The sequence below is a fragment of the Athene noctua genome, chromosome 1 (genome assembly GCF_965140245.1).
Source record: "Athene noctua chromosome 1, bAthNoc1.hap1.1, whole genome shotgun sequence".
NCBI classification, from domain to species: Eukaryota; Metazoa; Chordata; class Aves; order Strigiformes; family Strigidae; genus Athene; species Athene noctua.
This window is the reverse complement of record NC_134037.1, coordinates 181,193,266-181,263,745: the sequence shown is the minus strand read 5'-3', so window position 1 is coordinate 181,263,745 and position 70,480 is coordinate 181,193,266. Positions and strand designations below refer to the sequence as shown.

Genomic DNA, 70,480 nt, shown 5'->3' with positions numbered 1-70,480 from the left:
GCTGCCCCCTCCCTGGCAGTGTTCCAGGCCAGGTTGGACGGGGCTTTGAGCAACCTGGTCTGGTGGGAGGTGTCCCTGCCCATGGCAGGGAGGGTGGAACTGGGTGATGTCTAAGGTCCCTTCCAAGCCTAATCATCCTATGATTCTATAATGGACAAAATCAAGGAGGAAAAAAAATATTTCTGAAAGAAAACTGTTTGGAAAGAAGAAAAACTGATTACAAACTCCCTCTTTAACTTTGCTTCTAGAATTACTTCTAGGTATTTGCTACCTGGGCATGTGGAGGGGGCTGGGAAGCTTCTTTTTTTAAATGAAGGTCTGGCAGTTCTTACCAGAAAAAATCAAGCATGCTTTATAATAAATATGAAACAGTAGAGAAAAAAAAATCTAGGAAAACAAAATGTTATGAAGGAAATAAACATTTTTCCTACACACAAATGTACCAATTTCCTCCCTCATCTCTAATATGGAACTTTCTTGATTTTTGCTGAGCAGCAAAGTACTATCAAAGACATAAAAGTGCATAGCTCACACCAGTTATTTCTCAATACAGTCATCTGTAGACATGACTGTTGAGATGTCCCTTTCCCTAATATTTGCAAAAAACCTGAAGTAAATAAATGAACTACTGTGTGTAGGTAAAGTCAGTCCGTCTATTTATTCACCAGAACAAATACTAGACTTTATTAGTATGCTTCAAGAGAGCAGCCTCTCAGTTGGTTTCCATCAGAAATATTATCTCCATAATGCACACTCTATAAAGGAGCCTGGTTTATATCCTTAGGACGAGGTTGCTCCTCAGAAAAAGTCCAGCTCACAAGCATTTCATCGAGCCATTTATTTCCTTTTCAGCATTACACCCCATTTCCCAAAGGCTCATACACGTGCAGTCAGGCCATGAACACTAGTTGTTAGTTAGTGAAGTTGCAGAATTATGGTGATTTGCTACATATTGTTTTGCCTCCCTCACACTGGCATCTTTGTCTGGCAAAAAACAAGAATTGAAACATGAGGTCCATCTAAAGGTGAAACAGCTGCACGAGTCTAATGTATTAATCTACTCACTGCCAATGATTCTTCACCTGCATCCTAACCATCACACACACACTGTCAATCTCCAGCTATGATGTCAGAAATAGTCCCTTCCTGATGCGTTTGCTCTTCAGTCTGCCGCCTGCATCCACCCACCACCAGCAGAGTACTTTGGAAATTCATCCGTCAGTGCTGGGAACAGAAAATCAGACTGTGGCACTTTGTGTTCAAACTGGAAATGGAGATGTTTATTTTCCAGCATTGCAAAGTGACATCTAACCACCTGCCTCATAAAAAATGATTTTGCTTCAGGTTTGAATCACGACGGTGCCAGGGCTATCCAGGCTTGTGTGTCCCGGTCCTCCATGGGTAAACAGATGAATACACACATTCTACTCTGGGCCACCGGTAAAGTACTCCCAGACTGGGATCTGCCTGTTAATTTGACAAACATTTTTTGGTAGTTTTGCAGACAAGAAACTTAGGCTGATGGAGAAAGCCAAGTATTTTTTATGAATCAGATTATGTTGAGGGGGAAAAAGAATCAACACATCTCAAACGTGATGCTCTGTTACCAAGCTCACGGCACTTCGAGAGATATAAATAAACCAGCAATATAGTACCCTGCCACCATGACTTTAGCAGTACACAGAGCTATTTATACGTGTGGGATCACTATTTCTGCCACCGCATCCCCCAGAGCGTTACCTCCAGCTGTGCAGCCGTGAGGTTGCAGTCGCAGTGAGAGCCACCTCCCTGCGAGCTGGGGACACAGGGGCACTCGAGGCCAGCGCAACCCATGGCAGCTGCTGGCAGGGTGCAGAGCATCCCCAGTGCCAGCAAGTCCAAAATCATGGGGAGCCTCTCCCAGAGAAGGGAGGATGCAAAAAGGCTTGGGCTAACAAAGCTCAAGTTCAACAAGCTCCAGGTGGCCCCCTCCTCCCTGATTTCTGCTATTATCACTCTGTAACAACTTCTGTCTCCTTGACCTTTTAGGCATGGGCTGGAAGGTTGCAGAGAAGTGACTAAGCACTCAGCAATCGGCACTTCCAGACCTGCAGCACCCTCCAGCTCAAGAGGGACTCCAGAAACACCACTTGCTTGGGGGGGAGATCTCAGTCCTGCCAGCATTACGCTTGCTTTTTTTTTTTTTTTTTTGTAGCCACCCTGCCAGCTCCTCTGGCACCTTGCAAAATGCTTATTGGACAAAACAAAGAGGAACCACAGCAAGAGGTCACCCTGAGATCTGCCAGTCACTGAAAGTGCTTTTGATGTCCAGTTGGATGCTGCACAAGAGTGAACCGCCTCCAACACCACAGACTATGTCAGTCCCAACCAAAACAGGCCCATGGCTGTTCCCTCTTGCTTCTGCACTGATATAAGCCCTCTTCCTCCCAGACTGGCAGAATCGTAGCTAAACTGTCCCCTGCCTGGGAGTCCTGGGGATCGTACACCTCCAGCCTTGCCCACTGGGGAGGGATGGCAAGGCTGCTGCCAGTGGTGGCCCATCTCCTTCCCAGCAGAGCGCGGGCTGTGCAGGGGAAGCACAGCAGGAAGACCATGTGGGCAAGGAGGGACAAAGAGTGGTTTTGTAGTCATGGGAAACTTCCTGCCTGCCGTGCTGATAAATGCAGACACAAAAGGTTGTCTTGAAAACTCTCTGTACAGTTTTAAGAAAGACATCCACTGTACATAGACACAACCAACCTCACTTACAGCACCATCTCCTATTTTATGTATCCACAAGGGCCAGCTGCAGACAGATGTGCTTTCAGTGGACTGCATCTTAGTCTACCATTGATTATTAATCAGCAGATACACTGTAGGCTAAGTTCAAGTAAATGTCACAGGAAGATTTAAATACAATTTTATTTCTTCCAAGAGTATTTGAAGGGACATATTTTGCCAACTTCAAATAATATACTAAAATTGCATCTTGTTTTGGAAATAATATTTCATTTTTCAGGTAACAAATGAACTGCACTATTCTTTCTTCAGTGATACAGTCTTGTTTTTAAGACAATACAAATTCAACTCTGTTTTTTTTTTCTTCAGAAAGGACAAATTTGCAAATAGTTTTGTAATTGCAATATGTTACAAATGGAGAAGCTCAGCACAGTTTACCAAGGTAGAATTTGCTCTGATTCAGAATAGTTTGATAAGGGATTCCAGCAAGAAGGTGAAGTAAATCAATGCACATCACCTGCAATAAAGATAAGACTTGTAAACCGATAACGGAAAAGATGAACCCTGTTTAAATATATAAGAAACTGCTAAGGAATTTATATGCTGCCTTTTTTTTTTTTTTTTTTTTTTTTCAGTAAGTGATATAAGGTAACAATGTTGTTTAGCATCAACAGATGTCTTTGAAACATTTTATCAGGATCGGCTATCTTGTAGAAGCTTCTTAAGATAAATAACAGGTTCTGTACTAACATCACTATCAACACAAGACCACAGAATGTCTCAAAGCAAGCAAGCTGACTCCCAAATTGCAGTCTCACAAACCACCAAGAGCACCTCGGAGTACCCTACAGCTAGCTCAGTGGTGGCCATTGCTTGTGTTCTTCATCTTTCAAACTCAGAAGAGAGATAGCTTAACTAGATTAATTATTCCAATATCGTTTTTTCATCTGTCACAGGGAAGTTGCATGATTTTTGAGTTGGAGGGTAATGGCCAGAAATTTCCTGTTTTAGTTGGCACACTCAAAACAATTTCACAATTCCTTCTGGAGCTGTTTAGTCAAGTATCAGTAAGGACTGTTTATCTTCCCTGTTACTCTTTGTGCCTCTAAAACCTTATGTTGGAAGCTGGAAACATGAACTCCTAAGTGTATCTTTATTCCTTTGCTATGATAGTAAAAGAACCTAAAAGGAAAAAACCAAAAACCAAAAAACGTATAGTATTTCTACTATATGTTGAAAAAGGAATGGTGTTTTCTTGCCCTGAAATTATATGTAACTAATGATTTCTCATCGTTCACAACTGAAATCTGTATTTCCTCTCCAGGGCACCTTTGTTCTTCAAAGGACATGTATTTTAGCATTTGTTCATTCAATCCTCAAAACGTGCAGTTTGCCATGAAGATTTACAAGCTGAAATACCATTATCAATGACTACAACAAGCTGTATCGTTACTTTGTTGAATATGGGCACATTATTGGCTAGCTTTATTGCAAACTTTATTTTAAATAAAATTGAAGCATCGCATCTGTTGGCAGTGTAAATATAAAATAAGTAAGAACAGAGACTTGAATAAACAGTGACTAACTGCAAAATAAATGCAAGTCTAATTTATTGCTGTGTTTATAATTTATTAGTTCTCTGCCTTTAGCTTTGGAAATTCAGCCAAGTTGTACTTGCTAGAAAATTACACTCATTCCTGATAAAATCCTGGGCAAGGGGGTAGAATATTTGTGAATGTGGGTCTGCGAAACCCACTAAGCTTCCCTGCTGAGACAAAAAGCAGGTTCTGAATCATAATAGAGATGCCCAGAGCTTGGAAGCTCTCAGAAAGCCTTGAAATTTTCTTGAGGCCAGGATTTAACGCAAGGTGCATGCAAGGTCTAAAAAGGAGTTCAGGATGGGGAGAGGGGAGGCAGTGAAGAACAGGAGTCATTGCATTGGATTCCAAGAGGTTTTAAAAATTGACATTCAGAGGGGAAGTACAATTATAGCTACACACAGATGAATTGCCACCTCCCAGCCATATAAAAACAAAATGCTGACATGTCAAATGTTTTGTGATTTTAAAAGCAAAGATTACTACTTTGTAAGCATACAGCAAAAATCTAAATTCCGTAGCTGCAATGCTAGCATGGCAGGTATGTGGGGTGGGTTGAACAACCCATCTTAAGAAGGCATTAGAAACAATACTGGGCAAGATGATGGCCCATGAATGGCACATGGCAATGTGAGAAGTCAGTTCTCCCCAGATTAGCTGTACCACTGCATAGATTTACATGTGTATGAGCTGTCATAATATGGCACAAATTCCAATAGCTTAAAAAAAAAATGAAATGCCTTTCAGATGGTGTTAAAGTAATCATTATTATAACCTCAGGCTATCCACAGTCACTTAAAACATTCAAATCCTGGATCATTGATACTATTAATGTGCTATTATTCAGACATGCTACTAAATAATGGAGGGTTAATGTAGATTTTTAAAGAATCCAATTCATGTGTTTTCAGCAGACACTAAGAAAGAGCACTTAGCATAGGACTCAATTTCAAATTGACATGACTTTTCTGTTCTTCATCCTCTTTCTAACTACAACATGTCAATTTATGAAGAAAATACACTAGATTGCACAAATTCCTATCTATTTGGTGGGAAAATAGAGTGGGGATTTATTTTTTCCCCAAGTATTTCAGTAATTTTATTTTTTTCAGAGAAGATTATACAGTTTATGTTATTTCAGTGGATTATCTAGTTATAACTTCAGAAGGCAATATATTAATGTTTGGGGAAAATGCAATAAGAAGGGATCATTTATTCATCTTCATTGATGATTATTTCTGCAAAGTCTGTTTCTTTATCCAATTCTAAAAAAAGGGAAAGGGTTTTAAATTAGTAATTTCTTTCTGAAGTAAAACACCCCGATAATAAAGTGTAATGATTTTTACAGACTCTGAGTGAAATGTATCAGTTTCAAGCAATAATATATGCATTCAGAGCACATTTTTAAGAAGTGAGCTACTTTGAAAAGAATGAAACTGATATTTTTTTTCCATAAAATTACTAAAAGCTGACTTCTAGCTAAAAAACTATCAAGTTTATTGAGAAGATGCTGTGCACTGCTGAGGTACTTTGCATTGGAATAATTCACTTAGTTTTGCAGTGAGATGAAAGCACTAAGATATTACCTCAGGAACATAAGTTTTTAAATTTTTGCATTTTCACAGGCACTCCTGTGGCAAAGTGGCACATGAAATATGCTGCAGTGCACATAACTCAAAACCACAGAGTATACTGAAATTATAAATTATTGAGTGTTATATAATCACAACTGAAAGGCTGTGTTTGAGTAACTAAATATAAATCATGTACTTTAAGAAAGTTAGAGACATCATTTGGAAAAAAGAATCGCAGTGAAACCATCAGCATTAGGCAATCAGTGATTATCCCCTGCTGGAACCTGTAATTTCAGATCTGTTCCTGCTGAGGTCGCAATTACTGTTATTTATAGGATGGTGGTTGTATTTATCTTCCTGTCATTAATTCACAGCCTTTGGATGAGACAGTGGAAGACAGTCCACATACACGACCGCTATACTGACTCTCCAGCATAGGTAAAAATTCATAATTTAATGAATGTGATCACAAATGTGAATTAACTCGTACCCACACTGCATAGTCCTAAAAAGTTAATGGGAGCTTCGAATCCAACAGCTGCTCTTGGTCACAAAAAAAAAAAAAAAAAAAGCAGCTGACAAACAGGGAAGAGTGCTGAACTGGTCTGACTGTCTCGTATAATTTCTTCTTACAGTTGTGTTGAAAAATATACCTACCTACAATATTACATGATTTTTCTCTGATTTCTCCAGTATAACTATCTTGTGCGACTGATTTGGGGGGATTAAAGAAGTTGGTACATGTTATATGCATTTGGAGACACCTGGATGATTTGGTAATTTTTAGAAATTTGGGAAAAGAAAGGAGGAACATTCTGCCAAAGCCCTCAGAAATTTACTCCTCTCTGGATTTCTACAACGCTTGTGTATTAATAATTGACATCCAAATATGGATTAAAAATTGTAATACTATACTAACACATCCAATGAGTGTTGAATTTTCTTAAATGAGCTTGAGAAGAGGCAAAATTAAAGCAAAGGTTTAAAATGTTGTAGATAGTATTAAATTCCACTGGCAATGAGTAAAGTTGAATTAAAAATGAGCCTTAATTGCAGAAATCTTAAAAAAAAAAAAAAAAAAAAAAAGCAGCAGTTTATCATTATAAACAGACATGAGGTACTCAGCCACAGGGGTTGGGTGTCAGGGGAGGAAATGTGTTTTTCTGTATTGCAAAACTACTTGCTCTAATGCCCCAGGCACTTGAAAGCTTCCTAAAGGTGCACTTTGCACTGGGGACCTGACTATTATCTATAGATTTTCTGATTTAGCAGAGTTGCATCCCTTGGAAAAGAAAAACCGAAGCAAAGTTAATTTTTGCATTTTAGAAGCGATTGTCTTTTTGGTCTTCAGTATTTGCTCACTGGTGCAGGAGGGGGAGGACAGTTACACCCTCCGTAGAGCCTGTGCAAAGGGAATAGTGCCGGCTGTACAGCAACAGCAAGCTCCCACCAACCATGAATTTTGGAAGTTTTTGGCAGCTTCTGCTTTTCCTCTCACGCTCGAGAACACTTCAAAGGCAGGATTACAAAGGAAGACATCACATGTTCGGATCAAAACTGTAACTGGGGCTCTGGGGAGAGGAAAGGGGGCAGGTACAGAGGCAGTGCACGCTGTTTGGGAAGACTCATTACAAAGCACTTACCTTTACAACTCGCTGCGCAGGTAAGGATCGCAGCCGGGCAAATGATTCACCACCTCTCCATTTAGACAATAAGGAGGAGGATTCGTTAACCTGAGACTGCTTTACCGACCTGTGGATCTGACCTAAATACCACAGTTAAGCAACCGGGTTTTGTGAATGTAGGACTTCAGGCAGGAACTAGACGGATACAAACCTGACACTTCAGAGCAAAGACTGCCAACCAAGTGATTTATAAACATGCAGCTGCTGTCTTGTACCTATGAATTATGAATTTCACAATATATTCAAGGTATAAAGTTGTCATATACCAGAAACCTGAGGTCACAGAAAAGACCAAAGTAGTATCACCTCCTTAAAGCAATAATTAATATGACTAAACAGCAGCATTAAACCTCCTACTCTTTTGCCTTTCCCCTAGGAGGATTTGGTACTGCTTTTCTCCTGGCTAGAAACTCCTATTACGTACTGATCAAGATGATCACCTTGTTCCTCCTACTCAATGGCATGCCTAGAATGCAGAGAAGAGAGCACTGAAAAAAAAAACAAAAAGGTGAACAAAACTAAAAGCAACAAAATGCTCAAATACATGCCTTTACATCTATTCCAGATTTTAAATCCTTGCATCAACACTTACTTTCCACTTGTTTAAAACTTCATCTGTCCCAGAGAAGTAGAGGGAGGAGAAAACTACCACCATTCAGATACTCCTTTTACTGACCCTATCATCTTTGTTAATAGTCTCTAATGAATAACTCATCGGTAAACATGCCAGCATTATTATTTTGTCTTAGCAGAGTCAGCATGATTCAGAAGAGAGCAGTCATAAGACTGTCACAGTTCCCAAACTGTCAAAAGCTGTGAGAAAACAAAAATTAGTAGCTGAGAGAGAAGGCTTGAGTCTTACTACCACAAACAACCTGGCAGCCTGTTGATCTGAAATATATACGTTCACACACACACTTTAGATGGAAATATTGCTATCCATCAATGACTACTCTAGAGCAGACAGGTTTCTGCTGCCTGAGAGGCCTGACAATGACAGAAAAATCATTCTAATAAGTAAATTTATTCATTATACCAACTTGACTGGAAAAACAAAGTTCTTTGACGCACAATCCCTCTTCTTAGGGCCTTAAATCACGCTGACTTTAAAAGTGCTAAGATGGAGCTAAGAGTGCATTTAGGCATGACAGCTCACGCTTCCTCGAGTAGGCTTCCCTTTTGCATCCCAGCCTTTTGAAATGTGTGGTAATAGAGCCATCACAAGGTACACCCCTACACGCTGATCACTGCCCTGGCCAAAGGACTGGAACCACTCCTACAGATACCTGCCAAAACCCACTGACATCTCCTGGTTTTTGGAAATCAAACCCATGTTTTCTTGACCCTTTGGGATCAAGACAAGCTGGCTCTAGGTATAATTTTACTATCTTGTCAAAAATTTGTGTGATAAAGGTCCCTTCTGTGTGTTTGTGTGAAGGGATTCTACAGCTCTGGATGGAGGAATGGTTACCAGCAATCAGCAGGCTAAGGAGAGATGGCATGCTGAGAAGCTACATGTGAAAGCCTCCCACTAACTAGTAAACTCTGGAGACCAGTTGTCCTGTTATATCCACCAGAACTCATAAATTCAGAATACCGAGAGCCTTGCTGGCTGTGTACAAAGCCACTACCCACACTAGTATCAATCATGGGTTGCGTAACCTGCATCATGTACAAGCAAGTAGAGGTTGCTATACGCAGCCAAAAAACCTACAGAATTACATACACAGACCTGATGAAGCAAAGGCTTCTCTGACAGACTTCCTAAACTACCCACCTAGAAGCCAGAAGTCTCAGGAGTTGGATTGGCCTCCCAGCTGTTGCTCCTGCAGAGTAATTACGAGCATGCGAGTAAGTGAATGTGTTGTGTGAATACTTATCCACTGTTATTAACAGCTTTATTAACAAAAAGCTTTCTGTTGGTTGTGATCTGTATCTCTCCCAACTTGATCTGCTGTCATAGAAAAGGGAAATTACAGAATCAAGCATCCAACTATTTTAGCAGTTATTTCTTGGGGATACCAATCCCCAGTAACTAGGACAGCTGCTGCCACTAACAATTAATTCCTCAAATGATTTTCTCAAAAAAGTACTTGCAGAACTCACTCTATGCAAGAACTCAAATGGGACTCCAGCTGTTCATGACAGAAACACAGTGAACCAACTCAAGCAGTTTTCCTAGTCCATGCAATCTGTACTCTCCATTTGAACACCAGCATGTGCTGAGATTAATCATCACAACAGACAAAATAAACCGAAGGTTAACACCTTTAGTTGCTTTTACTTCTGAATGGCATGTTTAGGAAAGCATGTATCTCTAAGGAAAATTCCTGTTGCTGACACTTGAAGATAAGACTCCAGCGAGTCTGAACCTTTGTTCAAACTCGCTCCATTTTTCCATGATTCCAGGCCAAAAAGCCCCATACCAGCATAAACCTTCCAAGTATTTCCAGCAGACCTTTAGATTTTGTCACATAAAATCTCTCCCACACATATGCATTAGACCTACCGATTGCATCACAGCCACAGAAAGTTGTGCCATGTCATTATGTATTACTAGTCATTTGGAAAATTACTCCCAGGAATCTTAGAGCTGTTAGGAAAGCTTTTAATGATCTCATGTGATGATTTGCAAACTAAGCATTCATGCCTCTGGAAAGACTCTTTAGTAGGAACATGTTGTTGTATGCATTATTACTCTGCTTGAATAATTTCACTTCTACATTTCTGTGATTTGACTGTTTGCTTCTTTTAAGTAGTGATAAGTAACAACTCCATGGAATTAGAAAGTGGCAACTTCTGTCCTTAGCAATTTCTCATCATTTGTCCCACTCTACTCATTCAATAAAGGGATATGAACACAAGTGGAAGTTTCTCTTTAAAAACAGATGTATTGACGGTTAGTTACAACATGACACCAGGCTGCTACAGTGGTGCTAATAAAAATCAACTGCGGGGCTGTTTACACTGCTTTGCATAAACTCCTTCAAGTGCCCTGAGCTGAACAGTAGCTTTGTTGCTCTGAAAGTTTCTGCTCAGCTGGTTTACCAAGGTCTTGCCCTTAGCTGCAAGCTACAGGACTGCATTTTGAGATTTTTCATTTCAGCGTTTATAATCAGGAACTTTCTTCTGGAAATTCCAGTGACAACTGACTGCCAAGCCCTGACAATGAGCTTTTAAGCTTTGGGCTGAACAGAACTGCAGCTTAACAAAGAAATGACTTTAACAATTCTTTCTCATCCAGTAAATACGGAGTTTCAGATACACGTTACAATGTCTTAAGGCATTCTTGGCATCTTAATGAAAAATTTCCCTTCTATATAGTCAAAATAGGAGACATTTAATACTTTAAAAGGGAGATGACAAACTGTGTTGGATTTACAAAGCACAATATTCTCTCATTTATTGTTTTTCTAGCTAGTGTTCTGTCTTTAGATGTGCATTGGTTTACTCCTGTTGCCTGTATGAGAAGATGCCTCACACTGAAAAACATCACCACTCCAATGCTTCTGGAAGACATACATGCAGAAGTTGAACTTTCTGATGAATAAAACATATATAATTATTCTGAAATGTCAGTGTTCCTTTGAGTCAAAACATAACTTCCATTCTTCCTGCCAAACTTTTATTATCAGAGTACATGCTGCAGATGTTAACTATTAAAACTCTGTTTCTAGGAAAATGGAAAAGCAAAATTTTGACAACTTTGGAAAAATGGTGACAAACACTAGGAATGTTCCGCTTATATAAAGCGGAGATAAAGGGAAGTAAATTGTTGTGATTTGGTATTTTCTAAGCATTCTGTGACTCACAAAGCTGAAAAACGGTGGAAAAACATGATTTTAAAAGTCACTACCTCAGCAGGTAGTACCTGAAGATCACAGGAAGTTCTGGTTTTTTGTTCAGGAATTATGACTTTGGAATAGGACTTATTATGAAATACCATAAAAATAATATTTTCAAAATTTGTAACAAAATCATGACTCAGCTGTCTGATATTAAATTCTTGCCAAACCAGCTACAAGTCATCAACCAAAATACCGGTATTTACCTGTAGAAATAATTGAGCTATATAATAAAAATATAAGTACCTATGAAAATATAAATATTATTTAATAATGTAATTTAAAAAAAATCTTTATTAAAAATAAATTTAGTGACTAATTTCTAGGACTTGCTCAGTCTCCACACAATCACATCTGAACTGAGCTGAGCTTCTGCTATTTTCAAAGCAAGTTCCTGGTAAAGGGCACCATTCATTGTTTGATTCATACTTAGTACACTCTCTTCCCGTTCATTCTGAAGCTTCTTTCTGAACTGCTGAACTCCTTCCTCACTGTCCAGTAAAGAAGCCACAGGAGCATCACTGATTTTCTTGCCAGGCTCATTCCCCCATGTGAAACTGTTTTCTGCTTTACTTTCTTCTGAGAAGAACAAACTCCTTGAGGTGAGCATTTCTTTTTCCAAAGCCAGTGCTAACTGTTCAGTAAGTACACCTTTGCTTCCAGATGTCAGGAGTTTTACGTCACAGCTTGGTGGGAGAACTCTAGTAAGGCTATGAAGGCACTGGAACAAGACAGTCAGATTTCTGTAAAATAAGATTAGTATTACTAAAGCTACCTTCTATCTTCAAAATTCTAGTGGGAAATAAAACAAAGCTACTTTAAATCAAACAGAGAAAAAGTTATGCTGACTATAGTTATAAGTATTATGTGCACTGTACATATAAGAGTAAGAAAGGGCTTTCTAATGGTGTGCACACTAGCCACTGTATGTCAAAGAACTGACACTAAGCAAACTTCAGCACCATGAATATTCTATGCTAAAATATATATCCATGATTAGGGTTACATGTGAATCACTAAGAAGTAGTTCATTATATGTGAAGGCCACACATAAGAGCACAAAGTAAATGTGTTGTCTGGTATACATTTAGGGGCAGAAAAAAAGTCACTTATATTCACAGATTGTCACCATCGATAGGTATGTACACCATGGCTATTAGGTGGCCCACAGATTGTCTTATTTAAATGGCCACTGGAGAAGGAAAGTTGCACTTAAAAAATCAGACATTCAAAATTTTTAAGAAACCAAGATAAAATAGTGCTGGTAATCATCAGGGGACCTACTCTCCTGGATACCAGTGTAGCACATGCAACACAGTGACACATTCCTGATTCTACAAGGAATGTAGAGTTTGTTCAAAGACTTATTTCCAGTGTTTGCCCAGATGAACTCCTCAAAAGATGTCTTTGGTTGAAAAAAACCCCCCAATTATCTTAGGGAAAAAAAAAAAAAACAAGGCATGAAAACCAACCAACCAACCCCAAAAACCCCACAAGCATGCTTAAGCAGCTAGTTTTCTCACACAGATCAGAAATGCATCTTTCCTTAAAGTACTTCTATTTCAATTTAGTTAACATTCTACTACTTATAACAGATACCATTTATTCTGGTTCTGACAGGCTGTGAAAAAGAATAGTCTGTAGCTCCCACCTATCACAGAAATATCCTAGCTGGACAAAAGATCTATCTGAAGATGGGGAAAAAAGATATAGAAAGTACAGTCATAGTTACACCATAAACGTACAGCTCACTAAGTATCAATGCAAATTGGATCAAAAGTGAACAGTATTCAAGTAACCTAACTTCAAAAGGAACCAAAAGTCTTGAGGCTAAATATTGTAATGATTGGTTTGTTAAACATTTCAGCGTTTCCTCTTACATAAAAGAAGGAAATCAACTCCTAATTTGAGTAAAAGATTAAACCTCACCATAAATTAGAGACTCTTAAAATATATACCTTTCTTTTATATTTTAGCTTGAGCCCTTTAGCTTGAACAGGCAACATTTTTCAACATTTGAGAAGTACTTCTCACGTTGTGAACCATATCCAACTAAATCATAAAATATGGCAGTATTACTAACTTGTGTAGCCTGGTTTAGGAAGTTTTATAGATATTTGTCCAAGAATCTACAGAAGAAAAGGAAATCACTGAGACTCTTCAGATTATTTCATTTTCAGAATCATGGTAGATAGGAAATAAATATATCAGAAACATGAACAAAATTAGATTAAATTACAAAATTACATAGCAATAAATTTCAATGTAGTATAACTTGGTGTTTGTTGTTTGTTTGGGGTTTGGTCTTTTGTTTTTAACATCTTAAGGAATTTTTTCTAAATCAAACCATGTTGAAAAAAAATTATGTATTACACTAAGAATAATGTAAGAAAAACAAAGACAAAATTGTGATGCAGTGAAATGAGCAAATGAAGTATTACCAAGCAGATATTAACGGAGACTAGACTTATTTGTAATTCAGTGTTCTAGCCTAGACAAAACGCAGTTCAGGTTCTGCCATAGTCCTGATTTGAAAAATAATTCTGTTACTGCTGATATTTATCATATCAACATATTGGAAGCCTATTGGTTATGATTTTGGCTGGTGTTTATGGTACCAGTATGAAACAGTGTAAAGATTTAAAAGTGTGTATGCAAGATGAATATACGTTACACTTTTTGAGCAATTTTACCTGCAAAATAATGTTAGAACTCCTTCAAATGGATTTTTCAGTGTCCAGTTGAAAACTGTACCATACATATTTCCTGCTTTATGACAGAATACGTTGTCATGGTATTCCTTAAATGGCGTGCACTCCATTTCTCCCAGTAGCCATGAATTTACTGGAGTCAGTGTGTAGTCAGAAGACACAATCTGAAAGGAGAATCTGACAGATACTGCAAGGACAGCATGTATATCTTCCATGGAACCTGCAACAAAATAGAGTAAAGAGATATTTGACCTAAATATTTTGATCATGTTCCATGCATTAAATGTGCTTAGATTTTTTGTTCACACTCCCAGTTTTACATGAAGAGTTTGCACCTGCATTCAGGCATTCTTTGGGCACTTTATTTTCACTTAAATTCTTATACCTACTTCTGTCAAGCAAAATAGTTAGCTGATTAGTTTTCTTTGTATAGGTGGGGCTCTGTTAAAGATAAATGTTGTCTTGCCAGAAGAAGACTATTAATAGCCTCCTGTGATAATAAGATGACATGTTGGCTTTAGCCAACGATACAGCAATAAAGGAAGAAAGAAATTAAAATTCACTTCAAATGATCAAAAGGATATTTCATTACATGTGCAGAAGCCCTGTTCAAAATCAATTCATTCAGGCATATTAAAGGAAAGGAAAATAAATGACCTTAACACACGTGTAGATTAGGAAAAGCTTCAATTACTCTGGTATTATTTAAGAGCTAATACTATGTCAGAAAAAAAATCTATGTATCTAATCAACAGTATTTTATTTATAGAAAAAACGCAGGCTTCAGCATTCTGTACTCAGACTTCAAAATTGACCTTTCCAGATAAACTTCAGCACTCATGCTCACACAAAACCATATAGCAAGTCACTTAACATTTTCTTCCATTTTGAAAAATGTTCCATCTTGCATTTCACCCAGCTTTTAATTCCCAACAGGTCCATGCAGTTTGTATCCAAAGAGGCAGATGTGATTACAACTTGGAACCTTAGCTTGGCATCATCTACACTAAATGGAAGAACCAACCATATATATATGAATCCAAATTACATAATCCATTTACCTGTACAGTAACTATTATCCCTTAGCATTGTTACTGAATATTTTCCATTTGAAATATCTTCCAGACTTAACAAAATCTTCCCACAGAGTACAGTAATCTTTTTACTCTCCTGTAAACGTTTTCGTTTCTTTGCATGTAGAAGAACTATGCAACATACACGATGAAATGCCAGTAATGGTGAAAGATTGGTAACAGCAGTGACTGTCTTTGTTTCATCCAGCTGAACCCTTGAACATCTCTTAGGAAACTCTTTTTTCAGATCATTCTTGCTGTGCAAGTCCAATTTCATCTTTTTCGGAGGGGGCTCAGTTTGACACGAGGAGACAGCCAATGCTGAGAAGGCTTTGTTCAGCTTAATGATTTTATTTTGACACTTGATAATGGGGGAAGTCGAAGAGAAGTTTTGATCCATCACTAGAGATAAACTGACATCACCCAGTGACCTGTGAAAATTCATAAGATGACTGCACTCCCAGTTTGTATTTTGCCTTCTGACTAATAGCCAGAGCTTTGCAGATACATACAGACATTTAAGATTACCACAAACTCCAATATCATTGCAGGTTAAGTCACAGATTGTGCAAAGAGTATAAGTCCTTCAAATGACTATTTCCGCTAAGGTTAGTATAAAGTTTTTCAAAACGTGGAATGAATTTTCTAAGAGCTTCTAGGAGTTAGATGCCTCATTGCAACTCAGAGAATTTGGTTGTCTAATTCATTAAAAAATGTTGAAAATTACACATAACCCATGCAGATACTCTATGTCATTTATAATAGATTTTTAAAGACTTAACTTTGTTTTAATAAATAAAATTATAGAAAAATTCTGCCCTCTTTGACAATTAAAAGCTCTTCTGATGTTCTATATTGTTTTATAATGTTCAAACAAAATTGAATGTATAAAGTAAAAGGTTTAAAATACTAATACCTTAAACATACGTTAATGTCCTGAAATGTAGGAAGTACATTTATTCAACACAGGGTTCTTTCAATGAAATTACTGTTTCAGATCCTCTCTTAATGAATATTTCATTCTGTCAATCAATTCAGTCTCAAGATGTCACTGACATCTGAAAGTCTTACGAATGTCTAATTTTCTTTACTGAGAAATATCACCACCTCACAATGAAATCTAAAACAACACTGCAATCTTGCATTAGTAGGAAGCACAAAAATAATCAATAAAGACTTACAGTGTTGGGGCTGGAGAGAAAGCAAGCCCTGTTCCCCCCAAAACACAGGTTATTGTATATAATACTGAACCAGAGCCCAGAAGACCTAGTTTTGCTGCTAGCCTGACAGGTAACCTTTGACAAATTACTTCATCTTCACAGATCTTTTCTCAGCTGTAAAAATGGGAGAGAGGGCAATATCGCTGCTGTTTTTTAAAGAATGATTCCAAATCTTCTGAGGACTTCTGAAGCTATATAGGAATTAAGTGTTTCAGTTTCAAAAACAAAGTCATCATCATCAAACCTAAAAAAAACAAACACTGGAAAGGCAAAAAAAATCGCTTGCCTCAGTGGCTCTTATCAGAGGCTGTCAAGAAGATGAGGTCAACTTTCTTATAAAGTTACAACAATCTGGCAGTTGCGAAATAATATACCCACAGCTCCAGCAGAATGGCCAAAGGGCGTAACAGGTCAGCTCCCTCACAACAACTTTAATGATTTTCAGTGGCATCAGTAGTCTTTAAGCTTACCCTAAAACAGTCTCAGCTACACTGTTTATGGGAATATAGCTCAAAAGGTAGTTCTGACTCCACCAAAGTTTACATCACACAACACACATCATAACTTTATGTTTCATGTAATCCTGTTTTTCAAACTGTGTTCTAAATTAGTTCCCTCCCTGTGAAGGCAAAATTACATAAGTAGTATTTACAACTAGAACTGAGCAATTAAAAAGAACAGAATAAGCAAATAATTTTAAAGACAAGAATAAACAAATAATTTTGAAGGTTTTGAAAGCTGAGTATTAAATTAATCAGAGAATTTAAAATGTATTCTTTTGTGCTTCTTTAAGCAAATAAGTCTTTAGGAACAGCAAGATATTAACAGTAAGGTATCAGGAACTCTATAGCTGAGAGAGCTTTATCTAAACCACATAATGATGCAGCATAGCTATGTCAACACAGATTATAAAGAACCATAATTTTTGTCAAAGAAAACTCTGTTGTAAAAAGCCTCCAGTAATGATGCGGTTATACTGACGCAACTGATTTTTTGCTATACAATGTATTTTTTGCACAGTGCTAGACAGAGACAAGCAGCAGCAACAATACTGACAAAGACACACACTTGAAATAATTTAAATACACATGTTCAAAATAAGAAAGTTCAAAGCTCAAAAATCCACTCTTGCTACTGCAGAGCTTAACCTGCAAATTCAGTTTCTGTGAAACCACTCAATGAAATGATTAGATAAATTTATATACTTACAAGTAAAATGATTCAGTTAGTTTTACTCCAATTACCAAGCTGTCACCCACAACACGCTGCCACAATTTCTCTATGAAGTGCTCTGGGACTTTAGATGCCAGTGATGTCTCTTTACTAAGAGAATGAGGAGGATTTTCTACATCATCCCAGAGGGAGACAAGACCTTCCTTACAGAAAAATGTTTTTTTTAGATAAGTAGAGATATTAGTTCTTTTTATACTGCATTACTTTGTTTTACCACAAATGATTGCTGGAAGTGCTTTTAAGATACATAAAAATCTGTATAAACTAGCTTATTCTCTACAATAGATTCAAAAGATAGAATTGCATTTTCTTAAATCACATGATATCATGAAAAGCACAACTCATTCTCTCCTTGTAAACATCAGAGGTATAAATCTTGAACTGTCATACAATTAATTGTCCAAAGAAGATTTAAGGTACTAGAATTTATTTTGTATCACTGCATTAATTGCTTAAAATTTTGTTGTCTAAACCTGGCTGACTTGAATGGGACCACAACATTAATTGAAAGGGAGATCAACTCCATCTCAAGTAAATTAGGAGGCTTCTTTTGAGCAACATATTAAGATAACATTTTCCCAACCCCATCACCTTCTCAGCCCACAGTTGACTCTGCCCCCATTATAAAATCAATGTTGTTTACAGCACATTTTTTGTAACATGTTAGATCACAGACAGATATTCAATATCTAGGCAACTGTGCCAATTAAAACTGTACACTCCCCCTACTGTTTGTCACTCTTTGTTAGAGGTTACTCCTCCAGACAACTCAGTTGGCAGGAGATACTGTGCAAATCAGTTTGAAGTATACAACTAAATTTATGCTTATCTCCATACATTCACAGGTTAAGGTCATGAACCAGACTGAAAAAGCAGATTAATGAGTTTTGGCAGTGGCAATCCCTACTGAAAGTAACAAGTGGTTGAGGGAAACACCCTCAGCAAACGGCTCAGCAGAATTCAGAAGTGATCTGTACTTTCTTCTGCATTTTACCTCTTTTGCAGTTGGTAGAATATGTGTTCTTTCTTCAACAAGATCTATTAATGCTCTGCAAGATTCAAGAATAACCCTCTTTTTGAGTTTTAAATGCTGCTGTAGCTCTTGAACAGAGGTAAAACCAGCCTGTAAAAGATAAAAATGACTGTTAGACTTATGCTTAGGTCTACTGCAAATAAGAATTGATATTGAGGCTGCTAAGATATCTTTTCAGTTTTCCACTGTTATGCAAGTATCACGAGTCAAGATCCTGGTGTTCCTCAAGTAATGCTTCTAAAAAATGTTCAAGTCAGGCTACTCTGCTGCTCAAATATGAGTTTAAGAATCTTTGTCTCTCAATATTAAACCTAGAGTTTAACATTTACTTTAGAAGCTTATCTTATCAAATTATGTAGAAATTCCGCCCTTTCTTTAATATTCCTGCTTCACTTTTCCATTGATATCAGTTTTGATTTCTTCTCAAGACTTGTATTCGTTATCTGTCAACTAAATATATTGAATATATTTATTCTTCAAATATATTGAAGAGTTTTACAAACAGACATACATCATACATGCAGGCTATATCTCAGGTAAAAAAAACAAACCAAACCAAAAAATACAACAAAATGCCAGCACCAGCTTCTTAGATTTTAAGAAAGCCCTTCAAGAGATATTTTCTGGAAAACAAGATCCAGAGAAGCTCAGTGCTGACAAGCAAAGAACAAAGCTTACAACTGGAATGCAAAACAAAACTCACCCCACCCTCCCACCCCCACCCCGAACCAAATCAGGATCAATCATACCCAACCAGAAAGACTGACTAAAAAGCACTTCATGTAAGCAAAGTGATACCCTCTGCTCAAGCTGAAACAGGCAAAGAGCATTTAGAGCAAGTGGCACTCATCATAGCAAGTTCTGTAAAAAATTTATTTGCAACCTAGCAAACCATGTATCTTAAGTACCAGATTCCAAGCAATAATCCAGTGTCAGACTTGAGTCAGGAGAAGAAAAAGGAAGAGTTAAGAACAAAGATAATTCTATAGTACCTTCTTAATCTAGGTCATCACAATATCAAACCATTCCTTGCTCCCATTGATGAGCAACTCCTGAATAAACAGCTGAGAAGGAAAGCAAATGGAGAAGCACAAACTGAGAAGCAGTCAAAAGAGCCAAAGATTCACTGATGTGTACCTGCTGACCAATCTGACTTTTGCAAGCCCTTTTTCCCCATAAAGCAACACAAGAAAGAGACCACATGGCAATCTCAAACCCTAGCACACCCACTCTCTGGAACAAGAGACATGCACACCCTTTCTGCCATAGGCCAAGATGTACTGCCCAACAAGCATGTGCAGAAGTCACAATCTTTGCATCAAGAAAATAAAACTACTTCACCTTAAAATAGAAAATAAACATCAACATAAAAACAAGGCAGTCCAGAGCCAAACACAATAGAGCTGTGCGTAAATCCAGCACGAACAGCAGAACAGATGAATCACTGTCAAAAGCAAAGCAAATGAAGGCAGAGGCTTAGTATTAAGAGGAACAGCAAAGTGTTTTGACACATTGCAATTAAGGTGGCAGAATTCATAAACAGATAAAAAATTTATGTATGTATCCATACATACAGAGCTAGAACTACTGAGACAAGAACTGTGGTACTTTTACAAAGGAAAGGAAATAGAAAGGAAGATTCACAATTGATAAAAAATATTGGGAAAAGCAAATGTAAAATGGAAAAAGTAGACAAAAAAGTCAGACAGGAACATAATTCAGAGATCTATAGGCTGAAACTGCTCATATGGTAAATAACTGGTTCTATCTTTTTCAAGTGACTGAAATCCCTTATGAAAAAAATAACAAAAAGAAAATTTGCCAATCAACGGCAACAGACAAAAAAAAATTAACACGCTAAAAATAGTAATAAAAATCAAATATACAGAACATTTCTTAAATAACTTTCTACCTACCACCAAATCAGCATTATCAGAATGAGAACAAAACAATCAGACATTGCAGCAATTCAATAAATCAGCAGTAAGGATTAAAAAAAAATACTCGCCCCTAAACATGCAAACCAAATCAAAGGAAACAAGTTAATCATAGGTAAAAGAATTTGGCATTATAATTCTTACAAAATTGTTAAATACTTGGAGGGAGAACAGGACAGTGGACATAAAAGGACACTTCTGACTCCTGCTGTTTCTGCCCCAACAGCTAACTAAAACCATGAGAAACCTTGTAACCTCGGCTGTTATAATGCAACTGCAGTACTCTGCCTAAGGAAGTCTTCAGAAGATACTAAAACAAGTTGTTAAAGGAAAAAAAAACTTCAGAGGAGAAAAGGCTGGGTTCAGACCCAAAAGATTGTATACAAGTTAAACACAGAACAATTAAAAACGTAGACTGATACACTTTTCAATTTCACTACCTGTAATATGCAACTTATATGTATTACTGTGTATAACTTAAAGGCAGCCTACTTATTTTCAGTGGACCATAATTCAGTCCTGCCAAAGTTCTCACATGGCTAGAAACAGCTAGACAATTGTGGAATAAGGGGTAAGCAATAATGTGTGAAAAAGCGCTGCATCTGCTATTTCATTTTCCCTAGAAGACAAGATTCCATAGAGACTGTCAAAACAGGATTCGATTGCATATTTCTAGAAGACCTGAATTTTGATGATAAATATCAAGAGGCACCATTTCAAGGCTAAATACCCTTTGGAAATTCCCAGGCTAAGACGGATCCATGCGCTATTGCATCAAAACAATTGCCCTTGAGATTCAGTTATACATCAGAAGACAAAACCCATCAACAGTACTTCACTATTCAGGGAAACATACAGAACATTGGAGATCTCAACAAGAAGCAACAGTAAGGCTAAAAAGAAATATCTGCACCTACTTTCAAATTCATCAGCATGACAATTTCAAAGATTTACAGCACTGAAACATAGGAAGATTTTCAACTTCCTTACAACGCTTGTGCTAGCATGTGGCTCTGAAAATCAGAGATTGAAAAGATCTTAAAATAAGTAAATAAATAAATTAGGTCTTATTAAGGATTGTGTGTCTGTAAGAAGAATTTTTTCAGCAGATGATACATGAAATCTCCAGCCAGTGGCTTGTTTCCTGCAGAACCAGTAAAATGTGCAAACCAGACTATTGCCTTGATCCTAACACAGATTCACAGAACTACACTGCTGAAAGCCAGTTGGTGTATTAAAAGAACAAAGTCATAGAGCAGTTACACAGAACATGCAGCTGTCAATGGCAGGGTGGACAATCTTCATTACAACATTTTAAATATTCTTCCTATTTTGTCAATTATTACCCATTTGGTATAAGCTAACGCACAATACTGCAAAAGAATACCTTGGAGAGTATGCTGGGGGTTAACTAACAGGATGAAAGGTAGAAGGAAAGGCAATGATATATTCCCATTGATTACTTGGACTCTGGCAAGTTCCCCCCATCTTGTTTTATAAATGATGCTAATTAAAAGAAGGATACATTTTAGCTTCATCTACTCTACTTTACAAAATTATCCTTATAAAACTGCTAGCAACAGGAAGAAAAACCATCAGCAGGTGGTATTTGTGCAAAAGTTAAAGCCAGCTTTATTGAAGTCCATGGACAAAGAAAAAGACCATAAGACTCTTGATTTTCAGGATTAACCATCACTTATCTGTACTCACTGGGAACTTGGCACTACCATATCAAAGAATGTAGTGCGAAGCAAAAGTAAATGTTCTCATTTTATTAACTGGCATTTAAATATGAGTAAAATGACCATTACGGAGCTTTGCTAGGACAACTTGAGCCTTATCTCAAAGTTTTAATTAAAATTAAATTAGACTCTTCCGATTACTCAAAAGCACTTGTAACAATGGAGAGAACTGAAACACAGGCTACCACTGATTCAAAAAGGGATACTTAATGTTGTCTTCTCCCAGAACCATTTGTCCAATAAAACCAGTATCATTAATCTCACCCTTTAGATAACTAATGATAAGGAAAAGTAATTTGAAGAAAATATGGAGGCAGAACTACTGAGTACAAACCTGTAATCTTGTTTCAAGGGCTCGGACAGTAAGCAAACCATTCTCTTGCAATCCTTCTGCAGCAGGAACAACATGTTTATAATTAATATCGCTCTGAAAAAAACCAAAACAAAACCCTGAATTAATTAAAAACCTGAGAGTAATGTACAGGCTATTACACAGCATTATAAAAATCTGGGGGAAAATACAGAAAACCAGAAGAATCACAATATGCATCTTAAAAGAAAACTTTTATCTTCTGAAAGCAATTAGAGGTTGACAGTACGTAATGGAAAGACCCAATTATGAGAAGATAATTAACAAGCACTATGTCCTTAATTAAGAGTTCTTAGCCAAAAGTTAAGCATTGTAGCAAACCTGTTACATATGGGAAGCATTTTCAACTGCGTTTCTTTAATTTTCCAAAAGAATGTTGATGCTATCAAGGAAGTAGAATGATCTCTGCAGATAATTTATGATTACAGGGGGGAGGATTGTATTCAAACTTCAGGGCATTTCACAGCAGACATCCAATTTCACTTTGCACTCATACTTTAATGATTTCTTGAGATTTTCTTAATTTAGTAAGCACAGACTGAGTAGCTGAAAAAAGGCAAGCTGAACTTACTGCATAGTTGACCGCTCCAAGATCTGTTATTTTGAATGTACTTAACACGTCTGCATTGGAGTCACCCTTAAAAAGCAGTAACAGTTGCTCACTTCCAGAGCCAATAAAATCATCCACCAGAAGAGACTTCACTTCTTGCCATTTGGAAGCCACCTACAGTAGACAAGGTTTAAAAATACAAGTATTTGAATTAATCTTGTATTTGAGACTTCATTTTGGTGAAGCTTGCTTTTTCTAGACAGACAGCCTATTCAGGTGTGTGTAAGAATACAGTATTTTTAAGAAGTTTCAAGCTCTCACTCTTACTCTATCTTTTAGAGCCTATGTAACTCTGGGAAAAATTAGCCATTTCTCTTTTAAACATCATTTTCCAGAATGCAGGTTGCAGAGATCATAACTCTTCAGTGTACTCAAACAGCTGAATAGCTGAATGCTGTAACATTTATTTAGAAACAGTAATACCTGCAGATCAGTTAAAGATATTATACATCTGACACTCAGAAATATCTCTGCTGCATTGCACACAAATATTTTTGAAAGGTAACGACAAGTTTGCACATAATGCCGACAACTAAATAGGACAAACATGCATTTCCTGAGTTATGTAAGCTTTCTTGACAGAGTATGACAAAACCCTAGCAGTTAACTCTGTCTCTCTTGACTTAAGGAAACAAAAGCAAGGCCTCTTCTCATTTTCATGAAACAATATTTCTTGATACTAGGCTAATGGGACTCAAAAGGCTTTTCAATTCCAATGAGAATTTTATGCTTTGCTATTATATCAGTTTACTTTAACACAAATTACGTGGGCACGCTCATAACTGTCTTACAACTTCAAGTTCTCATACTATGGAAGTTTTCAATTAGCAACACAAGCTTTGGTTCAGATTCATAAAGTATATTATTAAATAATAGAATCCAGGGCTTATTTTCAGATATATATAAACAAGCAATAAAAGCAAAACAATCTCATACTTCAGACAGGTTATTTTAACAAAAGCAACAATAACCTAAACAAAAAATTCTATAGAACGTGTAGCTTTTCAGTCACAGAAACTCCCAGTAAGACAATATATACAAAAAAAAAAAAAAAGACACAGCAGTAAAAGGGACCTGTTTAAATCCACAAATACCTGTAAGCTGTCTCTCCTCTGTACAACACAAATATTTCCGGAAGCAAAAGACACAATAAATAGCAATTCCTTGCCACTGGTTACAGCTGGTTTTACTGAATATGGTTTCTCATAAGGAAGCTCACAAACACCTTTAGGGAGCCCATCTTGGAACCAAATAAGCTGATTCTTGTGAGTTACGGCAACAAGTGATATGCGGAGCTGTTTTTTCAATATCTCATTCTTGCAGACATAAACAGAAGATACCACTCTGCTGTAAGCATGAGGCATAAAGCATGTGCCAGTTAGCATTTTTTGTGACTCAATTGCATATCCGAAGAACTCACTACCCCAGATGGTTCTGTCTAGAGTGGAAAACTCATCCTCATCTTCACTCTCCGGCAGGCAAGCAGTTCTTATCCCTAAGACAACAGTGCCTTCATCCTCAATTTCACCTGTCCACACAACAGAAGAAAGATGAACAGGAGCACTTAGAACCGTGCAGGTGTTGGAAGAGATGTAGAACAGCTTGTTGGCATGCCTCCACAAAACTGAAGGGCCAGCAAACAACCTGATGTCTTCTTTCACCTCATAATCCAATTTAAAATGAAAGGACTGCTCAAACTGATTTGAGCTGTGAAGCAACAATAAAAGGTATGTGAAAACATTGTTCCGTTTTTTCTTTTTCAGCAAAATGCAGGGAAGAATAATCCCTGTCCTGGAATCTGTTGTGCAGCTACAACAAATTATTTCCATTTTTAAGTGACTGGCACGCATGCTGAATACTCCAGAAGACTTCTGAACAAAGAGTTTAGTGTCTCTGTTGAACGTCATTCTTCTGACACATAAATTCATTGTTTTATCGGCTGCTCCTTCTGCATGTTTTGTTTTTGACAGATGAAATATAAGGATTTCTCCATTGTAGGACAAGAATTGTTCTTGCTCACCTAGAAGCATCTTTATCATTAGGTATATTCCTTTACAAGAAAAATGTATGTGTCTCCATTTTTTTCAGGATTATTTCTCTGTGGAAATTTTAACCTATCCGGATATTTTCCATCTACAAAGGCGAACAACAAAAGAAGTTAAATCGTTCTGGAACTAGCTGAACTAATCCTTAAGAAAAATTATACATTGTAAAGCAATGACATAGACTAATTTGAGACTATGAGGCCAGCATGTGCTTTAATCTCACAGATTAAAATGCAATTAGCAACTTTGTACTGAGAGATTTACGTAAGGAAACATATTTCAGAAATGCATCACCAACATGCTCATCAACAGCTACACGGCATAATAAAGATTAAAAGCAAACAAACCAAGCCATACTATGCACTGTGTGTGTGACAATTCAAGGCATCAACTTCACAAGTATACTGGAGCGGAGCGGAAAGCAGCGGTGCTTCGAATTCTCAAATTTAAGAGCCTTCACTCAGGTGGAGGCTTTATGAATAAATATAATTCATTCTTGGTTAAAATTGTAAAGCCTCTTTAAGGGGAAAGCTCTCTGAAGAAGAGTCCGGTCATTTTGCCGCCAAGTAGGCTCCCTCCCTCCTCCTGACAAGACCCCGGGGACCCAGGGCGAACCACAGCCATCTCACCGGGTTTCACTCAACTTTCGGGGTAGGAAGCGGCGCCCCCCGCCTGACTTGGAGGCCCGGGCAGGACAGCCTCCCCCGGCCCGCTCAGGGGGCCCGCGCAGCCGAGGCGCCGCAGCAGCCGCCGCCCCCGCGCCCCACACAGCCTCGGCCGGGCCTCACCCGCCCCCCTCCCCGCGCCGAGCGGCGCCCAGGGCGGCGGCAGCGCAAGGGCTGAGGCGGCAGCGAGGCAGCGGGCCCCGGCCCGGCTTCCGCCCCTGAAATCCGCTGTCCCTTGACAGCCGCTAATGGCCGCCCGGCCCGGCAGGGGCCACGCTACGGGGGGAGCCGGCCCAGGGAGAAACAGCAGGCTCCGCGCCGGCCAGGCCTTACCCAGCTCCCGAGGCCGCCGCACTCCCCAGCCCGGCCCCGGGGCAGGTGGGGAAGGGAAGGGAAGGGAAGGGAGAGGGGGGTGCGCGTCCGCGCCGAAACTCCCGCCGCCGGGAGGATGACGGGAGGGGAAGCGGGGGAGGGGGGCGCGAACAGCGCCGGCCCGGGGGCGGGGCCAGGCGCCGGGAAAGGGGCGGGGCCGCGGGACGAGGTTTCCGGGCGGGTGGTCTGGGCCGCGCCGGCGCCTCGCTCTCGCGGCGGGGGAGGGGGGGGGCGGACCCCCTTCAGGCCCCGCCCCCTGGCCCTGCTCCCCGCCTCCTGCCGGGGTCACGCGGTGGCTCTGTCCCCATTTATCCGTGCCCCGTGCGGCGGCAAGTCCTGCTGCCGCCTGCGGCCGGTGCGGGCCCCTCTGCCGGGCCATGGCTGAGGTGAGTGTCCCTGCGCGCCCCCCCCTCTCTCAGCTGCCCCCCCGCCCGCCGGTAGTGTCTTAGGGTGGGGGGGACGGCGGGGCTGGTCGTGCGGGTGAGGGGCCGGGGCTGTCTCGGGCCCCGGCCTTTCCTTTCCTAGCGCGCTCCTCCCGTTTCTTGTTTCCCCCCAGCAGCGCCAGGACAAGGCCGCGCTGATAAGCGAGACTAGGCGGCGTTTCGAGGCGGTCTACCTGTCAGGTGAGCGCTTCGGGGCTGGGGGTGGGTCGGGAGCGGTGGGCCTGGCCCCGTGGATGTGGTCCCTGGGACTTGCCCGGTGTCACTGTTTCTCCCTGGGTGTCCTCTGTCCCCGCTTTCCCAGGTGAGTGGGTGTTTCTGCCTCTTCTTCAGGTGACTGAAGCTACCGGCTGGGGATGATGCACAAAGCCGGAGGCTTTCTGTGTTAGCTCTTGATGCTTTCTTCTGGGTCTCTCTCTTGGGCAGCAACACAGGTCTGGGTACTTTTGATTCACAGTTGTGTTTCGTTGTAGTGTGGGGTCCGTGACACTGCTGTGCTTGGTGCTTTTCGACAGAAAACGGGAGGGGGGCCGGGGAGAGAAGAATTCTGACCTCGACCAGTTTGTCAAGGAAAGAGTTGTTTTTCTAGAGTAGCTTGCCCTTCAAATTCATGTTGGCCTTAATTAAAGCCATGCTGCGTGTCCAACTCAATTCTTAAGTGTACATGCTTTTAAACTTGTAAATGAAGGCCAGACGGTGCTGGGGATGTCTTGGGGAAAGGGAGTAATACCAGGGTAAGCCTAGAGGTATTTTGTTTCATTTCAAGTTTGATTTGCATTGCTTATGATAGAAGAATATATAGTATGCTAACAGCTACAGTGAGCAGTACATTTTAGTAAGAATGTCGAAAGACTTTCTATTAAAAACATTCTTCTGTCCAATTTTTAATGCAAATACGGTAAGAAACCAGTAGTTTAGGAGTTCCATGTGTCTTCTTTAATGTAAGCCTCAATCCTTCAAGCACATGCCTTCCTTTGATGTTCCTGATGAAAATTACTGAGATTACCTAGTTAGTACTTCTACATGAGGCTTGCACACTTCTATGACTTTTTTGTGATTGGCTATAGCATATTTCTGGCAAACTGAGGGTCTTGAGGGTGGTACAACTTTGCTTCATAGGGTTGCACTGCTAACTTTCATAAAGGAAACTTTGGCCTTGATTAGACATGACCTGTATTTCTGGAAAGATGACAAAATTATTAGAATAGTGTCTTGAAGAAAGAGCTTAGTTTACCATTTTTTATTTCTATGTGAATCAAGATATCTTTGGCTGTCTTAAAGATGAGGCTCAGGAGAGTGGAGGATCATCTTAAATTAGAAATTCTTTTGGCTGTTGTTTTCAGTTAATGTGTATATTTTCCTATGACAGGTGATTCATCTTGCTTTGTATTCTATTATCCTAGAGTCACACTCATAAACTACTTTAGAAGGCCTAGAACTGCTTTGGGATAGTTGTTGCTGAAGGGAGTATTACCTTTTCACTTGACCTATCCCTTACAATCTTGGAATTCCACAGGTTTCTCTAGTTGTAATGAAGCCTCTGTTGGGCTGGTTGTTACAGCCATTAAAATAATTGAATACCATTGCAAGGTAAGCTGTAATCCTATTTGTGGTGTTTTGAACATAGTTTCTCAGTAAGCCCGGTTTTGGTCATGGTTTAGAGCTCTTAGCCCTCTCAAGAAAATAGGATTAGGATTTTTTGAGTTTACATTCTTAAGTTTCTCCCTTGAATGTAGGAACACAACAAGCAAACTAATGTTATCATGTCCACTTCAAGTGTGAAAAATAAGGGTTTAGTTTTATTGTGATCCTTCAGCCTTTACTGTTTGTTCTAAAATGTATTATTTTATGCTTCCTCTTAATGAAAAACTGTGTGGAGGTGCATGTGTACAGACACCCCCAGATATGTGACTTTCTGTGTTGTGAAGGTATAAATGATAGCTTCGCGTCCAGAAGTTTGTTTTCAAAACTTGGGGCACACTGAGAAACTGATGCTTTCTGTGAAAGCTTAGTGTGGTCACAGAATTGCGGGCATCTACAGAATGAACTTAATACCTTTTACAAATGAGCTGCAAATGTTAAAATTTCAGTAAAATTTTCGGGCAGCTTTGTTTCTGGATGGTGTACCTGATACTGTTTTATTTTTCCTCTGAGGAAAACTGTACCTGATTATCTGGAAACTCAGTGTTTCTGTTATGAAGTGATTCTTCCATATTATGGAATTCATAGTTACTGGTTTCCCCTCCATGCAGGAAGAATTGCTAATGGTCACAGATGCTGTAATGGTCTTACAGTAATGTTTATTTTTGTTGTGAAATGAAAACATAGAGGGCCTTTGAAATCTTCATTTTGAGTTGAAGTTATTTATTGGCAGAATACAATGTTTTAAAGTAAGAATATGCAAAAATGTCATTGAAGTTACAACCAGATGATATGGTATGGTCTTGACAGTTTTCAAGGTAGAAAAGAATTGTTTTAATAGTCAGATACAGTTTGGAAAATACGGTGTCAGAAAACCTTAATGGCTCATTTTCCCAAAGTTTGCACGAGAATATTTTGATGTTCAGCAAATGTGGCCATTGAGGGATCCCAGAAGGAAAGCTTGGCCACTGTGAGATTTTTCTCTGCAAAGCAGTGGTTAGTGTTAATGTGATCTTGTGGTGGTGTTTTTCTCTTCAGTGAATTATCTAGCTGTATTTGAATGACAACTTCTGTTCCTATGAGGAATGTATATCCTTTGTAATTAAACCCCTTGTATTTAAAGAGCATATTTCCAAAACTAAAAAGTTCCTGTTAGTTCAATAGACTAGTAAATGCTGTCTGTGGTAAGAAAGCAGCACTATCTTTGCAGTTTTGAGGCCTAATTTATGTTTTATCTGTTTGGATTCTTTGTGAGAGTTGGTGATGTAAATGATTTGGGTGGTGACAGGAACATTGAAAACAAAAGAATATTTTCTAGTACTGACTGGTACTAACAATGTTTTCTAGCAAACAGTCTTCTCTTTTTCTTCCTTAGAGGATTTCTAAAATTAGCTTTTATTTCTGGGCTATTAATTTCCATTTTAATGTTACAGTGGAAATTATTTATAATCATATCTTGGTAGATTTTTCCCCTCAACAAGTCTTTTCCATACTTCCTTTTGCATATTTACCATTTCTTATTGCCTGTATTCCCTGCCCTGTCCCATTTTCATCCTCTTCATTTCTCCTTTAGGCAAAGTGTAGTTTTCAGAAAAAGATTTTGTGAGAGGTTTCCCACTCCAATTACAAAGACTAAATTTAATCATTACTTTAAGCCAGTAGCAAAATGTGTTTTGTTAATCATATTGGCCAATTGCAAATAAAATTGTAGAAATACGGGGCATCCTCAGAAAGTGTATGACTGTTACAGAAAATTCTTAAGGTAATGTTTCAAACACCTGCTTATGTCTGTCTTCTCTGAAAAATCGATTTTCCCTGATTCTTGACTTTCAGACTGAGAGACACTAGAGGGATAAAATAGGGAACATGGGTAGGATAGAAAACATACTTTTCTATAAAGGTATGTGACATTAATGCTTGAGCTTTCTACTGAAAGTAATCTTTGTCAATGAGAGTGTTCAGGTTTGCTAAAAGGTTAAATTTATCACATCTTGTGGAGGCAGATACTGTGTTTATTGCTGCTTGATTTTGTTGAAATAACTCCTTGTTGGGATGAAATAGTTTTGTATTCTTCAGCCCTGTGTCTGTATGGCTACTGACCTTCTTAAATTGTTTTCAGTCTTGCTGATTTCCTCATCGAACAATTGAAGGCACATACCTGAATGGTTATAGCACTTAGCTTAACATGTTAGGCATCAACAGCCAGTTAAAATGATTTTCCCCTTTCTAGCCAAGGTCAGAGGCATAATTATGACTGTTTCAGAGCAGAGGTGTTTTGGCTGAAATAACTTAAGGCTGTAGTTAAAGTGAGAGGCTTTGGATACTGGAGCACTTGACATACTTTGTTAAATTGCTTTTTCCAATTTTTTTGTACAATGAAGTGGGTTTTTTCTTCTATTCAAAGCTACATAGTTGCTATCCATACTTAGCTTTGTGTATGACTTGTTCTGTAACGTTTTTTTTCTAGATAAGAGTTCTTCCTGAAGGGAGGAGGAGTCATTCTTACAGGTTGTGAATCCTGAACTTCTCTGGATTAATTTAGTGTGGGACTTAGACTACAGGACTGAAAAACAGGCAGTGTAGCTGTCTTCTATATTCTTGTTGAATATTATCAAATTTCTCATTTTCCTGAAGCATGAGCACCAGAAGAAATCACAGCAGTGCACCAGTGGTCTTCTGGTAATGCAGATGGCATAAAAGAAGAGAAAGGATGCTGCAATTTGTGTGTCAAAAGAATTTCATGAACTCTTAGTGTTGCAGTGAAATCTGTGTTTGTTTAGCTCTGAATGATTCTGGAGTTCTGCTAAGAGTGGTTGTCTTGTGTTACACAGGATCCTTTTATGTTGGAAGGTAGTAATTAAGCCAGAGTTTCACTGTAAGTTTCTCAGCTTGGAGACCACTATTGAAAGGGGAGAACGTGGTCACAGAGGAACAGAACTCCTCACTCAAGCAAGAAAAAAGGAAGGCAACTAATAGGAAGAAGCTGCTGTCGAACAGAACTTTTTTTTGTCTCTCCCAGTCTTTTCCCTTTACCCCAAATGTTCAGTGTGGAAATGAAAGTAACTTTAAGTAGCTATTTTTTAAAGTAAGGTTAAATAAAATTATGAACTCTGAAACCGTTAAAGTTCTGTCTGGTTAATTTGGTTCACTGAAATTTTCCTGAATGCCTTTTAGCTGAGGAAATAAAGAGAACTAATTTTGGCCTCTTCTCCTTCCTTTCATTACTGTTGCTCTATTGTATATAACTTAAAACTTGGGTTTTAATTCTCTGGTAATTATCAGATTTGCTAAACAAATTATGCTTTCTCTTGCTTTTCTGGATTTGAGTCTTGCTTAGTTTCTACATAGCTTATGGTTTGCAGCATCCTGGTTTAGCCTCTTTCACTGGCTGTGGAACTATTCTGGGATACAGTAATATTTAAATATCTTGGGCTGAGGGAGGAACTGGGTTTCCAAGCTTCTGGGCAGTTGTTTTAACTGTGAAATCTTTCACAAAGCTCTCACTGCTGTTATATATATGTGGCTTTCACTGTCTCTTCCTGAACAGAAGTAGCTGTGAATGCTGTTCCTTGTGTTATTTTGGAGGCAAGTGAGGCATGTTACAAATACCTTATGAAATTCTGTTTGTTTTGGATTTACTTACAGCGATGTCACCTTCCCTGAGTAGGTGACTAAACTGCATCGTAGTGGCAGTTCTGCAGGTATGAAGTAACAGGCACTTACTTTTCTAGTGAGAAAAGCATCAGTATATGTTCACATGTGTCTTAAGTGGGTAGGCATGGGCATTGTCTGAGGTAAGATACTTTGGTTTATACTTTCACCTGAATTTCCATTTGGGTGTCCCTCAAGTTTTGTTTCCTTTTTGTCCTCTTAACTGTTGTGCAGGATGTGTTTAAATTATGTGTCGAGAACCCCAAAGGTTTATTTTTTAACTAATTCTGTTTTAACTCTAGAAATTTCTAATAATTCAGTCGCTGCAGTCAAGTGTTTCATGAGTGACTTAAAATTAGAAACATTCAGATTATTTCACAGCATAGTTTGAAATCAAGTTTCAAGATGTCTGTAGAATTATGGGAAATGCACATCTGAAGAGGAATTACTCCTCTGAATTGATGTATCTTCAATGACTGGATTATTGGAATGACTCCAATTTCTTATCATTCTGCTTTATATGTGTGAGAACCCCTTTATGTTGGGTTTGCAATCTCATTCTAAATCTTATTTTGTAGCAAGAATTGGATAAATAAGGTAAGGTTACAACAATAATCAATATTTCTGTTCTATCGGTGTAAGCATACCCAGTTGAAATACTGGCATTCCACAAGTGCCAGTGGAGGCAGAATTTGACTACTTGTTTCTGCATTAGTGTGTTGTAGTATATATGTAAATTCATACTACGTGTGCCTTGTTGAGAATTTAATTGCTGAAGAGAAGAAAAATATCTTGACTTTTTTTTTTTCAACTCTCCCTGTTTCTGAATCCAGCTTGCTTTTCACTGATGTTGAAAGTTTGGCTAAAATGTTTTTTTTAATTCCTCTTTCACTTCCATTTCCTTAAAATATTCACAAAGTTAATTGTCTGAGGTTTAATATTATCTAAGTTCAGAGTTTGGGAAAACTTGTTAGTGGCCCAGCAACATGTGTTCTGGGCATGTTCCACATAGTGATATGTGCATGTTTTTTAAATTGTTTGATACAAGATGTCATTCTGACAGTTCTGCTCTCAAATTGGTACTGAGAGTAAAGACATCCTCAGAAAGCAGCGTGAAACATTATTCTCTTAGTTTTTACCTGGTGTTGTGTGTTTTTTCTCTTTTAATTACACAGTACCCAAATCTCTTATATAAACAGGATATACATGGGTCTGATTTTGGAAAAAATCCTTGGCTGATTAACTGCAGTTACTTACCTGGAAGGTAGTGTGTGTAATAGATTATTAAATCAAGTTGAAATAAGGTTGTTTAGGTGCTTGAGACACGTAATAGTCATGTTAATCTTTGCTCTTGCAGAGCCCTAGTTTGATGTGGCTATGAGTGGCTGTGTATGGCTTGGACAGCCAATATACTATAGTGAATAATTCACAGCATGGAATAGTTTATGCTGTGGCTAAGAGAAGCCAGTGCTTCTCTTACCGTAGCTGACTCTGGGTGTGCCAGTTCAGTTACTTTACATGGCAGTATCTCTGAAGGGGCTTTGAGTTGGAATGCATGTTACATGCAGGGAGGCTGTGGAATCTTTCTACCCTTTTGAGTTTTTAAAACTTGACTGAAAAAGGTGTTTGGTGACCTGTTTAAACTTAGAAGTTGGCCTTGCTGTGAACAGGAGTTAGGAGTGAGATGACCTACAGAAATCTTCTCCAGTGTTAATTTTTATGGTTCTAACTTGAAACTAGGTACTGTTAGTGTTTCTCAGGCAAACCTGTCCAAATTGTAGATTGTTGGGGGAATAATCAAATTTCAAATGAGCACTTGAGACTTTGCAAAGTTTAATACTGAAGAACTTTGCAACTTGTTCCACCTGTGGTTGACCTACAGCCACAGAGAAATTGAATAGCATTTCAGTCTTGTACTGAGTGTTCACTTTACTGGGCTTAGTCAGAATATAGGGAATGAGCTGTGTAGTGCAAGTATGGAAATGATGAGAAAGGAACTGAAAGAATAAGAGGGGTTTAGAGGATTTGGAGGCTTTTGGGCAGAGAGGAGCAACTAGGGGACTAAAATTAAGGGAAGTGGGATTTGACTGTAGGCTTGCCTAAGGAACAATGTAAGTTAGTGGGATGGGATCAGGGGAAGGAGAAATCTGAAACCTAATGAAGAAGAAACTGAGTAGATTGTGAGAAGCATCTCTTCACATCTGAGTGCACTGGAGGAGTGCAACTATAATAACTCTTGGTGGATGGGCACATTTTTAAAATGGGTATATTATTACAGGTATATTGACTAATTTGTGACAGGAAGCAACATAAGACAAGTGAAATAGGTCATATCTTTACACATGGCCAGTAAAACTAAAATTTATCAGTTTAATGGTGCCTTTTTCTGAACATCTTCCTCAGAATTAAGATGTCTGAAATACACATCCCTAAACCATCCAGCCACAGTTCTAAAGTTATATTAAATGTGATGACCCTGATAGTAGCTATTTTGAGTTTATTGCTACTGACAGAATAGTCTTTCCAGTATGTGAAAATTATTTTATTAACAACCAGTCTTAATTTTTTTAAGCTAATCACAAAATTAAATGAATAGTTTAAAAGCTTGGGGTTTTTTAGTAGTTAGCAGAGATGTGTGTTGGTGTCTATTGCTTTCAGAAGCCAGTTTCTATCATGGGTTCTTAATTTACATTCCAGTTATGCAGATTTCTTAGACAAAGAGGAGCATTGATCTAAAAACTGAGTTCATTTAAGCATATCTACAATAAAAATAGGTCCATGTAGGCATTCATATTTTACAAACTGCCTAAAAAAAAGATTAAAAAGTAAGGAGCAGCAGCAATTCCTGTTTCATCTGAAGATCTTCCCAAAGCATGTTCACCTGTTCTCCCTTTGCAAGTTTAATAGAAGAAGAGTTTGAGGCTTGGAGGTTTTGTACTGCTCTAGTTGCATGTAGTTTGTGTTCAGTAAGGTAACAATTTACAAGTGTAGAATGTGTAGTCTTTTTAAAGAAAACAATTCAGTGCAATGATATATACATATATATATCACATGGTCAAAAATAGTTATTTTAACATCTGTTTTCTGGCACTTTGTGGTCTGACATGCTGATGCCTATAAGTTTGAGAACTCAAGCTTGAGCTAGTGATGCTTAATATACATTCATCAGTACACAGATTCTTAGACTATATACTAATTTGTGTTAATTGTAATTTTTCCAAAACCAGCTTTCTATACCTACACACACCTTGTTTTCTAATTTCTTTCTTTGAATAAGAATCACAAACTATTTTTCTACTGAGTAATCTTGTGTTCATAAATATCATTATAGTAGACAGATGTTTTTAATCAGTTTCTTATGCCATGCTTTGTCTGCTTGAGACTAAAAGAAATCCTGTGTACCTAGTAGATGCTTATACTGAAACTTGATAAATCTCCTTTTCATCTTTTCATACAAATGTTTTAGCCTTACAATAATTTCTTTATTTGCTAGATAAATCAGATAAATATGATTCTAGAGATGTGGAAAGACTTCAGCAAGATGATAAATGGGTTGAAAATTATCTGCTTTGGCGTCATGATGTTGTGGATGATACATTAAAGATGATTGATGAAAGCTTTCAGTGGAGGAAAGAATATACAGTTAATGGTAAGCTGTGTTATAGATTGACTTTGTGTGTTGCTTTCTTATTGAACTACAACTGACTTCTATATGTAGTTTCATTAAGCACCTTTTAAAGGTTTTGTAAGTACCGCAGAGCTGAGCAAGAACTTTTGTACTCAATTTAAAAAAAAAAAAAAAAAATTACTGCTTTTTATGTTGACCAGCACTGTCACACTGTTGTGGTTCCATATGTCTACTGAAAGGTGATTTAAGAGGAAGGAGGCCAGGCAGTTCTCTTGTCTCTATATTTGCTAGAATGGAGTCCTTAAAGGCAACAACAAAACCCACAAAAAAACAGGGTTCTGTTGTTCATCATAGTAACACTGATCTGACACCCTAGGTAGAATAGATGTGGGTTTTGTCCTGTGAGAATATTTTAAAGCTGAGCTCTGCCTAGAGGACTTCACAATCTGAATTAAAGGATGGAGCAAGAGGGGCTTCAGATACAAACAGAAATAAACATTTGCAGTTTCTCACATAATTTTTTATTCTTATTTCTTCCTAAGTAAATCCTACTCTACAGCATGAGAGGAAGATAGTAAAGATGCCAAATGAGCTCACTATTTGCATTAGTTTAATAAAGGTTTTAGAAACTGATTTAATACATTTTTGTATTGTTAGACTTCTGCATTTTTAGTGACTTCTATTAAATTGCAATGTGATTATTAATACTGAAATAATCTTTCATTTGACTTTGCAGACTTGACAGAATCTGCCCTTCCAAAATGGCTATTTGAAAATGGTGCACTCTTTCTTCATGGATATGATAAAGAAGGCTATAAATTATGTAAGTTACACAGAATACAGTACTTCCAGTCATTGATCATTATTTTTTGTTTTCATCATTTTAGCATCTAGTTTGAAAAAATAAATGTTTTAGAAGTATTTAGGTATGTACTAGTAACAGTTTTTACGAAAATTGACAAGTTGGTAACTGAGTATCTCTTTGGATCACAGACGTGGAGTGAGGAAACTCGGCAGTTTTCAAATATCTTAAACCTTTATCCTAACTGTAATGCGGTTTTTAACTTTACTGTTGAAGTGCATTGTTTCTGTAACTCCTGTGGTGAGTATATGACTAGTATAAATGTTCACTACTACAGTGCATTGTCATTGCTCTTCTAGCAGCCCATGTTCTTGCATGCTTATGGTGCTTCACAGGAGGTCTGTAATAGTTTTCTTTTGTCTCTTACATTATTTTTTTTTCTGATCTTATTGGAATGTTCAGTAACAGTGTGAACAGCTGAGAATTGTTGGAGAATGAACTCTCAAGTTGTGTGATTAGCTTCCTGTAATGAAAGAATAAGATCTGTAGGGAAACAGTAAATATTGCCTGAAATCCCCTGGAGTTTTTATAATAGTGTATAATAGATGGTCAGTATTTTTTCTATAAATTGGTCTGTAACATCTCACATATTTACTTTTAATTAAGTTTAAATCCTATGAAGCAGAAGAGTCTTTTTAAACGAATCATTCATGAGGCTTTCCAAGCAGTGATCTTGAACCTTGAAAAAAAAAAAAAAAATTAAATCTGAAATACTGCTTTTTCTTGGTTTACCAGGGCTGGCTTGTACTTCTGAAATACACTAACTATCCAGTGTTTTACAGAAATGACTGTTTTAAACACCAGAACACTAGTTTTCCAAAAAACAATGACCAGAAAAAAAACAGCTTTTATTCTGTGGCAGTGTTGTGTCAGATTGTCCTTTTTCTTATCATTGTAAGATATCACTGCTATATGAAAAATTGATGCATTTTTGTTTCATGATTTTTCTCTTAGCCTCCAGTGTAAGTATTCAAGGATTAGTGGTGGTGATACCTTTAATAGCATTTAGAAAGCTGAGTATGATTATACTGGGTGGTTCCATTTGAGGTAGGGGGTGGAAGTAGAAAAACATGACTTCCTTGCATAATTTTCTCAGTCCAAGCACTGATGCAAGTGTTTCATGACAAGAATGTGTAACTCAAGTAAATAATAATTTCTGATTTTATTTTCACCGAACCATAACTAATGTCTCAATTTCCCATACCTGGAATGTTTCTTCTGTGAATGTTAATTGAGTCACAATATCAGACTTAGTATGCAAATTCAGAAGGTATCATAGGTAAGAGTTCCCAGTTAGTCAACATTTGACAAATGTGTCTCTTGGGCCACATGCTCCATTCTCATTGTGTTATGTAAAATAGACACTTTAAAGTATAAAGAAGTTCTTCAAGAATTATTGTTTACTTTCACAAGAGTCCTGTTTTTGAATAGGGGTATCTTTGAAAATCTGAACTTACAGCATCTAGTTAATATGCTAGGTTTAAAAGAAAGCTTGTTTCTTTACATGCACCATAAAATATTTTTATTTACAATTGGAAGTAAAAGACATGAAGAATAAATTTGGGTTTTAGTAAGACTTTTCAAGTTTCAGGGAGAACAATAAATTTATCTGCAATCATTTTCAGGGCTTGTCTAATGTTGATATTGTAGAGGCACCAAAACTGAAGGCTGCTCTTTACATTGTGGTGCTGAATATTTCTTTTATCACTTCATTGTATAATCAGTAATTTGGTTTCAGGCGCTTTTATAAACCCTGTTACTTTGACATATGCTACTTTTCATGGCAAAACTTGTCTCTGCATGACTTGTTTCCTATTTGAGGTAGTATGTATTGGGCTTTCATTTGTACAGTGTTGCTCATCTGGATTTTTTTCACTTAATTTTAGAAAGGTCTGATGCTTTTCATATAACTCATAATATGTATAAATAATTTTTCGAAACACATAAACTACAGTGCTGTAGAAGACCTAAGCACAAAAAGAAACATAAATTTCACAACCCCAGTGATACTTAGAATCTATGCAAAACATAATATTTTATGAGGACTGTGTGATTTAATTTGCAATTAAGAAATTATAGTCTGGGTAAGAAGTAGTCTTTAAATAAAAGAAGTATTTTCTACTATTCTGTTATAATTCTTTGTATGTTCACTTTCTAAAAAGTTCCAGTATAAAAATGTGAGCAAGACAAGGGGTGTGTGGAAAGGTGTGCAGTTGTTTTTATGGCTGTTCAGTGGCCACAGAATCAGTAGAAATGTAGAATACAGACTAAGGTGAATAAATTGGTTCATCCTGTATAACTATACATAATGTTTTCTGCTAACTTGGATCTGGTAATACAATTTTTGTGTGTTTTTTCTCAAGTTTGGTTTAGAGTGAAGCATCATACAAGAGATCCTAAACAGCAACTTGAAAAAAAGAAGCTGGTTGCTTTTTGGTTAGAACATTATGCCAGGAGAGATCATGGAAAGCCATTAACAGTGGTATTTGACATGGCTGAAACTGGAATCAGTCACATAGTAAGTATTTTTGTGTCCTTCTTATTGCTTTCTGAATTATTTAATTTATGCCTCCAGAAAAAGGAGTCCCTGTGCAGTCCCTGACACCTAAATAAGTTAGCAGTTGCTCACATCAGTGATAAGTAGATTTTGTCCCTGTGACATGAGCAGTTCCCAGAATCTTTTGTTACATAATTAAACTTTCAAGTCTTGTGTAGCACACTGAAAACTTGCTTTTAGTTTGGTGACTGAGCCAAAGTTACTGAAGCTCAGCAGCTTGATTTGTCAGACATCATGGATGACAGTAGTAGAATCTAGTTTTTAAGCACCCAAAAGACAATAGACTGAGTCATCTTTATTGTGAGTACAGTTGCTGCTGTTTCTTCAATAGCTCCATTTTCATTGTTGTAATCTTTTTTGGATGAATCAATCAATAGTAAAGTATGGGAAAATGGGGTAATGGTGAAGCATTAAAATCCTCAGATGCAGTTGCAGAGATCTTTGATCTATTCTGACAAGTCAGCATCTTCAGTTGACAATTCTGATCCTGGTCCTGCCTCCGTACTATGTAAGCTGTCTCCATACATTTAAATTGTGTTAGTTTCTTAAATCTGCATGCATCTCTCCACCCATTGAATTTTGTTGTGAAGAGAAGTTAGCTGGATGCAGAAGAGCAGGTCATCAAGTAGACATTGCTTTTAGGATTCATTTTAACCAAATATAGCTGAAGTCTGTCTTTTCTCTAACTAAATATTATAGTAATGAGACTAATATGGTGAAGAAATCTACATGCTTGTTGTGTACAGATAGAGAAGAAATGAGGGTGTCTGAATTTGAACAGATGTGATAGACTTCTGAATAGTAGGCCTGTCTTATCAGTTTTTACTTCAGGAATAATTATCTTCACTCCCTCTTTAAGTTCCTTGTCCAATCTGTCAGCTTTACTGAAGACTACTTCTTCCAGGCTTAACATTACATAAACAAGAGATTCCAGCTTTTCATTCAGAAGAGACACTTTTAGCAAAAGTTTTTATGCATTTCTGGAAGTTCTTTAGTACTACAAAATGAAGGAGGAGCTGTGTAGCTCAGTCATGTCTGTAAAAGTGGTAACTATTCAAAAGGTTGCAATTAGATAAGAAAATTCCAGTGATTTTTAAGAGCAGGACTTTGCCTTTTGCCTTGGACTTAATTGTAGAACTGAATCATTAAAGAAGCCAAGAAGAATTACACTGGTTTTGGAAACTATTCCAGACAACTATCTCCCATTTGTACAATAACTTAGAAAACTCAGTTTCTTCAGTTTTAAAAATGTTTCAGAATTAATTACTTGAAATACCATTTCGTAGCTATTTGGGAATAAGTATAAAACTAATTCCAAATCAATTAGTCAGTAGTCAACTTTGGGAATTACTTGGAGACTTCTGTTGTTATAGATAGGACTGGGTAATTCCCTGCCTGAAGTAAACTTCAGAGAACGATTAATTTTAGATGCTCATTGGAATTTAGCAAATTCTTCATGTATGTTATATGAAACTTCAGTGTATTTCAGATCTGTTCTTGAATTGATGTCCTTAACAGTTAAGTCCTGTGCCCATATGGAAAAGTAGAAGACTTAAAGAATGTGATTTGTGGGGGGTTGAATTTTCAAAAGGTTTGGTTGTCTCTTTGGCCATAATATTTACTAAACTGATCCTGAAAACATTGCTGTAGAATGTTAAAAATTCCCCCAAACTCCTCCCTGTGGAGTGTTCTTACTTTAGAAAACCAGCAGTTGAGTATTTTTTAAACTTTTACTAAAGCTTTCACAAAGCACATGAGTATCTGTTTTTGACCTCTGGAATTTCATAGTGTTCAAGGACACTCCATATTTGCTTTTGCTTCAGTGATTCTTGTACACTCTCTAGACCTGTTGTAACTTGGCATCCATACATACACATTTCTTTGAGGAATGATAAACTATACTGAGATTGCAGTGTGGTGGAATAAAGGCTGTGGCATGTGGAGTGGGGCTGCTTCTAGTCTGAGCTGGAGGTTCAGCGCAGTATGGTATTTTTCCATTGTTTTCCATTGCAGTGCAGAAATGCTGTTATTTATTTCAGGAGTCAAATCAGTTGCCTTAGTGCATATTCCTTGTGAACAGTTTTTCTGATATGGATTTCAACCTACAAAACATACAAAGAAACTCATCTGGTTCACTTATTTAAGCATTTACTTGAGTAAATTGAGATAAGAATCTTTTGCTGATGCCCATTGGTATTTCTGTTCTATGTGTCAGCACTTTTATGAGGATCAAAATTACAAACTACTCCTTGGGGAGTTGTAAATACCTTGTAGTTGAAGACAGAGCTGTCAACTGCATGCTGTGGGTTTTCTTTTTTGTGATTTTTTTTTTTTTTTTTTTTTGCATTTCCCTCACTTTGAGATAGAATTTTTGATCCCAGTACTTTCTTCTCCCTTCTTAACACTCATCAGTGTACTGACTATTTGTACAATGTCATCTGGACTTTTTATGTATTTTCTAGAAGTTTTTTAATACATATTTTGCTCCTAAGATTACTCTTTAGTTGGATTTAGGTATGTTTTATTAAAAATCTCCTTGTTCAAAAGCTGGTCCTGTTACAGAGCAGAAGTTCTGGTTAATATCCAGATCACTAGATTTATTTAGTTTGAAGTGCACCAGGTGCAGTCTTTGTTTCATGTTGTCATCTTTACAGTGAGTCTTTAAATTCACCAGACCTAGGGGGTTTTTGTGATTCATTTTAGGTATGAGTCTGAGCATCAGTTTGTGTACAGCTTTATCTCAAGATGCTGTTACCAGTGAATGATATACTACCACTACAAGTACAGCTTTATCTGTTCAGTGGCATAGAATGAAGCTGCAGCTTTCTTTTTGGTTGGGGTCCTCTTCTAAAATTTGGAAATGAAAATGTGTTTTTTAAACTTGGGTAGTTTGAGTGAATGTATATTGTAGTATCTCTCTTCCTTTAGGTCTGGTTTTCTACCTATTTGTATCTTTATAAAGAAAGCATAAATGCATATCCATAGTTTACTATAGGCATCTTTAAGATTTGCTTTGTAGAAGCTTGTTTAGAAGATTAGAACAATATCACCTCTTGCATTTTTACTGATCCTCAATTTAGACAACCTAAAATCAGGAATTTTTGAGTGTTGGAAGGAGGCAACATTTGAGTAATTTTAATGTAGGTAGATGAAAATCTAAGTTCTGTCATTCCCTTCAATTGAGTTCATTAGAAAAAAGTGTACATTTTTAGCACTCACTTTCAGGAGCAGGATCTAAGCTGGTTTAGATGGCAAGATGGAGATCTTGCCTGTCATTACATATTTATAATCTAATAACTAAAAATCTCATAGATTGGGTACAGGTAAAAACAAATCTTATTTCTATAGAGTATTGAAATTTTTGCCAAATGCCATGCTGTCCTGTTTCTCTTAAATGGCCAAAACTTGTGTCTTGTTTGTTCTTTTTTTGTTGGTATGGCTGGAATGCACTTAAATATAAGTAAAGAAGTTTTCTTTCTACCTTTTCCAGGCAAGATGGTTTAGAACCTTGCAGCTGTGCAGTACAGGGCCATAAGCTTTTGAGAGGATATTTTGACAAATATAGTGTAGTTCAGTTTTGCAAGGCAAGGTTGATGCTCTTACATGTGCCTTGAGCTGTCAATCCATATTGCTAAAGATAATACTGGAGCATGGTTTTATATAACAAGAATTAAAGGATTATAGTGATTTCCTTGAAGTGAAAAAGCAACTTCGCTTGGGTTTTATGGAACGTGTCCTGAAGCAGCTTCTTTGTGGTGTCTTTGAGACTCCCAGAAACACAGTTTCAGCAATTCCTGTCTGTAAGCATCCCATTACAGTCTTGTCTCGTAGTTAGTACATTTATCACAGAACAGGAATATTTTTTAAATGGCTTTTTGTAGCCATGTAGAGTAATTGATAAATTTTATTCTAAAAGAACTTGGTTTTCTAAGTTCTTTTCTACAGTGTTTCATTTATTTGTTCCATTGCTATGGACATCTACTCTGTTTTTATCCCTGTTATGCAGCCAAGTAATTTTGATAGCTCATGCCTTGTTGCACCAGCTAGGTAACTAGAATAGATGCAGTTATTGAATGATCTGCTGAAATCTGTACTCCTAATTCCAGGTTTTCATCAAAATAATGGATCCATCATCCTAATACTTGATAATGCTGATTTTGAATAGGCAGCAGAATAAAGAGCAGCATTCTTGTTAATGCACAGGACATTCTAATAATTGCTTGGAAATCTATCACTGTTTATGCTATTAAATGAAAGATACTGTACTTTGTACAAGCAACAGCCTTCTATTAAAGGCTACCTTCTGCCTCTAAAGATACCAACCTTTCAGTTAGTTCTAGTTACTGAAGCTACTAATAAACCTTTCAGGTAGTGGATAATCCTCTTACATGTTGTTGGGTTTTTTCTCTGTCCGCAAATGTTACAATAGCGTGTTTACATCACTTCAAGAACCTGTTCCCTGAAACATTTTTACTGTTATGACAGGTATTGGATCTTCCATCAGCAAGATACTTTGTTGTATTTCTGAAATTAGTAGCAGTAGTGGTTACTTCTGTTAGAAGAACTGGGGAAGGGATGAGTACTCATGGCGGGCTTTGCACCTAACCAAAGTACCTTATTGTGATAAGCTATCCCTTACTTTATTGTCTATACCTGTTTCATAAAATGCTTTTTTGCCCATTTCTGTGTAGTCCTATTATACCTGGATTTTGTAATGGGGAATTGGCTGTACTACTTCTGTATAGCTGCTCACTGGATGGAAGCACCCTGAAAATGGGTGGTATACAAGCAGCTCTTGAGTTCTGCCTCTGCCCACAACTTCTCTGCATCCCACAAGCTAATACTAAAACCAAAAATTCTCTTAAAAGGAAAACTTTTTTTTTTCTGGAAGATCCTGAGTTCAGTAGTATATTGAACATTATGCCAGGTAAATTATTGAAGGGAAATTTCAGTATGTTTAGTGCTCTCCCCTGTAAGGCTTTAAGATAATCTGTCAAGTGTCTCTGGTGCTAAAGGCTTATTTTTCCTGTATCTTTCTTGTACGGCTTAAAACCTGTTGATACTCTACAGAAGTTCAGATACCTAACTTTTATAATAGGTCTGCTGACTTCTTAAAACATAAAGTGAAGTTTGACCACAATCCTGCAACAGTTTAATGGAAAGCATTGCATTCAGTTTGAATGATGTTTGTAGTATCTGTAAAACTTGAGTATAGATGACTACAATATTAGGTACATTGTGCTATTCAATAAATGCCTTAGCTTAACTAAGCCTGTATTTTTAATGTTTTGACTACATGGCGTTTGTTCTGTGCTTTTATTTTAGGACTTGGATTTTGTTCGGTTTATTGTCAACTGTTTTACAGATTATTACCCAAACTTCCTCAGTAAGTATTGTACATTAAATCTTAAGCACTGTAGACTTGTGCAGTAAAAGCATTCCATAATATTGCAGATGATGGGGGAGATGAAGTATTTTTGCATGTGCTTTATATGGTGACTACGTAGAACACATAGATATTTGGATTTGGAATATTTTTGTGCTTGTAAGTCAGCACAACTTTGTATTGTAAATTAACTTTACATTCATAAGGAATCAACTGGCTTTTCATGAAATAATAACCTAAGACATGTTTATACAGATGAAAAAGTGATATAAGCATCCAGTAGAACTGAAATGTCCTGGTTTTCCCTTTGTTTCTTGTTACTTGTGTAGAAGCTTTGCAAACTTGGATGGCAGTTTGTATCCTTTAGGAGTCTTCAGGGGTTAAAGGATGAATTATTACAGAAAATCTTAAGAAACAATGGTTTACTCTGAACAGGAAAAAACTGTATACTTGCCTGTTAATTTTTTTGTGGATAGGCTTGATCACCTTAAATGAGTTATAAATTTTAGGTGAAAATGTGTCATGAATATTGAAATACTGTATAGCAGCTGCTTAAACTCTCAACTTGATAATCAAAGTTCAAAACTTTGATCAAATATCAAACTTAAAGGCAAGTGCAACATGGTTTTGGTTTTTTGACATTAAAAAAAATTTGGGGATGCTTTGAGTCAGAGTACTAAGTTTTCAGATTTCTCTGATTAAACAAATCTGGGAAAAGTCAATTTACAAAGACTCTTGCTATTTCTATCTTTGGAAAGAAGAATATACCTGTTAAACTTCCTTTTCCATTCAGTGTTGCTTTTCTACACCGGGTTGAGATATTGCCTTTCTCTGCCTTGTTTGGGGAGATTATCTGTTGGTAACAGTGTGTTAGAAAAGTAGTAGTATCCTAGAAGTGTATAAACAGTGTATAATTTAGGATGTTAACTGTTTTCCAAGCAAAACAGCTTATTTTTTTATATAGTAATAGAAATATGTTTATACATATTAAAATCAATTCTACAAAATTGCTTCTATGAAGTGAACATGGATGTTTCTACAAATAAGTATTCACTTCTTACATAACCAATATTGCTGTGATTTCTCTTAAACAGAAATACATTACACTTGGTATTCAGATTATTTCCTTTTTGTCTTTTCAGCAAAGATAGTGATCTTTGAAATGCCATGGATAATGAATGGTGAGTTGTTTGGCTTGTTTTTTACATCATGATAACTTTTTAAAATTAGCAGCATAAATAGAAAGCATTTTTCTGCTCTGTGTAGATACAGCTGAATGGTGGTATTTTTTTTAAACATGCATACTTCAATCTCTCAATCTGTAGGTTGTGTACTTTTTCATTTCCTTCTAGCATTGTATTTTGAATCATATCTTTAATAGAGTCTGTATTCATCCTGTGATCTTTAAAGGTTAAGAGACCTTGATAAACAGTCTATTCCTTGAATGTTTCCAGCTGTAATCCTTTCAGTCTAGATCTGTTCATGATTTGGGAATACTATCAACAAATGATAGACACTTATACCCAGCCAAAACATAGAATATACAATTTAGGATAGATGTTTGACATCAGACACTGATACTGTTACATATGTTTTGATGTGTATACTTCAATAACGATCATTAATTCTAATGTACAGGATAAACATTATTCCTGTATTTTCAGAATACATTTTTATGTAGGCTTTAGATCTTTCTGTATGTTGATGTTCTACCATCACCGAAATAACTGTAGTGTTTGGAAATACTTTGTAGATCTAAACAAGTGTCCTTTTAAAGTAGCAAAATATTTAAACTGGGGAAGAGTATATATGTATCTTTCCCAACCTCCCTCCTCTCAAATTTGGAATACAATTGCTTTTACTCCCTCAGTACTTCCTGGGCTAAATTCCAAGACAACAAAGTTGTCGTTAATTAAATACTCTTTTATGAAATTCTGTTGTCTGTCTGCATTCATCTATATAAAAGTGTATGTCCATAGAATACTTTCTCTGTAAATGATACTCCTTTTCATGCACTGTTTATCCCCATTATAATAGATACTTTCAGAGCAGGTCCTACCATATTTTACAGGATGTAGATCACTTATGTTCTATAAGGTCTATCAATACACTGCAAGAAAATGCTTCCTGACAACTTTGTATACCTTTTTGTTTTTTTTAAAGCTGCTTTTAAAATTGTGAAGGGTTGGCTTGGCCCAGATGCAATAAGCATGTTAAAGTTCACAAATAAGAATGATGTACAGGAATACATCAGTGGAGAGTATCTGCCACCTCACATGGGTGGAACTGTAAGTATATTAACACTTCATGGTCCTTTTGTGATATTGAGACACACCTGTATAAATTACACATGGGGCTGAGAGTTGGCACTTTATGGATGTCATATTTCTTGAAATTATCATTGGCAGAACAATTTCTAAATCACTTTAATATAGGTTAACTTCATGAGAGTTTGATATCAAACAGTCTTAAATACAGAAATATTTTTTCTGAATCATTAATCCATGCTCCTAGAGCAACATAACTGTATTGATCTATGAAAAAAGTTATATAAACAGAAAATAGGTTTCATGGCCCTCTGTTTTCATACTTCTCCAAAGCTATGGTTCAGTAAAGACAATCATATTGTTCTAGGAGCAAGCTCTAATAAGCAGTCTGGAAAACTAGGCTTAGGTGCTCAAAAGCCACTTGCTCATTGTTTTCATTTAGTAATAAATGTATGCTAAGTCACTGTTTTCCTGATTCCCAATCTGTTGTATCCCACACTCTGTTATTTCCAGCTGTTAATATTGATGGTGGGACAGTCCAATCCTTAAAGCATACATGCTTCTGACTGGCCAGGGAGATTTGTTGACTCTTCAGTAACATTTTGTGCAAGACTGATACAGTGTACACATTGATGCAAGACATGAATTTACAGTAGGGTTTTAGTTTGTGTAATTGCTCAGTTTTCCTTTTGTCAGAGATGGATTTAATAAGGATGAATTGCCCAAGATGCCCTCCACTGGTGCCAGTATTGAACAATGTGTGCAGTTAGAATGCTGTGCTCTTCACATCGCTAACTAAATTGATAGCCCATAGCTTGTTTTCTTACAAGTGCCTTTTTAGAGGTCAGTGTTCTGAAGTTAAGACATCGGGCATTTTGCATGTCACTTCATGGCCACTGTGTACATGTAATCTTAGAAAATATCACTACCATGATTAAGATATCTCTACCACAGTTGCTCAACATAGTGTAAGTTCTCTACATCTGCTATAAAATAAGGCTATTAGTCTATAAAATGAATGTATCAAGCATTGAATAAATGTCTTGTTTGCCTGTCTGAGATTTTCACCCTTAGTAGATAAACCTGTGTCAGTGAAATTTATGGGCTGTGATTGGGAAGTGTGGGACTTGGAGTTGTCCCAGTGATGAGATTCTGGTCAGCTGCTGAAGCTATTCAGTGTAGTGAATTAATGTGGCCAAGTGAAATGTTCAGCGAAATTGACATCTCATAATTAAGGTTACTTTGTCTTATGCATTTCATCATATGCTGGAAGGGAGTGAAGAGGCTTTTTATCAGTTTGCTTAAGGGTAATCTGGCTATTTCTGCCTTGTATTTGGAAATGGAGGATGTCAACATTTTCTAATGACTGTTTCTAACATTTTCTAAGACTGTTTCTAACAGTCTGGAGTTGTCTCTGATAGTGAATTGCTCTGTTGCTGATGCTTAAAGCTTGTACTTTAGGCCTTTAATAGCGCATTGCTTGAGCCAGTAGATACATTTCACTCAGCTGAAGGTCTGTGACTTGCTTCAGCCTGAACAGGAGAGAATTTAGGCCTTGGATTTATAGATTAACAGGAAGTATGCTGCTTTGGGGTTTCTTTGGCCCTGTCTGAGGTTTCTCCCTTTTCTTCCTAACATCCCATTATCCTTTGTTTTAAGAAAACATACTTGCTTATGGTGAGCTCTCTTGAAACACCTTTTTTAATTCCCTGCTGGTAGCATAGTTTGGGAACTGTGGGCATGGCTCAAATCTGCCTCACAGGAATCAGCTATGTTATTTCCCCCCTCCACTGGAAAAGCTGACAGACTAATTCAGTTTATTTGGGGTTTAAAGCATTTGAAAACACAGAAGGAACAGAGATCCCTGTTAGATGTAATTAAGTTATTTTGAGAATGTTAAGAGAATTTCTAGTTAGCAAAACCTGTTTGTTTTTTTTACTGGTCTTCCTATAGAAAAGATACCTTTACTGTAGAAGCATTGAGAACTTAAGTATGCTACTTACACATTATTGGATATCTTCAATATAGTCTTTAAATTAATCTGGCATTTCAAAGACAGAAGTCTGAGTTGCAGGATATGTTAAAGGTCCACACACCAGGTTAAACTTGAGGGATTGTTTTGTGGGTTTGGGTTTTGTTGGTTTCATTTAACTGTGTCTATTGTGAAACTAAAATACAAATAACAAGTTTTTCTTCACTTCTGGGACATTCTTTAGAAGTAGCTGTCATAGTTTTTAAATGATGTTTCCTAGAACTAAGAACAAAACTTCAGTATTAAGGCTATGGATGCTGATCCTTGATAGACCACGTTCTGCTGTGATTATAAATAACAGTAGTTACAACTTAGTGGCTTTATTGGTGACTACTTGTCCATTAGTGAGAAAATAAAATCTATTGGTACTGTCAGCTTTCTGCATAGGGGTCCACCTTAAAATTGAGCAGTGAAGCATGTATGTAATGCGAAACAAAAAAATTCATTTATAGTATTACCCTTAAAACTAGAGAAGGTACTTTTCATAGTCCTAAATAACTGGTCCTTTAAAAACATTGCTTATGTTTTAGGATTCATTCAAGTACAGTTATCCTCCATTGGTCGATGACGATTTTCAAACTCCCTTATGTGAAAATGGGCCCATTACTAGTGAAGATGAGCATGAAAGTAAAGAAGAGATAGATGTGGACACTAAGGAGACTGGGGAGCTGAATGAAGAACAAAACCTTAATCAGAAAAAGGTATCTAATTCTGAAGGTTGAGGCAAGACTAGTTAAATGGATAAAGTGGAAGCATTTTTTTCTTTGCCTTTGTGTTGATTTTTTTTCAGCATTTTTCTGCCTTCCTGTTTGACAAAATAACCCGGTAAACCTGAAAATTATTGCAGTTTCAACCTTAATCTAAGATGCAGTTTCATGCTTCTGAATGAGTAAAATACGTACCAAATATTTAGTGTATCTCTGGAATATAGTGACTTGTATAGTAAATCTTAAAAAGCTTTTGTGTTTTCTTTTCAGAAGTTGTCTTTCTAGTTGGCTTATTTTTAATCTCGGGTTATCTCATGGTGTGTACCTTAAAATACGTCTAGTTTTCTCAGATGCTTAAGTCTGTACATGAGAAAATATTAACAGTTTAAATATTTATTTTATTATCTTAAATTCTTGATAAAATCTCAAAAGATAAGATTTCATTTAGTCTCAGGAGAACTTGTATCCCTAACCCATCAATCCTGGTTTACAATATAATTTTCCTGTAGTGGTGTTTATCCAGAAATATAAAGGCATTGTTTTACACAAGTCCATATGAAGTGATATTTAGTAATATGCAATGATAGTGGGCATATTGTTCTTGAAATTAGTAGGAAAAATCTGAAATTCACCACTTTAGTGCCATGACTAATTTTGGAATATGAATTGCAAAACTTATGCTTAATGGAGTAGAATACTTTATTACCCTTTCAGTTTCATTTACTGCTTTAAGTTTTTTGTCAGAAGAATTTGAAATACATGGCTCACTTGAAGTAGTTCAGTTTTTTGCAACTTGGCTAGCTATTAAAAAAAAAAAAAATTCACTGACCTTAAGTTCATAAGGAAGCATTACATGAAACCTTGGTGATTTTCTGACAATTAGACTCAGTAGCTTGTTTTGGTTGTAGCACATCTTCCAAGCTCTAATTCTCAGATATGGAAACATGGAGAACTCCTGTTAAGTGAGTTGGCTTTGGTGCTTAATAGCCTCAGTGTTTGTTTTTAATTTGTTTGGCTGATTTAAGCTTTCTACTTAAGGTATTATTCTTTACTTTCACTTTTAAAAATAATGATTTAGTTTATGGTTTTCTTTTATACAGTATAATCAAGCTGCTACTCTATCTTTTCAATTAACTAAGCTTGACTTTTATGCTCATCATATATCTATCTTAAGGCATGTTTAAGGCCTTACCTTTAACATACTTCTAAATTGCAGACTGTATCTTGTTGGTACGGTTTCTGTAAACAGTAGACTATTGTTTTGCTTCAAGTCACTATTCTTCTGTTCACATATTTAAGAATAATACTTGCTATTTCTTCCACAGCAAGTATACCACTGTTTGCCACTTGAATGTTACGTTCTTTTCCAAAATGTTTTTCAGAAATATTCCCTTATTGTCTCAGAATGGTTGGCACTTCTTATTTCTAAGTTAATTATTTTTTAGTTGACTGTCTAAATATAAATATTGAAATATTTTTAAATAAGGCCAGCTTCCAAACTAGCATTTCAGGTGATCTGTGAGATATCATTGTCTTCATTTACTGCACTATCAGCCTTTAGATAAAGTCTAGTGATGACAAGAATCCGTGTACGATTTATATATGTATGCCTTCTCATTCTATAGAAGGGCATATTTCTTTCCACAGAGTAGACAGAGCCATGAGTGATAAACTTGGTTAGTAAGTGCCTGTTGTATAGATGCCTTCACCTTTAACATGTGCTACTGTAGTATTTTCTCTGGTAATTTTAATTATATTTGTGTAGAATAAAGCCCCACACATAGCTAGTGCAGTGTATTTACACACTAACCTTTTACTATAACTGTAACTATTAAAATATCAGTGCTGTGGTTTCTTTTTTATAAAACCTATTTTCTATAAAGTTTTATATCCATCTCATTCCCGTACTTCAAATTTATGAGCTGAATTGTCTTCATGTCTTCTCCCTGCATTAAGTGGAATAAAAACAAGGCAAAGCAGATTGTTCAACTAAGTGATTTTCAGTCATGATGTTACTAATTCTTTGTCTTCTGTATTTTCCCCTGCCCTGTTTTTCACTTAATTCTGGAGTTCTTTCATTTTTTTGTATAATAAGATATTCAGGCCTGTTGACATGTATTTTCTTAATGTAATAGAAGAAAACACTCAAACTAAGATACCTACAGTTTTGGATGTGCCAATTCGATCAGCATTATTTCTTAAGTTCTCCAGTCCTTCAGAGTTCCATCTAAAAGCAGTGAAGATATGTTTAGCAATTCTGCAATGCAATAAAGTGTGAAAATATTGCTGTGTTTTCTGTTCAGTGTTGCAGTGATTGTATTGAGGTGTATTAACTGAAAAGTTTTGCCATGGAAGAATAACATCAGTGCTTTATAATCTTACATATTTGAGGTACTATAACTTAACATGTCTGGAGTTCTCAAGAATAACCACCCTTGGGCATCAGGAAAATACATGGAAAAAACAAAGCAGTTTTGTTTCATGCATGTTCAATATGTGACTTCTGTAACAAATTATTCAGCAGACTTCAGGAAGCTTCAGGGAATGAATGCATATGAAGCTTTGTCTGTAATATATGAATTGTTGAAAGAAGCCTCCTCATTCTTTGAAATACCTGCATGATTCTGTAATGTGTAATCCACATTTCTAGTTAATGATTATAACTATCATTTTTACTCAGATGAATTCTGTAGAACAAATTTCCAAATCAGAGGAAACTGACAAAACAGAGATCAAACCAAAAAATGCAAAGAAAGCATTAAGCACTTTTAAAGGACCTTTATTACATATCAGGTAACTTTTTTAATTTTTTTCCAATGTGCCTTGGACACTTGAGTACTGAACTAGTTGGTTTTCAAAATAAACAATTTTTTAGACTATTAGAGGGAAAACAAGTTAAACATCCTTTTAAGAATTACAAAGCTCAGAATTTTTCTTGTTTTAACTTTTTTAGCAAATCTTTTGGTGTCACCATTGGCATGCATTTTTGTACTAATTACTAGGTCTACATTTCATAGAATTCTGGAATCATTTCATGATTTCATTTATATTGACAAATTTATTTGATTTAAAGCTGTACTTATCTGTAATGAGAGCAATGGTTTGGCATTGCATTGCTGTAAAAAAATCAAAGCATTTACAAAGACAGCTTTCACTGCTAAATCTTGCTTGAATTCTTTTAACCTAAGGTAGTGTGAAGGCCTACACTACTAGTTAGTGCTAATTAAACTTAACAAATGGGTCCAATTTATTTTGTTTGGGATGTGCTCTGTATAAATGGCATATCTGCTGAGATGTTTGTCATCCAAGATGCTTACATCTTGAATTTAATCTGCTTTTTATTGTTAAAGTAAAAAAATCAGTTGGCCCATATAACTTCTTTTCACTGCCTGTCAGATTAAGGTGCTTGCTTAGAAATTGATTTAGATGTTAACTTTTATTTTCACTTCCAGTTTGCTATTAGATGAATGAAGAAAATACCTAATTTATAGGTAATTGCTTAGCTAATTTTGTAAGTGCTGTACTGAATTAGTTTTGGAATGAATTTGAATAATGACATGCTCATTAGCATTGAAAAAGTATTTTGTATATCATTTTCCTGGTTTTGAACTGAATTATCTCTAGTCCTTTGTGCAAAAACCTCCTCTGTATAGGCTTTCTTATGTTTCTTGTGTGATGGAACAAAGGCATAGACTGCAGAATTATGATTTTAAAAGAATGTTTTTCTGTCCCTATGACAGAACAACAACCCCACAACAAAAAACCCCCACCCAAAACCATCAAGAAGCACAACCATACAACCAAAAAAAAAATCCCAAACAAAAATAGCACCCAACCCCCCCCACATGAAGTTCTAATTTTACCCTTAGAACAGAAGTGTTGGAGTTCATGTGAATTACATGGAAGAGTAAATTTAGTCCTATGTGTGCTAATACTTGTAGTCTTGCTGTCATGGAAAATAAAAGACTGTGTCTCTTGTCCTTGCTGTTTGTTTTTTTTAAAGTAAACTCTTAAGAGTATGTACAGTTGCTCTATATTAATACTCTCTGAAGCTAGAACTAGCTTTTTTTTTCCCTGGAACCTTTCTCAGGACCCTGAACTGGAATGTATTGAACTGATATGTAGTGCCCTTTATGACTAGTCACAGGCACCTGTCTTAGAGAATATAAATTCTGCCAGTGTAATCGGCTGCTCTCCTTGCTCATACCAGCACTGCCCTGTGAAGAGAGCAGCCTGACTGAGCAGCTGAGGAACAGCAGCTCTGCACCATGTAGTGACCAAGAACTGGCAGCCTTTCTGCACCCAACTGCAGATGCAGAAGACTCAGTTGGGGACCTCCTTAAACCCCCTGCAGGAAAATTCCTTACCTATCACTGATTCATACCTCTTTGCTCTAGTGTGTGACCAAAGCTGGGTACTTGTACTCTTCTGATTCTTATCTTTGTAGTCATGTCCTCTAGTCACCTGTCTCACTGGTTTAGACCACTCTTGCATTTGCCTTGCATACCTTTCTATGACAGACTGGTCTTTATTGACCTTCTTCTATAATAAATAACTTCATTTGAGAAGATGAAAAGCAGCACTTTACTTGCACTGTCTGGCAATAGTACATGCTGAAATGGTTACCCTGTGCATATCAGAGTAAAGAAAGTGTTTCTGTAAAAATTAAAAAGCTAGATGTTCATTTAAAATAAAACATCCCACCCTTCCAACAACTCTACTGCATCCACCCCCAACACTAGGAGGTGATGATAAATGAGCTGCTTCATTTCCCAGACAACAGGCCTAGAGCCCCAATTTTCTTTTTTGGTCAGTAGCCACAGGTTGTGGAACAAGAAAGATCAGGTTCTGGCAGAATGTTCCTTTCCTTGAGCTCTTTTTGTGGCATATTTTGATGCTAGTTAATGCTTTTCTGCCTCATTTATGGTTCATCTTGCAATTGCTGTAATGCACAGCTGCAATAGTACTAAGATATCTAAAATCTTTTGTAACTACAGTCCTTCCTTTCCATATTGTTGTTTACTTAAGTTGAGAATTTGGGAAGGAAAAAAAGATGAGAAGGGGATACAGTTACCCTATTAATCTGTTTTAAACCTATCACTTTCTTGCTTTCTACTGCAGTCAGCACTTTCTTCTTCCACACCAAAAAGAAAAAAATTCTTGTCATGCGGACTGTCTAACGCATTGTAAAACATAAGCATGCACATACATGCAGAGTCACTATTGAACTCTGCTTCTAGTATGGCCATTCAGGTTTGCCCTGCAGCACCAAGGACTTTTCTTCTCAGCTAACACTGATTTAAGTGAGCGAAGAAGGAAGGATTGATAATGTAAAAGGAGGTCTTCTGAGGAGGAGGTTAAGCAAACATGAAATTGGCATTCTAGAAAGGGAAGAAAAATGTAACATGTTTTTTGAAAAAGGCTTTCTGTCAGAATAAGCAGTTCTGTAGTATTGCAAAGTATGGCAGTTCTTTGTGACATATTGAAAGCAAAGAGTTTTTTCACTTGTTACTTGAGTTTCCTCTCAACTTGCAGTATATGAGCATGCCCTACTTTTTGCCTAATAGTGTTCATTTGAATGTCTATTCCAAAATGAGTTGTGATAGTTTGATATGGTTTAAAATACTTCATGCATGACTCTCCTAATTGCTGGAGAATATTAAAAATGAGCAGTAACTTTATTTATGCATGTCACCAGCAGTATATGAAGACTGACTCATAAGTACAAGTGAATTTAGTTGTAGTGGTTGAAATGATTGCCACTTGCAGATATCTGCCTTCTCTTATGTGTGCACTATACCTATTACAAGGATAGATGTATGAGGTGGAAATTACTCTTTAATATTACCATAAATTAAAATTAATGAGGATTTCCCTTAATATACTGCTCCAAGATGCAGTGGTTGAAGTGAGCATATATATCTTGGCTATTCCTGCTGCTGCAGGTCGTCACATTCTTCCAGATGGAAGAAGTCAAGGTCAGTAGTCATCTGAGGCAGCTAAATCCACTTGTGGTTATGAGTCAACCCTGAGCTTCGCTACAAAATTTCTGCATTTTGTTTTCACAGCTTTTTTGATGAAAAACTGTTTATAGTGACTGTAGCTACAGGGTTGAAAGTATTTTATTTTCCTGTAGGTGCGCTCATTTTTTTTTCTATGATATGTTGTAATGATAATTGGAAGAAACTAATTATTTTAAAATTTCTTAATAGCCCAGCAGAAGAGTTATATTTTGGATCTAAAGAAACTGGAGAGAAAAAGTGTTTGATAGTTCTCACAAATGTCACTAAAAACATAGTGGCTTTCAAGGTAAGTATTTTACGTGTGGCCTGGTTTACTAAATGCGTAACATTTTCTTGCTTTGGTTAAGGAGGAAAAAATACTATTAAACCCACTTTTCATCACTTCTGTTGTGATGTTTGAAGCAGATCAAAGAAATCTGGCTGACTTTACACATGTACCACCCCACAGGGGATAATCACTAGTACAAATCTTTGGAGCACTGTCTGAAAAATTGCTATGGTGATGGTTAGTTCTTTACTGAGAGTCTAATACTTAGTGAAAAAGAAAGTCTTGAGCATTGAAAAGTCATCTTAAAGCTTGTCTGGGAACAAGTTAATAATGCTCCAAAATAATGCAGATTATCTGCAAATGTCACCATCAAAGGAATGAATACAGTTATGTTTGCTTCATAAATACTGACTTGGCTTGCATCTTTGGTTTTCCAACACATCTTCCAACACACAAATAACTAAAGTTCCTATACTTTCATATTAAAAATTTTAACAGACAGTCTGTTTGATATTCTGGGATCTTTTTAAATACATATGTCAGAGAAATTTTCTAGAAAATAAAGGATAAAATTTGTCAAGATAGAAGAAAAGGTGAAATACCTGTGTCTGACTGCTAAAAAATGAAGTATTCTAAAGACTGTATGTATTACTGGGTCTTAATATTTAAGATTTTGGGATTTTAGTTAATACAGAATGAGGGAGGTTATGAAACAATCAGTTTGTGCATGCATTTACTATATGCTGGGTTGGTATTTTTTGTTTGTAGGTGAGAACAACTGCTCCTGAAAAATACAGAGTAAAACCCAGTAACAGTAGCTGTGAGCCTGGCACATCACTGGATATAATAGTCTCTCTTCATGGTGGTAAGTAAACTCTTACAATAGAAATTTTAAGGAGTTTGGACAAGTTTTATTAATAGGCTGATGCTCTAGATACTAACATTTGTATGTGCTTGTTGGGTTGTATGACTGATGCCCATGTCTGCTTGACTGTTGTATGAGAATGTTACTGTTTGTAAAAACACATGGATGTCAGACAGTAACTGCCTATACTGACTTACCACTCCACAGGCATAAGCAGCTGTTGACTGCAGCCTGTTCTGTTTCTTGTCTCTAAAAAAAAAAAGTTGCAGTGGCAGCTGTCTCACTTGTGCTCTATTATGGTGGGAGTTTATCTGCACTAAATCAGTTTCCTAAATTGTTGCAAGGACAGGGACAGCCAAATTTGCTGGAAAATGCATTCTTTACAGACTTCTGGGTTGTCCTCGAATCATTCAGATGAAACTAATTCTGTTAAAATGAAACCGTAGAATTTTAGGAAAAGTGTAATCAAAATTGTTGAGCTTAAAAGAATGATCTCATTATTTTTATTTCTAGTAAGTCAGTCCTGCAATAAACAAGTTCTCATTTTAAAACTTTTTTGTTCAAAAATGCCTCTATACATTTTGTAATAATGCCATTTTATCTAAGCACACTTTTGCTTTTTTCTTTTCTTTGAGGGTAGGTTTTGCAGCTTCTCTGCAAGATCGTTTCCTTATCATGGCAGCAGAAATGGACCAGTCTTCTGGAGCAGGTGTTCCAGAACTGACTCAGTTTTGGAAAGAAGTCCCTAGGACCAAAGTGATGGAACATAGGTGAGCATTGACAGGGGCTTTTCTTAGCCAATATCATTTAGCTGATATTACACTTGCATATCATTATCAGTGAAGTATTCTTCAAACCCAGTTGTGTGCTTACTGATTGAAGTATATTGCTGAGGCTTCTGCTCTGTTTAACTGATTAGAGATTTTTTTTTTTAATGCATAAAATGCCATGGTATTCTGCACATGCACTTCTTTTTATTTTTGTTCTTGTGCTGATTAAGAGTTAAGTGGAAAAAATGTGAATGGACGTGACAATACACGTGGACAGTATATTATTTTTTTAAAATAAGAATGTGCCACTTGAATTGTCTAGAAAAAAGTAAGGAAAGAAGACATATGAAATGCAAAACTGTTTTCTAGACAATATTAAAAAATACTCCCTTTCTGCTAGGGAAAATCATAATTTTGTAGATTTCTGTAAAACCTGTTGCATGTTCATATGCATGTTTTCCATATTTAATGCTGAAAAAATACCACTAGGAAAATATGTTTCCCCACACACTCTTAAATATACCTGTTACTTTTCTCTCTTTCATTCATGTTTAGTTATATCACTACATTTCTAGGAAAAGTTCACTGTAGTTCTTTTTCACCTGGAAGTCTTAGAGCTATGATATTGAGATGCTATTTAATCTTTTAAATAAAGTAATTTGACTGTATTTTAACTTTAGATTGTTCCTGGTTTGGGGGGGGGGGGGGGGGGGGGCGGGGAGGGAGCTTGGTGTTTGGGGTTTTGGTTTTTTGGAGCTGCCTTTACCTCCTCCATAGCAAAAATGAACATAGAAAAAAGTATTTTTGAGACTTGATGCCTAAGTCTTGCTCTATCTTTGCTTTAAATGCTTATCCCTCACTTTCTTATTAAACAAAATCTACATCATGTGAGTGATCTTAAGTGTCCTTGCATAAATGTTGCAATTTTTTTAAAGAGATACCTTGAAACTGTAGGGAGAGATTGTTTACATTAGATCTAACACCTGCAAAGTGTACTTATGTTACTGATGAATACAAAACCGGCATTTATTTTTTATTAAACCTGGATTAAATGTAGTGGAGAACATAATTATTGTCTTTTTAATATTATACTTACAAGTACTTTATCTCAGGAAGATACTTAGATTTTATTACACATATTTGTCCCTGGTTTTGTTTTGTCTTTCTGGAGAAGTTTTAGCATTTCTTTTTCCTCAAGATAGAAAAATGCCACAGCCTCAATTTAACCATTTCATTAGCAAATAAATTCATTCCCACACTAAATGGCTTCCACGTTATCAGAGGAGCTTCTGCTGTATTTTATAAATCGTGTAGGATTCCACAGTCCTCAGTTGTGAATTCTGTTCCTGCATTTTCAACTGTGGAAGAGTTGGACTCTATGAAAAATATTGTTGCTGGGGCTTAAAATGAAAGGAACAGCTTTAGATTTTTTGTTTGCTTTTCAATAAATTGTGCATCTCTGGTAGTAAGTATTTGACTGAATAATCCAGTGCATTGTGTGCTATGAATTTAAAGTGATGAATATACATTTTAACTGAGCATGCAGATAATTTTGATCTTGCTTTCCATATCAAAAGTATCAAAACATAATTGGTGGGACTGAGGAAGCCTTTTCAGACTATCATTACAATAATAATTTAGAAAATTAATCAACCAGAACAGATAATAAAGTGCATATAATAACTGTTAGATGGACTATTTACTATTCATTCTACAGTGTTACATTAAATTTATGATTTTTGGTGCGTATTTTTTTTTCCCCTTTCACAGGCTCAGGTGTCATGTTCTAGAAAGTAGTAAGCCTTCTTCTCTGACATTAAAAGAGAATGCATATAATATTCCAGCAAAAACCAATGAAGATTTGCATTTACAGGTAATGGTGTATTCCTTTGTGCTGAATATTGAACAAAATTATAAAAGATGATAGAGATAAAAAGAATTTGAACTAAACCTCTTTGATACTTCATAAATTATACTATTTGAAAAGCTCAGCAGTTGAAAGTAACTAGATCAGTGATAGTGATTTTGTGATTATTTTGTTGAATGACAATGGTTTAATAAAATACTACTTTCAATGCAGCTTGCTCATTTCTCTTGTGTATATTACAGGTCTAGGGTATCAGTGAGCCTCTGCTGTATCTTTTGCTTCCTAATGTAAAGATGTCACCTATATAGGCAATATGGGCTATCTATAACTTAACATTTGAAGCTCCTTTAGTGGAAGAGATTCCTGAAGTATGTAGTGATAGAAAAGGTATCACTGAGAGAAGTCTTTTTTCGTAATTTTTTTTTCTGTGCTTATGGTTATTGGCTAAATAGTTCTAAATTAACAAGTATTTTCACATGCAGTGATTCTAATGTAATGAAACTATATCTATTTTCAGCTAACTCGTTTACTGCAAATTAATAAAAGACTTCAAGAGCAGATCGATCGCTGCCTCTGGTTCCAGCAGTTGTCAGTTGTTTTATCATTACTATCAGTTACTGTTGCTGCCTTCTGCTTCTACCTGGCATATACCCAGAGAAGCTAAAAAAAATTGCTGTACACTGGATGTGCTGTCTACCATGGTTGGTTGCAGTGGAAGAGATTGCAGTGATGCGCTCAGATTTTGGAACTGCCAAAATGAGGTTTGTAAAACCACAACAACAAATGATGATACAATTTACTGACTAAAGAAAAAGAAAAAAGAAGACATGAATGACCAGCAAAGGAAATTAATAGAAGTTGACACTTAGAACAGGGCACGAGGAAGATGTTAGAGCTAGGGTCTGTTTTCACCGTACAACTCAATAAATACTACTGAACTGGAAGGAGGAAGCCGAATACAACATAATTTTAAACTGTTTAGGTTTTTTTCTTTATTCAACTACTTTAAACACAATATTTAATTTCTTTTCTTCATATTCATTCTTACATTCTGAATTACTCTCCTAGAAGGTACAAGCCATTAACTTAGTGTATTCTAAAGGTTCATAATCTATGTATAAAGGAAGATACTTGTTAGCAATTGTTTTGGTAATTCAGGCTCATTGCTTTCACCTGGTTAAATTGGTTATATTTTGTGGTTTATCTAAATGCAAAGTTGTTGTAAATATTTCCTACCAAATAACGTATACACAGCCATAACAACCAGGAATATAACCTTTGTTTGATTCCAAAGATACCGGTGAAATACTCATGAGACACTACTGCTTTTTTTTTTTTTAAGCAACTCTTAGTCAAATTGTGAAAGGACTGTGAGAGTTGACTTTTGATGACCTATTACTGGTTCATAAAAAGGCTAATAAACAGTCAGTGTAAGAACTTATTCTGAGATGTGCAATATGCTTAAATTACAGAGGAATTTATGAAAAAAGCAAGTCAAATCAGGAAGATTAAATATTGTTGAAGGCAACATAGAAGTGTTATATCTGCCATTTCTCAGAAAACATGGAAATGGTGTATGAAGCTAGTGAGAACTTACGCTAACAAGGATTCTTTGTACTCATTGCTGTAAATATGTATATTAAAATGCTAAACACTTAAAAGGAGACTGATGGTATCTTTCATACATTTAAAATTTTCACTCTTGATGAGGTCTAAAAATTTTAAATTATTTCTTTACTAGAATTAATTTTTGCTACAAATTGGCTTTGTAACAGATCATTTAGTTTTGTCTGCTGACTTCAATATATGAGATTATTGAGGAAAATTAAAGGTCATATTCTACTTCTGTCTTTTTGCTTACAGCATCTCCCCAGTGTGTTGTAGATGTAGTATCATTTCTAGGAAATAGAAAAGGGCAGTTTAAAAAAATGCATTAATAAAACATTAACTAATAAAGCAGCAATATGATTACTAAAAGAATTAACATGTAAAAGCAACTCTACAGAACTGTTTGGTGCACAGTCTTCTTTCTTAATTTAGACAATATTATATCATATCTACATTTTCTTAATTTTTCACTAATCACCTTTCTGTTCAGTTTGCTTCTCAGTATTTTATTTTCTTAATAAGTTGGCAACTTATATTGTTCACTGCTTACTATGATGCTGTTATTTAGGCTAGTTTCATGTGCATGCAACTCAGATGCTTTGCTTCCAACAAAATGGGTTATTGTCTTGTTGAGAAAGGTAACGAAGAAATTTGTAACCTTAAGATAATAACCACCATGCTATTAAAATGCCTATTCCTTAATTTGAGTGGATTGAATAGCACTTTACTGTAAAATTGCAAGAAATATATTCTTAGAGTCTTTGCCAATACGAATATTTTAATGTTTTGGTGCTTTCATATATTTTCAGTATTTTATTACTATGTTGGTATTTTCTTTGTATGATAAACCAGATGAACATCTTTTCTATTTTAATATGTTTTAGAAAAATACAGTTACAAAATAAATATGAAGAAATATGTAGTCTTGAATGTTTAGTCTTTTAAAAGCTGCATCTCCTGAGGTTTTGGTTCTCTTGTTAGTCTGTAGATACCTAATATGAAGGAGGGGTCAATATGGTAATGACTCGTAGCCTGTTATATAATAGAAGTTGTGATAATACTTGTCAGAGAAATGTAAAATAGATGATCATGAGTTCTTAAATGTCTAACACAATAACATAGCACATGATATTGTCATGTAAACACTACCATGGCACAAACAATGCAAATCCACACAATACAAATATTCTTAGTAAATCTATTAGTTAAACATCACACAGTAAATTTAAAAAATATATATAAGAAAAAAAATAAAAAGCAAAGCAACGGAATTTTCTTCTTACATAGAAATTGCCAGTAGACTACTTTGTATTTTTCTTTTGTGAAAATGTCATTTGTATCATCACAAAACATATGGTGATCCATCACTATTTTCCCAGTTTTCACTTGTCAGTAGTTTCAGGTTTTGTATGTCCACCCTTGGAAACACAGATTTCAGCCAGTCCATTTTGAAAGGGTTTGTGTCTAACACAAACTGTTATTACACAGTGCACATCAGTAATGTGTTTTGATATGATATCCAAAATTGAGTATATACAGAAGGTTGCTTACAAATTTTTTATTTTTTCACAGTACATGAAACTGAGTTTGTAAAGCTGGGGCATTTTAGAACTCAGACAATTCATAAAGTAGGATTTTGATTACATGAACTATCAAGATAGATTTCATTTCATTTTCCCTCATTGTAGATTAGCAGTTATCTTTGGCTTTTACAGACAGTTAAGAGAAAGAAATGACTATAATCCTATAAATTAGCAATATTTGCTTCAAAAGAGAACATACTCTTTTCCTGGCAAGCAGGTTTTGTGCCCTATTCTTAGGTTCAGTTTTGTACTTTATTAAGTAAAAGATTAGGTTCAAGACTCCATAGATAGCGCTTTATTTATCATCTCTTCTCTACTTCCAGAGACTTGCTGCAGGACAGCATGAACCATAGGCACAGGTGGTGTTCTGGTGACACGATTCACATTGGCACCGATGATATTCATCCTGAAATTATTTACAGTGGTTTAATGTTACGGTATATTTGAATGATCAAAGAGGTATTAAATGAGAATTACATTTTTTTAAATAGTGGAAACAGGAATTTTTGCGTAAGGACACAGTCATGTTGAGGGGTTTTTTAATTAGATGCAGAAACTAAGTATCAAGGAAAAACACATTGGAGTAGGCTAATTTGGAGGAAAAAGTCTTTATTTTAATATTTTAACATTTAGAAAAATAAACACAAACAGGCATAATACGTTTTAGATATTTTATTTTTTACAAAAAATTGAGGGGTGGGGATGCAACAGGGCCAGGAACAAGGTTTTTTAATTCTCTATTTCATCAGTGATTCCCTGCTGTAACAGATTTGTCTGTAATGTCTGCGTTCAGGTTCTCTCAAATATTTCTCTCTGCTTCCAGGCGTTAGTTTATACGGCTTTTGTTGGCTGCGTGAGGTTTTGTAGAGAGCGCTGTGCTATCTTGGAGATCCTCATACTTTCTGTGCAGTTGGACTGGCAGCATTAAGGGTATAAATGCTGTTCTGTTAACAAAGGACAGTGTTAGCTTGTTCTTTTTCTAGTGCTTTATTGTGGAAGTGGATGTTCAGTCAGAATAATAGAACAAATTTAAGAATTGACCAAGCAACACTATTCTGCAAAACGCATCACAGGTGCCGTAAGAATGAACTGGTTTAGATCTTGTAGTAGTTTCATAGGGCGTTATCTAAGACACGAAGATGTCTGTATTTACAGTGTATGTATTAGTTTGGGAAGAGGTAACCAGTTCTAATTAGCCAGGAAGAGCAGGTTGAATGCTCGTTTCTGAGGTTGAAGAAGACATCTTAAGTCAATTTCTGAAGTGTGTGGCTTGCTGTTCCCTGGAAGATGGCACACTGAGGAATTACTGACTTGGTATTACAGCAGTTGCTACATTTCCATTATGTAGGTGTTAACACAGGTAAGTGATTTCAAGTTAATGATTCAAATTAACAATGCTTTTCAGTAGCCTAATTGTGGGGCATGCTTCAGCATCAGCAGCTTCTGGCTCGGCATTTCCTGCAGCTGGTAAGAAGTGTCACCTCCCGTCTTCTGTTTTCTTAATCATTTCAGTCCCAGTTTTCAATTCGAACCTTGCTATTCTTGATTTTACTGCTTTTATAGTGAATGCCTGCAGCAGGACACATAGATCCCACTTTAGAAGTAAAATGCAGGAAATCCACCTCTCCAGAAGTGTGGCAGTGGTGAGAGGTTCTCCTTTGCTGAAGTTCCACATGCTGGTCCTGGCTGAGAGGGATTTAGGTGATTTCCTAGTAGATCTTTGCAATTACTACTTTGATACTTCTGAGTAGAAGTACTGAAATCCCCAAGTTGTATGAGCAAAGAGTAAGTAGCTTGCCAGATTTTTATCAGGAGGTATCACAGCTCCCGGTTTACTTCTTTCACAAGGCTGGTGCATCAGCCTACTTGTCATGCTCTAGGTCACCTCTGTTTTCCTAAACACTGAAAGAAGGCCTGGGCTAACGGCTGAAGAGTGCTCAATTATTGCTTATGATTGCAGCTAGTAGCACTTGTTTTTTAGATTGCAGTAGGCAATTTGTTCTGATGGTATTGCTGAAGTTAATAATGAAGTCCAAACGCAAAGCCTATTTGTCAGTTGTCTGTCATTGTAGTCTTCGCTGTAGTCTAAAGTAGCCCACCCGAAGGACTGCTACGTTCTTTCTTATGCCAGTTCAGGGTCTCTTGATCTGTTAGTAATACTTCCTCTGTTCTATTTAAATCTGTAAATACCAGTTGTGCTATATTGGCACTGCACTGGAGTTGGCTGAAATGTCAGAAAACCTAAACATGAAAAAAAGGTCTAACTTCTGTTTATCTTTCTTTTTTTTTTTGGTCAGCGATGGAATATATTTATCATTTTATTGTCTCTTGGTGGTTTTTTGCAAAATATTTTTGGAGGTTTTGCTTCCTGTTAAAAATATCTTGTTAGAAGGATGGTAAATTATGTGTTTTCGTTGATCTGGATTAGTCCATGAGATATGCCAACCCTTGATGGTGATTCAGCTGGCAAGAAACTGTGATTTCCTTGAAAGTATTCAAGGATTTTTTTTTTTTTCATTTTTCAAAAACGTGAAGTCACTGTGCCTCTTTTTTTCTTTAGTCTTGATCAGACCTTGCTCCAGAAATAAATACATCTACACAGATGTACTTGACTGAGGAGCAAAAGACTTGGCCTATTGGAACTTGCCAGAAGGAACAGATAGTTGAATATGTACTTTCTGTTACGGACCCAACTACAAATAACCAGTTACGTCTACTCATGTTATTTCAGTACATGTATGTATAGTGTGAAGTAGCCATACAATAAACTGGCATTGCAACTTGATGAGAAAGTAAGTGATAGATTCACCCCACATATCAGTTTTATCCAGAAAGCCATGGGGGCCAGGTGGAGCAATGCTACATAATGATGTGCTCTTATAACAGCAGGCTGTCCAAGTGGTGTCTCTAGAGCAAGCATTCATCTGATTTGGGGCCTGGGAGAGGGAAAAAACTGTCTTGATAGGTTTTGGTTCAGATCCATTGTGATTTCCTTCATTTTGCAAAGAAATATTTCAGACACAAGAACTCAAATCCAAGCCTTCAGTATCAGTCCCACCATCCCATTTTGTGTTTATGATGAAATCTGAATTAAGATATCCTTCAGGTGACAATGATGTAGTTTTACAAAGCCTGTGTGGTGTTTAATTATTCAGAATTACAACTTTCTTGTATATCCACAGTCCTGTATCAGTTAAAATCATTACCAGTTTCGTTTTTGACAGCTTGGAGCTATATCTGAACACCTGTTCTCCAAGCCCCAGGGAAAATGTCAGAATGAGGAGCATCATTTAAATAAATACAGATTGCAACAGTAATGTGAAAAAGAAGCATAAACAGAATTTGTTAAGCTTTTATTTTCTGGAATGCTACAATTGATAAATTGCTGAAAGGAGAAGCGAATCTGGGCAGACACCACAGATGCTTCATTAATCTGATACAACTAACACTTACAGATTGATGCTTAACCTACTGGCATCTGAATTACTATAATCCCCACACCCTGAAGTGCATTCTCCTGTACATAAGTAGCATTTACCATATTTTTGGTTTTCTTACAGTTTTTTTAGAGTTTAAACTTGCAGCTGATGGTGATGACTCACAAAAAGATTTTGTAGTGCTTTCTAAAGGAAAGTAGCATTTTCTGCTTGAGTTCACAGTTTAATGGGCTTTGTTCTGCAAAGGGGATGTACGAACATGGCTTCTCAGTCCAGTCTGGAATTAGGTGAGAAACCTCAGAAAAGCAATGCTCGTTCATGCTAGTCAGTTGCTAATTTTAAATACAATCCTGAACAGATATGTGTTGATGTATATGTGATCCCAAATATTGCTGTTCTAGTGGTCATTGTGATTGACATGATGCTGCTTCTTGCCCCTCACATTGGATGTGTGTTGGAGTTTGGAGCAGGAGTTAAGTCAGTTATTTCTATCTCATATTGAAAGTACACTCCAATATTCCTATGCTGGCTGTTCCGTACTGGTATATGGGTGCGGAGCATGGGGAACTGGTACGGCCTCTCTGTTCTGAGAGTCTTCAAGAGCATCCATTTACTCCAGCTAGTTGCTAAATTGAGGAGAAATTGCAAAAACATCAGAGGAAGGGTATTTGATTCTTTTCACTACTTCAGGCAGGTGCATCTGCTAAAACCCTGAGAAGTATTACATGATAAATAAAAGGTGAGGTAGCCAAGGAAGGAGCTGTATCTTGGATTTGTCTGCTCTAAGCTGCACATTGAAAAAACAAGGTAGACAAACAGATTTTGTGCTCTGTCCGTTTTCAGTTGAGATGTACCTTCCATTAACCATTTCAATTTGGAAATATATCTGAAGTGTTCCTTAATCACACAGATGCTGTCTCATAGCAGTCTGGCCCAACAGATGGCAAAGCTTGCAGATACTGAACATTAAAATGCAGGAGTAGACCTCCCTTTTAAAATTCTCCTTGAAATTATTTACTGTAATCAAAACTACAATGCTGTTTTTGTTAATCCCTGGAAAATTCAAGAATGTGTGGAAAAGCTACCCCATGTTTACAGGAGATTCATAGAAAAGAATCATAGAATCATAGAGTATCTTGAGTTGGAAGGTCCCATAAAGATCATTGAGTCCAACTCCCTGCTCCTCACAGGACTACCTAACAGTAAACCATATGACTAAGAGCATCATCCTGACACTCCTTGAACTTTGATGGGCCTGGACCCATACAAAGCATTTGACAGTGTCCCACATGACATCCTTGTCTTTAAATTGGAGAGGCATGGATTTGATGAATGGACCACTTGATGGATAAGGAATTGGCTGGGTGGTTGCACTCAGAGTTGCGATCAACAGCTCAATACCCATGTGGAGAGTGGTGACAAGTGCCATTCCTCAGGGGTCGGTACCGGACCAGCGCTGTTTATCATCTTTGTCAGTGACAGGGACAGTGGGACTGAGTGCACCCTCAGCAAGTCTGCTGACAACACCAAGCTGTGTGGTGGTCGACACACTAGAGGGAAGGGATGACATCCAGAGGGACTGGGACAGGCTTGAGAGGTGGGACTGTGCAAACCTCATGAAGTTCAATAAAGCGAAGTGCAAGGTCCTGCATGTGGGTTGAGGCAATTCCATGCATAAATACGGACTGGACAAGGAGTGGATTTGGAGCAGCCCTGTGGAGAAGGACTTAGCCAGTTTTTTATCCACTAACACCCTATGAGCCAGCAATGTGCACTCACAGCCCAGAAAGCCAACCATATCCTGGGCTGGATCAAGAGCAGTGTGGCCAGCAGGTTGAGGGAGGGGATTCTCCCCCTCTACTCTGCTTTGCTGAGATCCCACTTGGAGTGCTGTGTCCAGCTCTTGGGGTCCCCAACATAAGGACATGGACTTGTTGGAGCAAGTTCAGAGGAGGCCACGAAGATGATCGGGGTTGGGGGGGGGTGGGGGGTGCTAGATCACCTCACTTACGAGGACAGGCTGAGAGCGTTGGGGTTGTTCAGCCTGGAGAAGAGAAGGCTCAGGGGACACCTTATAGCAACCTTCCAGCACTTAAAGGGAGCCTACAGGAAAGATGGGGAGGGACTCCTTGTCAGGGAGTGTGGTGATAGGACAAGGGGTAACGGTTTTATACTGAAAGAGGGTAGGTTTAGTTTGGACATAAGAAATTTTTTTATCATGAGGATGGTGAGGCCCTGGCACAGGTTGCCCATAGAAGCTGTGGCTGCCCCCTCCCTGGCAGTGTTCAAGGCCAGGTTGGACGGGGCTTTGAGCAACCTGGCCTAGTGGAAGGTGTCCCTGCCCATGGCAGGGGGTTGGAACTAGATGATCTTTATGGTCCCTTCCAACCCAAACCATTCTGTGATTCTGTGATTCTGACCACTTCCCTGGGGAGCTTGTTCCAGTGACTGAAATGAACTGGCTCATTCTATAATGACTCTTCAGCTTTGTCCCTGTTTGTCTTCAGTACTATCCTTGTTATATTTGAGTACTTCACTGTCTTTTTGTGTATTTATAACAGAAGTCCTGTAAAACAGGTTGTTACTACTGACTTTAAAAAGGGAAAACTAAATTCTAAATGATCATATTTGCCACTCCAGCTATAATGACTGTGATGTGTTTAAAAATAAAAAAAATAAAACCAAACCCAGCTAAAAAGAAATTACATGAAATGATGTGTCAAAACAGTTTGCCAAGTTTTGGACCAGGCAGGTTTATTAATTTTAATCTACTCATGGATCAAAATAGATCTCTGACAAATTGGTGGAGAAGATAGAAGCTTTCCTTTTTGTGACAAGAGAAGAACATTTATAACTCAGAAGCAGTTTCTCTCCTTGAACATCATTTGGGATGAGTCGGAGAGGATAACAGGAGCCAGTACAGTGCAACATGTGATGTGGTGTCTTCTCATGTGCTTCTTCATTCTACCAAAGTGAGTTACTATTGCATAGAGCTGAGAAACTACAACACATGGCATGACACAGACTGCATTTCAGGTGATGGGTGTTTTGAGATATGTTGCAGTGTTTGACTTGTTACTATGAATGAAAGCAAAAAGTTGTAATTATCACTTCTCAGAGTGTTGAAACAAGGATATTTGCTGCATGTATTGCTCAGATGACAAGAGCAAAGGGACATTGCATATAGTTAATAAGCACTTTAATGTTTTGTGATGTGGTCTACTCATACTTTAGAGAACTTTACAAATGAGTTACTTTGCAGTTTGATTATAAGGTAACACATGTTAAAGTTTTCTTTTGTATTTCTTATACTATTTCCAATGTATTTTAAGAAACAGGGTTCAGGTCTTCTGGAATACTGTAAAAGGTTAAATTTTACATCAAAGTTGCACAGAAATGTTAATGCCAGAGAAGTTTTTCAAAGCAAGTACACAAGTCCTGGTAACACTCCAATATGAATGGCTGTTGTAGAGGGCTAATAAGATCAGTTAATTAAGACATTAGGGTCCTGAGAACTCTTTCATTTACAAAATAGGGAGAGGTTATTACTTATTACCAATTTTGTTGCAAAAAATGCACCTTCCAGCATATATTTTGAACAATAAGTAGGATGAAGACAAAACAATAGGAGGGATTACCATAGACAAAGCAGTGATTCCAGCCCTAAGGGCCCTATAGGAGGCAAAATCCTTGGGACCCCCTAAGCTCTTCTCTAAAAGAAGGACAAGGGAGAGAGATTTTTTTCAAGGTCTGATGATGTTGTTTTTAACTGGACTGCATAAAAATAGCACAATTTGCATCATCTTCACACACTCGTTGCTTTGATATAGCAGCATGATAGTGGCTCTGATAGTGTTGCAAGCATTCTTGCCTTGCAGCTTATGCTAGTAGGGAAGCATGGGAGGGCCTTGCAAAATCTAATTTCTGGACTATATATAATTTATCAGTAGAAATGTGGAATTGGAAATTCATGTAATTAAAACTCTTCCAAGCAAGCTGGAGCGGAGAAAACAGCAGTGAGTCAGCTAGGAGTGAGATCTAAATGTTTTTTTCCCTCCCATTTGGGTTTGATCATCCCCACTTTATTTCCCAAGTTTGATTTCCAAATCTCAACATCCAGATTGTACCCAGTCACATACTGACCCATCAGCACAGAAGAAACACGCAGGTTTTGTAGCAGGGTTGTCTTGTTAGCATTGTAATGTGCAATCTTCTAGTTTGTCCACAAACCTAGGAGTTTCAAAAAGCCATCTGACTGAAGTGAAGCCTTCTAGTTTGGCTATTGCTAGTTGACTGTGTACCATTCCTCAGCAAATCCATTCTCAGTCCTCAGCTCCCTGTCACTCTAGGAAATATTGCAGGTTGACACCATTTTGAATTTTGCAAGCAGAATTAAGAATATCAGGCCAAATGGTTTTATACCGATGACTCAATATTCCCAACTTCATCTCTGCTGT

General features: G+C 36.9%; 2 protein-coding genes across 6 annotated transcripts; one reads left to right on the top strand and one right to left on the bottom strand.

Annotated features, from left to right (window-relative positions):
* Nucleotides 1-9,781: 9,781 nt before the first annotated feature.
* On the bottom strand, nucleotides 9,782-26,496 carry FANCB (FA complementation group B). Of its 2 annotated transcripts, none has more exons than XM_074906890.1 (9): nucleotides 26,393-26,496; nucleotides 24,444-25,482; nucleotides 23,311-23,463; nucleotides 22,704-22,796; nucleotides 18,652-18,780; nucleotides 17,634-17,800; nucleotides 15,193-15,635; nucleotides 14,114-14,351; nucleotides 9,782-12,163 (listed from the first exon to the last, which is right to left on the bottom strand). In XM_074906890.1, the coding sequence occupies exons 2-9, from the start codon at nucleotides 25,386-25,388 to the stop codon at nucleotides 11,743-11,745; spliced, it is 2,589 nt and encodes an 862-aa protein (XP_074762991.1). In that variant the 5' UTR covers nucleotides 25,389-25,482; nucleotides 26,393-26,496; the 3' UTR covers nucleotides 9,782-11,742. The 2 variants fall into 2 exon arrangements, with proteins under 2 accessions (XP_074762991.1, XP_074762999.1); XM_074906898.1 differs by lacking the exon at nucleotides 26,393-26,496 and adding an exon at nucleotides 26,024-26,100.
* Nucleotides 26,497-26,661: 165 nt separating this feature from the next.
* On the top strand, nucleotides 26,662-61,921 carry MOSPD2 (motile sperm domain containing 2). 4 transcript variants are annotated; one of them, XM_074906857.1, is made up of 15 exons: nucleotides 26,663-26,817; nucleotides 26,991-27,054; nucleotides 35,657-35,812; nucleotides 36,528-36,614; nucleotides 39,017-39,171; nucleotides 44,536-44,596; nucleotides 45,739-45,777; nucleotides 46,760-46,884; nucleotides 49,426-49,596; nucleotides 52,283-52,395; nucleotides 55,815-55,911; nucleotides 56,662-56,758; nucleotides 57,399-57,528; nucleotides 59,299-59,401; nucleotides 59,913-61,921. In XM_074906857.1, exons 1-15 carry the CDS (start codon nucleotides 26,809-26,811, stop codon nucleotides 60,057-60,059), a joined length of 1,554 nt encoding a protein of 517 aa, XP_074762958.1. In that variant the 5' UTR covers nucleotides 26,663-26,808; the 3' UTR covers nucleotides 60,060-61,921. The 4 variants fall into 4 exon arrangements, with proteins under 4 accessions (XP_074762967.1, XP_074762958.1, XP_074762948.1 ...); XM_074906847.1 differs by having other exon boundaries at nucleotides 26,988-27,054; XM_074906866.1 differs by lacking the exon at nucleotides 26,991-27,054 and having other exon boundaries at nucleotides 26,662-26,817.
* The last annotated feature ends 8,559 nt before the right edge of the window (nucleotides 61,922-70,480 follow it).

What these genes read in the sequence shown, in the direction of transcription:
- MOSPD2 (XM_074906847.1), top strand. An exon ending in AAAACCTTAATCAGAAAAAG is followed by an intron (nt 49,597 to 52,282) that starts GTATCTAATTCT and finishes ATTTTTACTCAG; the next exon opens with ATGAATTCTGTAGAACAAAT. An exon ending in GGACCTTTATTACATATCAG is followed by an intron (nt 52,396 to 55,814) that starts GTAACTTTTTTA and finishes ATTTCTTAATAG; the next exon opens with CCCAGCAGAAGAGTTATATT.
- FANCB (XM_074906890.1), bottom strand. Translation starts at nt 25,388, where the DNA reads ATGATAAAGATGCTTCTAGGTGAGCAAGAACAATTCTTGTCCTACAAT. An exon ending in AGAGGAGAGACAGCTTACAG is followed by an intron (nt 23,464 to 24,443) that starts GTATTTGTGGAT and finishes TGTCTACTGTAG; the next exon opens with GTGGCTTCCAAATGGCAAGA. An exon ending in GGATAATAGTTACTGTACAG is followed by an intron (nt 14,352 to 15,192) that starts GTAAATGGATTA and finishes ATTTTGTTGCAG; the next exon opens with GTTCCATGGAAGATATACAT.